Consider the following 72,089-nt stretch of genomic DNA (forward strand, 5'->3'; position numbering starts at 1 on the left):
ACCAATGACAGTGCATACCACTTCTGTAGGAGATTTGTTTTAATATTATTAAACAGTTCTTTCAGTTCATAATTCTCCCTGATGTCCAACTATTTTTTTAATATAATGAGCTCCTTATTCTATGATTTGGTGTCTACAATATTTTTACACATGGCAGATATGATTAAGATTCTTAAGATTCTGCTTAAGATTCTGCCTTAGATTTGCAGCATGCAATTATTCTATACCAGTTTGTAAGACTCTGTAGATCTTTCTGATCCATAATGTCAACACAGTTGGAAAGACATATTTATTCAGGCTAAAATCTGGCATGATAGAAACTAGAACAATATTAGTATTTTGCTTTGCAATGAACAGATGACAATTTTGTGAATGGTTAAGTTTTTTATTGAAGAAAAGTCCAATACTCAATAAACCAGATAATTTATATTCTCAATTGAACACAAAAAAATGAGGAATGTGGAAAAGGATCAAAAACTTGTGTGTTTTTTTTTTAATCTACTGAAGAAGCCAAGGACTGGACAATTAATTGTCTGAGGACTCTAGCTTTTTTCCCTCTCAATATTTAAGACTGACAATATAAGGACACCTATGTTTTAGATTTAATGTGATGGGAAAGGAGGCGGAGGACAATCTTAACATCCTAGTGTCTGATCCCATTATAATTTTAAAATCCCTTTTAAAATATGGGGATGAGATATACTTGAGAGGAAAAATACACTTTGAACAATCAAAACCTAAATGTTGATAAAGAAGTCACAGGGGGATTGTGGAGCTTTTCTGCCAATAAATGTCAGATTTAGGCAGCTCAAAAATATATTGCTCACACTGGTAGTCCCAAAGTAACTGAAGAGTAAATATGACAACATCTATAAATAATCTCAAGAACTAGTGCATATTGTTTAATTTAAATGATAAAAGTTTCATAAGGCCACAAATTTCTCATAATTTGTGCAACTTTTTTTTATTCAATGACCTTTAAAAAGTATAAGACTAGATTATCAGAAGTTGCTCTAATTTGTAAAAGTATGACTCAATGAATCTTATACATTTTTAAATTAATAGAAGTTATTTCATTGTAAAGGACATATTTATTCTTTTTACCATTATGACATTGGAAAATACAACAGTACAAATGGATAAAACAGGCATCTTATTCCTAAATATTAGCATCAGAAGCTTTTGCATAAAACACAGCAGTCTGTAAAAATAAATGATTGTTTAGAATTTTCTACAGAGTTCTGCAAAATTATACAAAATGTTTAACATTGCAAACTTTAAAAATTCAATTTTCCATAATTTAAACTTTAAATACTCCACTTGATTTCCAAATATTCATCTTAAGTCCAAGATGCCCAGTTTTGAAATTAAAATGGTCATTTGGAATCAGGGAATTTCTGACTTTAAATATTTAAAATTTGGAGCGTTTTGTATATCCCGAGTAGTAGTGCAGCTTGATGAACATAGTAGCAGATTGTTTCTGAGATATGGGATTATGGCAGTCACTCCATCCAAAGTAGTATATATATTTTTTTTTGCATACATTTTATCATACATGTTATCATTTTGCATACATTTTATCATTATCATTTTATCATTAAATCATTAAAGAACTTTTCATCTTCCAGATAAAATATTTTATTTTAGTTCTTTGACTTAATCTTTTATTTTATCTATTTTTTTCATTTTTAATCTCTGTAATATTTTTTTACTCTTTCTTCCCATATAGACAGGACTGATGCTGTTTCATGATTGTACAGAGTAAGAAAATGTAGCAATTTATTTGTTTATTGATTGATGGATTTTAAATAAACCATTTTCATTCTATCTCATGTACTTTGGGCAAGAACAAGTATATCTTAATTTCATTTCATTCTCATGACAAGCCAGTGAGGTTATCTATGCTGACAGATAGACACATAAGCACTTCAGACACACATGAATGGTATCCATTCAGTGTAACGATTTTGTGATTCTGACATCCAACAGAAGCAGCAACATCAATCATTGTTCAGTTTTATGATTTGTCCACACTGAAATATTGCCCATGGGATTTGGATAAAACCTAAGTAAAAAACATTTAAGAAAATAAATTCTTTTCTTCATTTATCATTGCTGTCATAATAAATTAAGAAAGTTCAGCATCACCAAGAGTAGAGACTGATTAACTGATATATTTTTGGAAAATCACTAGCACCCATCTTGATAAAGTTCTTCATGAGTGTGTGAATATTTTTAAGGTGCATCAAAACGCACACTATTACAATTATTTTTGTACATTTTTTTTCCAATATGTAAAGTTGATTTTACCCATTTTTCATAAAAATTCTGTAAAGAGCACATTTTGAAAGCTAATTAAATTATTAATTTCAGGGTCCAAAAAAGTTAATACATTTCTTTAAAGTATGAAATTTATTTATTCATCACATTTTGGATGTACAGAAGGACACAGATGAACTCTGTGTGGTATACAATAATTATTTTTCTTCCTCAAAAGAGCAATTCTAAAAGGTCTGAAATACATCTCAACCTTTGCATGAGATTTCCCTAGAAACAAATGACTTTTAGAAGACAGTTCCCATTTCTTTATTTATTCAGTTATCAAATTTTTAAACCACTCATCTAGTTCACAGAGGGACTTTTAAATCCACTTCACATTAATAACAGAAATTTTGGCACTGAGTATCTGGTCTGCAACCCAAGCAGATGTACAGATCACAATCTTCTCCACTGGTCAAACTCTGTAATTCATCTTCAATAGCCAATCTTAGAGTTGATTCTTTATATTCAGGGCACTGCTGGACATTATTAATGCCCATGATGTGCTTAGAACTTCCAATGAATGTGGTTTCTATGATCCTATGTTATCGAGGAATTTTATTAGTCAAAGATATTTCCTGTGGGAAATTATCTGCCATAGATTCACCTGTAGGTTTTTAAAATTTTATTTGTATGTATATTTTATTAAATTACTACATTAAATTTAATATTTATTTATTAAAACTTTTAAATTAGAAGATAAACGCTAACACAAACTAATGAAAGTAAGAAATTAAAGAAAAAGCAAAAAGGGCAAGAAAAAGAAAAAAGTTAAAACTAGGAAAGAAAGGAGAAAAATTATAAAGAAGTGGCTTCTGATATTCTTCACAGCTATTATAAATTTAACTTTTTCTAACATATCTACATACATATCTACAACATAGCTCTCTTTCCATGATATAGAAAGAAAAATTTCCTGACAGTAAGAACAATTAATCCATGGAATGACTTGTCTCCAGAAGTTTTGGATGCTCCAACACGGGAGTTTTTAAAAAGATATTGGACAACATTTGTCTGAAATAGTATAGGGTTTCTTGCCTGAGCAGTGGGGAGTTGGGCTAGAAAACCTTCAAATAACTTTGTTATTCTCTATCCCTTTACCACTAAAAACTTAACACTTCAATAAGCTATATATAGATATAAATATACATGATATAGGTATAATATAGATACAAATGTATTTTATTAGTGTCATTTAAAAATCCAAAGCAAAGTTCTGAAACAAGAAAGAGATCTACAAAATTATATAAGCAAAAAAGTTACCACCATTTACCAGTTATTTGTCATTAGAGGGCACTTTGATGGTACCTTTATATTACCAAGCTATATCTCTTTACTTTTTCCCATAAACATTACATTACTTTTCTTTCTATGGATATGTTTTCTACATTTGCTGAAAAATATACACAAACTGTATTCTAAGAATCCATTTAAGAATCACAAGCAAATATAAATGAGGCAACCAAATTCATCCTACTACATATAAAAGAAATAAAATTTCATTTTTCAATAACTAAAAAAACCATTGGGTAATTGCAGAAAAATGGTCCATGAAATATTAACAAGACATTAAATGAAAGCTAACATTTATATCCTTTTGGAAGTTTTGATAAAGTAAGAACCTAATCTATCTGTGACAATGGAAGTGTTTATAGTCTTTATACAAGAAACAGAGACAAGATCAGGTCTAGTTTGAAAATCAACTCTTTAGTACACAGAATTATTACTCCGAAAAATAAACAGGTCTAGAAACATTAAAATAACACACACACACACCCAAAAAAAGACTAACTATATATGCAGTAGGGTTAACTGTTTTGAATCTGATCTTGAATTATTTCCACAATGATAAATACTGAATAAACTACTCTGGATTTCAAAATGTACCAAGTTTGAAATATTTCAGATCATATTTTTGCATACTCCTGAATATATATATATATATATATATATATATATATATATATATATATATATATTCAGTTCTGTAACAATATATATATATATATATATATATATATATATATATATATATATATATATATATATATATATATATATATTCAGTTCTGTAACAATAATTCTTGTTTTGTAATATGTATACAATTTGCAGATGATCTATTTCTCCTTCTAGAAAGTAAATAGTTTCAATAATTTCATGCCATTTTAGTTTTCAGTCTTGATCATCTACAAAAGAAAAAACTGCATTGCTAAAAGAAGCTAATAGGATTAAATTTAAAAATATGCTTCCCCCCCCCCCCTTAAATATATGAAAGCAAAGCAATGGTGACACAGTTGGAAGAGATCTTGAAGGTCTTTTGGTCCAATCCCCTGCTCAAGCAGGAGATACTATACCTTTCCAGACAAGTGACTATCCAGTCTCTTCTTAAAAACCTCCAGTGATGGAGCACCAACTACTTCTGAAGTTGTTTGTGTATATGTTTATGTTATATATAATTAGTGTGTAACACTATACAATAATGTTATAGTGTGACAAAATCTGTACAATCTCTATATTCAGCTGTGTCAAGCTTTTTCCATTCAAAATGAATACATTTTATTCTTGCAGTCTACAAGGTCTTCCTTGCTAAGCTTGTTCTGTAGTTTGTTTATGGAATTCAGATTTTTACTGTTGCAAAGTTTAATAACCTGCAAGCTCTCTTAATCCAACTTGATAAGAAGTATCTTTGTAATTCATAGATGTATCAAGAATACTGCCTTATGGTTAAGGAGTTATATGAATGCCAGTGCCTTATACTATTTCGTTAATTTCTAGCTAAAATTCTGTTTTCCCTGTGGAGTTGGCCTGTATGGTACTCGGAGATCATTTTAAATCAATTTGGATGAAAAACGCTAATTGTAAACTCCAGACTTTAAGTCTGTTTGGAAACCCTCAGCCCATTAGAGTTTGAAGATCTATGGGTCATCTTAAGCAGCATATTGGAGATATTGATTTTACAAGGCTAGTATTCAATTCAACTTTTTAAAATGTGTAATATGCCATTTACCCATCCTTCCTTCACTTCTGAAATTTCTTGTCCACAATCTGTTTATAAGGAATCTTAGATGGCATTCATTCATTTCATTCTGAATAAATACCCGGACAAAGAGTAAATCTGTTCAATTTAGTACCTTTGTTTGTTCTATTTTCTAACTCATGACTAAAGAATGGTACCAATCTTGGTGATCCGCACTTTTATTTTAGTGATTTGAAGGAAGAGCAGGAGGAGGAGGGAGAGAGAAACAGACAGCCAGAGAAACAGAAAGCGAGAAGATATAGATAGATAGAGGACACATGATACAGAGAGAGAGAGAGAGAGAGAGAGAGAGAATGAGAGATGATAGATAGATAGATGATAGATAGATAGATAGATAGATAGATAGATAGATAGATAGATAGATAGACGAGAGAGAGAAAGAAATTCCTCACTTAGCAATTGTCATTCACTGATAGTTCAAAGTTATGACAATGCTGAAAATTAACTTTACAGCCAATGCCTATATTTACAACTTTTGCAGCATGTTTCTCTTACTTGATTGCCATTATACTGACTATGTATTGTCCTATGTATTTTCTCTTTTTTTCCCCTTGTAAGGTGAATAGATTGGAGAAAAAGGGATTATAAAGGAGTAAGCAGGCACATAATAGGAATACACAGGCCTGTTTGCATAGCACACCTGGACCTGCCAACAACACACATGTTGCTTTTAATGTGTATTCAAGGTGAAAAATTATTTCAAATCCCAGAAATTTATTCAAGAATTTGTTGCTATCAGTTTGTAGCCTCTGTCTATAATGAAACGGTAGTGAGATATGTGGAAATCCAGCACAATCGTTTCCAAAAGTGGTGAAAGGCAAAGGTGCAATGGCATGCATCAATATTTGGGAAATATATATTAACTCTATGACTTAATTTTTACCCATAGAATCAAATAATCAGGGCAACCAACAATAATCTAAAAAGTAATGATTCAATTGTTTCTGCTGGATGGTGAATACCTTGCACACTGGATGATATTAGGGTCAAACATCTTAATTTAGGGAGAGTCCCACTGATAATGACATAAGGTACATTTAAAACCAGCTGAGTTCATTAAAAAAAATTATGACAGTGATGATTGTATATCATGTATTCTTTCAGCTCTGCAATATTCAAGGCTACCTCACCTGGAATATGATGTGCATCTTGAAATAACAATGTTTGCTCACAACGTCTGACAGGGAATTTTCCAGTAGATCAATCTTAAATCATCAGATATATGTTTTTACTGGGGGGGTTACCCCTCTTCTTAAAGTAGATCAGCATCCTAGGCCTAGGCAGCGGGTTGGACTAGAACAGTGTTTTTCAACCTTTTTTGTGCAAAGGCACACTTTTTTCATGAAAAAAATCACGAGGCACACCACCATTAGAAAATGGTGCACCCTGGTCAACACTGAGTAAGGAGCCTCCCTGCCAGGCCACAGTGGAAGGCCAGCTCAGTGGTGTGTGTGTGTGTTTGTATGTGTGTGTGTTATTTCAGTCAACCAAGGTTGGGAAGCAAGACTCTGTCCAGCCATCGTTTGCTAATGCGGCCCCAGCTGACCTCTGCTCTTGCCCAGCAGCAGGGGCTGATTCTTGGTCTGGTGAACTGTCTGCTTGTGTGTGTGTGTAAAAGAAAGCAGCCCTGGGCTTGGGTTCTCAGTGGACCCCCTGAAGAGCCTTTCCTGTGGCTGGCTGTGGAGGTGGGATCCTCACTCCCATGGTCTCAGAGGGCAGGGGCTGGCTGGGAGGGTCTCTTGGCCTCTGTATGCAGGCCCAGCTCAGACCCCTGCCCAGCATCCCCTTCCACCCAAGCTCACATATTAAGTAAAGCAAAACAACCCTCGCACGGAATAAAAGCTTCGAATTTAAGTCCTCCTCACCTTTCTGAACGTCTCCTTTGCTGGATAAAAGTTTTCATTTCTTTTAAAGCAAAGGGTAAAAAAAAATGTCCTCCCCGAGGCCGGCCAGGTGTGGCGCTCGCCCCCTCCCCCTCCTTCCCCCTCCCCGACTGGCGCAGGTGAGGTGGGACGCGCAGACTTGGCCTCCCGCTGAGCCTGGGCGCGCGGCCGTTTGGCGCAGCCTGTTCCGGGATGGCGCTGGCACTTTTCTCCCCCGGTGGTGGTGGAGGAGGAGGACATACAAAAAGGGAGGCGGAGCCCGAGTTGGCTTGGTTGGGCTCCGCGCTTTCCTCCTGCGACGGGAATCCCACGGGAAAACCCCCCACCAGGCGCGGCCGAGGTAGCCGGGGAGAGGCTGGCCGGCCGACTCAGCCTCTGCCCGCCAGCTGGGATGCAATGCCGGCGGGTGTTTTTCCCACGGCACACCTTACACTATGTCACGGCACACTAGTGTGCCGCGGCACAGTGGTTGAAAAACACTGGACTAGAAGACCTCCAAGGTCCCTTCCAACTCTGCTATTGTATATTTGTCTAATCCCCCAAGATGTGTACTCTTCAGTTAACTGCACAGCTGTTTACAGCAGCACTAAGCATAATGAAAGATTTAACTTTTTTGTATCACTTTGATGAATGGCAGGCCATTGTTTATTTTATTTATTTCAATGCAGCAACTAATTTTCTGTGGCAATCTGAAGCGTTAACATGATGGACCCATAGCAAACTGGCTTTGAGAACAAATTATTGCTTGAGTCAGAAGAATTTATGCGGCAAAGATAAAAATTGCTGAATTATGGATGGAATGTAAATGAAAGGCGAAGTGAATCATCAGGGGCATACACGACACAATTAATTCTAAAGTGGTCCAGATTTTTATATCCTACAACTACAAGTTGCTATTTATCACCTGTCATAGAGAGGCCCATCCATATATTGATTTTTATGAAATGATGGAACACCCTTCCTCCTGCCGCTACTATTTTGTACAAGTGCAGCATCATTCCTGAATATGAAGTTTTCATACTATTTTATTACAAGGAACTTTAAAATCTGACCTGGAAAACAGCAGGATAAAGGAGAAACAACTGTATGCACTTTGACTAAATCAGTTTCAACTTGATTTAGTTCTGCTAGAATGACAGTCAGGATCCATTAGGCACCAATGGGCTTATAGACAACTGCTCTGGAAACAATCAGCTTCTATACTTATCTTGACTGATTTTTCAGGTTCTTTTTAATTAAAAAGGAAAATATGAAGCTACTTCCAAGTATTCTAATAGGATAATAATATGTCAGAGAATAATCGAACCAGTTTGCTTCTGGGTAAAGGGGTCTTTTGTAATTGGCTATACACAGGACTTCAGTGACAGCCATTTTGTTAGCATCCACGATAAATGGTCTGTGCTATTCCCAAAGGGTTGCCTATTCTTTAGTAAAAGGATGGCATTAAGAAATTAAAACATCCTGAATAAATAAGTTGTAGGAAGGTACTAAAAGAACTAAAGAAATAGAGGAATGTTTGTCTGTTTGTGCCTTTGAGTCTATTTTTGAGTCCTGGAGAGAAATCCCTGCAACTTTCTTGGCAAAGGTTTTTAGAAGTAATTTACCATTGTCTTTTTAATTTGGCTGCAAGAGAATGACTGACCCAATGTCATCCAGATGGATTTTGGGCTTTAAGGCAGGGCTAGAATTTGTGGTTTTCCACTTTCTAGCCTTGTGTCTTTATCACTTCATCAAATATTCTTATAAAGTCAGAGATGGCTTTAAGGATAAGGATTGGGGCTAAGAGTTAGTGGTAAACACATTGTCTTACAATAGAGGTAGAAAGAGAGAAAAAATAAAGGGAAGAATGTCTGCCCTAAAAAGAATATTGGTCAAAGTAATATCTACCAAAAAGGTAGGGAACAGAGACGTGCAGTCAGGGGAGGCAGAGGAGGCAGGGCCTCACCACTGCCATCATGAAAAGAAAAAAATGTAAAAGGAAAAAGTCTGAGGCAGTTGCTGCCAGAGTCACAGTGGATGACTCTGCTTAGTGCTTAACTGTTTAAAAAAGCCTCTAAAAGAGCGCCCTCTACAGGAGGAGGCGAGAGAACCATGTGCCTCATTTAGTCTATCTTTATTATCACTCGATCAGAGTTAAGCAAGGGTTAAAAGCCGAAAAATTCCTTATGTAGATGGGGACACATCCCACCTCTATGGCAGACACAGCGGCAGGGCGTCCAAAAGCCTCTATGGCGGACCCAGCGCCGGGGCTTTTGGACATCCAAAAGCCCCGACGCTGTGTCTGCCATAGAGGCGGGATGCGTCCCGCTTCTATGGTGGACACAGCAGCAGGGCGTCCAAAAGCCTCTATGGCGGACACAGCAGCAGGGCTTTGGACGTCCACCTCTATGGTGGACACAGCACCGAGGCATCCAAAAGCCTCTATGGCAGACACATATAAAATATATTCTTTAATTACCTACCTATAAAGTGTGGTGTGTTATATACCATACACCCTCGTAGATAAGCCAAGAATTTTAGATTCTAAACTACATCCCAAAAATGGGTTTGGCTTGTCTGAAGACCAGGAACCATATTTTGTAAAGTGCATCATGGCCCAGCCATGGAGATAGCAGCTAAATGCTATTAAGAACAAATCTGCCAGGCTGTCTCACATCCAGAAAAGAAAAGGATGTGGAATTAAATTTGACTGTCAACCATTACTAACCCCCTCCAAAAATCAATGAGATAAGTACTCTGACCAACTCCTACATTTCAGAAGAAACTTTCCTACTTTTCTAAACCAATTCCAACTGATAACAACAGTAGCATGTAGAATGCCAAAATAAACTAGATACAACTATCAGCCTTGCTCACTTTAAATGTATTCAGCTTCTTTTTAAAACCATTGAACATTTCTGCTCTCCCAGTATTTCAAAATCTATAATCAGATCGATAGTAATCCGTTAGAGCTAATGCTGGTAAGCCATTTTATTCAGATGACTTTCTTTCATCCTCATAGAAGGTAACTAAAAGAATCATCATATTCCAATGTTCCTTTGTACCTGCAGCTTCCATAGAAAGTTCTTCCTGCTTTCAAGTGTTCATGCTATGCAATAACCTTTTAGAAGCAGTACCTGTCTAATACCTCATTAACTTAGTCACTGTAAACACCATGGCATACTCAGTATTATCTGCAAATATAAATGTAAAAACAAGTTTCAAATTATGTCATTAATCATTCCAGCTATTTACAACCTTTCTTATCCTATAGAGATGCTAAATTGGCAAAGTGTATTTTTCAAAAAAGAGAAAGAATGTCACAGAGTGTTTACATCTGCTTAAAACCAACTGAAGAGTGTTGCATATAAACATCTCATTTAGTGAGAATACAAGCCCAAAAAGTTGACAGTGGAGCAAAAAGCAATGGAAAAGATTAATTTAGTAGGATGTGGGAGCCGAGATAAGCTCTTGAGAGGTAGCAGCTTGTTTTCAGTGATGTCTCAAACAGAGCTCTGCTCCTAAGCACATTTAATTAGGTTTAGAGCTGTGAAAGAAAAACAGGACAGAGCTGGTGCAGAGACACAAGACCAAAAATCTACCTCAGTTTTTGGGTGAATCTGGTTGGAACTGGAAATCATGGGGAAAAAATGGCTTGCATGTATTTTTTTAATATGAAAAGTTTCTGGGCAAATTAGTTGTTAGCTAAGCTGTTTATAAAAATGGATAGAAGAAATAAAATATCATAAGAATGTCAGCAGGAGAGCTGCTACTCCATCACAATCTAAGCTTTGTCCTCAAACTTTGTTATAATCAAAATTTAAAATGGGATAAATTTGGTTTGAAAGCAATAGACTCAGTAAGACTACTCTGCCACAGAATAAAAGATAAAGATTAAGAAAGCCATAAAGACATATAGGACCTTATAGCATAAAACTGCTCTTTGAACTATACATGGAAGCCTATTAGTAGCCTACACAGCAACCATAGGATAGGTGCAGAAGTGGTAGTCAGCAGGTTCTGACCAGTTCTGGAGAAGCAGTAACAGAAATTTTGAGTAGTTTGGAGAGCCAGTAAATATCACCTCTAACTGGCCCCATCCCATCTATCTCTGCCGCCCGAGTCCCAGCTGATCAGGAGGAAATGGGAATTTCGCGGTATCCTTCCCCTGCCACATCCACCAAGCCACCCCACCAAGCCATGTCCACCAATCCCACTAAGCCATGTCCACCAATCCCACTAAGCCATGTCCACCAATCCCACTAAGCCATGCCCACAGAACCAGTAGTAAAAAAAAATTGACCCCCACCACTGGATAGGTGTTACAACTGCAGGTGATCATAGCATTTTTCAATTTGTCAAATTCTAGACCAATTGCCATTTCCAAGTGTTTTCAAAGGCAGCTGCACACAGGACACAGCACAGTAATTCAGTTAGGTGGCAAACATATGAGTGAAAGAATCTTTCTATAGTTCTTATACTCATCTAATTTGGTGATTTTAAAAAAGGAGATCGAATAAAGAAAATGTTTATCTGCCTAGTGTTCCTAATATGATCAGGAATGGCATAAATAAATGGTGTGGTACTGAACAATAACAGAGAATTTGATAGCTTGGCCACTTGCAAGAATTTGCCTCTGCAACATTAACTGTGTTACACACAATAGAACAGTTTTGAGATAGAAACTTCTGAGAGTCAAAATGAAATATGCTGTTATATTAACATATTAAATTAATAAATACAATTCAGTGACCATTGACTAGGAATGCAGAGGTGATTTCTTGTTTCTCATTATAATGTAATAAAGTCTGCAAAAATAGTATAAATATTATAACAATTGACTGAACAAGATAATAATTGCTCTTTTGGTATCTGGAATCCATTAATGACCAAAAATCAATTTTCATAATGTGGAAAATTTAAACGTGCAACTGCAGCTATCAACTCAAAAAGAGAGTTATTAGAAGACATGAAGTATATTGCACAGGATGAAATGTGGGAAGAAAGGAAAAAAGATTTTGTTCCTAGATGTATTGCTTCAAGATTTTTGAAAATTTCAACAAAATTTGTGATTGAAAGTAGGCATAAGAAGAAAGGTCAAGAATCTACCGTTCAAAAAGATCACCAACATTTTTAATTTGCTAGTTGTTCAACATGGTTGCTTGAGTTCAGCCCTCTCTTGTCCACCATTCAGCCATCTAATGGGTGAGTGAGTCACTGGGTGATAATTGTGATCTTGCTAATGGCTGGTGAAGGAAGATCTTTACAATCTTCAATGTCCAAATGGCAAAAATTTCCTGTAGAGAATGTAGTAGAAAAAATAGTGATCTTATCTATGTGAGCTGCATCTCACATGTTAGATTTTTCAACCAGAATTAGAAATAAGCATTAATTGCAATGCATGAAGGGAAGCAGTAGGTCCAAATAACTTTTCATGAATAAAGACAAGAGTGGTACCTATTGATCTACTTGCATTTGTATGCTTTCAAACTGCTAGGTGGCAAGAGCTAGCACAGGAACAGGAAGTCACCCCATCATGCAGCTCTCAGGGAGAGCATCTTTAACCACTGAGCCATCATGCCACCATGTAAGAACTAAAAAAATCAACACAATTGTCTTGAATGAGAGGTTTTTTTCACTCTTTTCTTTTGTATAATAAAAATAAAGCACTTTACCTGTCTCTTTTTTCAAATATACCAAAGAACTTTTCAAACCAATTTCTGTATTGCAATGTGAGAGGAACAGGTATTAACAACTAAAATGCAGAAGAATAAAACTCTGCCTTAAATGGAGTAAAAAAAAAAAGACAGCTTTAATAGCAGACATATAGAAGTATGTTTGGGGGTTCCAAAATGAGAATCCATTGTATTTCTGCTGGGTATACAACTGCAAAGGGAATGAAGCAATACTTCAACAAAACCACATGCTATTACATTCCCATCACTGTGGATGATGTAGCATGTTCCAAAGCTTGTTATTGTAATTGTGAGTTGGATGAATCATTCTGCTGCCTGAAAATCCATCATGGTCACATTATCTAGAGCCATTAAGAGAAAACTGTTCCTGGACTGCTAGCTATTTGATTACACATGAATTTGAACACATTTCATCTTTTAAAAAAAACAACAATGTTCAATTCAGCATCAATTATGTAAACATGGTATACTTGTTGAAAATAAAACATTTATTGGTGTGAATTCTCTACCTGGAAGGCACCAGCTGGGGGAACTTCCTGTTCTGGCATGGGTGGTTCTAATGAATTTTTAAAGAAAATGTAGATAGATCAACTGAAGTTGCTGCTTGCTTAGAAATCACCTAAGTTCAAGGATAACAGTGCTGCAGGAAGTAATTGTAAGGCTTATTCACATTTTTTATTTTCTTTCAGCTATCGTCAGAGCCTTGAAATAAAGCCATAACATTATGTAATGAATGCATTGGCTCTGAAGCACTAATAGAAATAGGACCATGGGTCAGCCACAGTAAATATTATTTTTTTCTTTCTCTATTACTTACTTCTTTTCTGTTTACTTTATTTGATCTCAAACCCAATTTGGCATCATGCAACATTTCTTTCCAGGTTCCTAGAAGGAGATATAAAGCAGATTAAACCACAGCATGTAAGTTTCTACCTTATTCTGTGTTCAAATGTAAACTTATAAATTTAGCAAGAACAGTATTGCAGTTTCATAATTTTTTTTTAAAGGATTAAAAACTCCAGCTATAATAATCTGATCTACGCTAAACTGAAAGGATGCGGAAACACGGATGTAAAACATTAGGATAGCTCTTAAGCAGAGTAATTAATAGAATCACTATCTGCTATGTTTTTATTTGGCAATTATATAGTTGTCCACATGATGTATATGACTGTTACACTACAAATATAATCAGTAGAGAATCAATTGTATTGCTTTTTCAGGGGAGCTGTATTTTCCACCCCTCCTTTCTTCCAGTTTTTGCCCTTTTTTAAATAGAATATTAGCTGTAGAACCTGCTTTTCCACATTTTTGTGGAGCCCGCTTTGAAATGTATTCTTGTGCTTAAATATTATTGTTGGATCTTCTTGAAATGATTAAAAATGTAAATGCCTACTGAAGGACAATTGAATCAGCTTGCCAGCATTACTCAAGCTTTATAGTACATTCTTGTAATACTTTATATAGTATGTGCTGATATCTAAGCCCAATGCAATACCTACATTGTATTAAGGAATTGATATATAAATGTTTTTTCTAAGCAAATAAGTAAAGATTTCCAACCATTTTCAAACTAAATCATTGTTGCTTTTTAAATTCTACCAAACACCTGTGTTTTGAATAGAAAACATTTAAAATGTTTACATACTTACATGAATATGGATGAATCCCTGAAAATTCTTTGTCCTTATTTTTTATTCCTTAAGTAACCTTTACAGTCTCTTTATTTTAAACAAGGTATGGAAATGCAAAACAGTTATGTAATGAAATAAGCAGTAAGCCGAAAGCTTTATCTGGAATCCTCATGCAAGACACCTTGAGTTGCTGTTAATTCATATTATTGATTTTCTAGGAAGAATATACAGTTCTGGAATATGAAAATGTTCACATCTACCACTGAAGCTGATATTCCATTGATGGGATATGATGGGAGCAATGGTGAGATTCACTTACCTTCCCTACCCTTTGCAAATGTGAGCGTGTGCATGCCACATCTACACATGCATACCAGTTCACCCAAACTGGAGAGAACCAGCTGAATACCACCTCTAGATGGGTCTCATGATAACAAAGAAACAGATGTATCAAGAGGATTAATCAAGAGGATTAAACAATAGCTGAAAAGTTCGTAAATATATTTTCTTAATCTCATTTCAATCATTGGATACTTTTTTCCAAGTTGAACAAGCATGGTTAGATAATGTATGGTTCCATACAGTTCCAATCCACTCATTGGGATTGCTCCAGTGATTTTGTTGTTTTAAAGCTACAAAACAAATTGATTAAGATCCTAAACTACTGTTACTATTTGTATTGATTCCAGTCAGGAATGGGTTCCAGCTGCTGCTACTAGCGGTTTACTCAGGGATGTGCTACGTGTATGCACAGTACTTTAAAAAATGCTTCTACACAATCAGGCCAAACTGGTAGGAACCCACCTCTGTTTCCAGTTAAATTAATGCAGTGGTCATCTCTAGCAAAAAAGTGCTTCTAGCTAATATTAAAGTAAAAGGTTAAAAAAAATGTGCTCTGATTTGGTTTATTTCACTCCCAGTGCATTCACTCATTCACACATGGAGAAAGGGAGGGGGAGAAGGAGGGAGGGAGGGAGGGAGAGAGAGAGAGAGAGAGAGAATAAACAAGATGTTGCAGCAAAGCTGAAATATATTTGTTTGAAGGTCAGTAGATTTCTCTATTTTGACATGGGGAATAAACTACAATATATTCTAGTTAACAACATATTCCCATGCATGTCTGATCTGAATGAATCCTTTTTGCATTCAGTTTGACTTGATCCCAAGTAAAGAATAAAGAAAATAAATGAAAGAATACTAAGGAAAGGGAGGAGATTTCTCATGAAACCATTACTTCTTACATTATAAGGTTAATGCCATAATTTTCAGTCAAATCAGTGTTTGTGTTTTTTCTCAGCTAAAATAAGAGCTCTGTTGGATAAGGTTAAAGTTTAATCTAGTTTAGTGTTCTTTTTTTCACATAGCCAACCAGAAGCCTTTGGGAATTATAAAAGTAGCTCACACACAGTTCCAGTCCTACTTTCTACAGTACCATAGGCATCAGCACAAGCAAGCATGCATCATGTCATGTATATGCTGGTGTACTGTTACACATGGCAATACTAAAATTTAACAAGAGACTTCATTAAGGAGAACCGAAACTAAAAGGTTTTCATCTCTTAGAGATATGGTGAAAGAAATAAACTAATTGTGAAGGCATCATAAAATATCTCACTACCCACATTGTTGTAGCCTGCATGGCAATGTTAATTTTCAGATTATCTGCAATATTTGTGTAGAAAGCTTAATGTATCAGAACTGCCTGAGGCTGAATATAAACAATGAACAAATGATGTACTATAGAGGAAGGCAAGTTAATCTACTCATCAATTAAGCAAGGAAAACTGGGAAAGGAGAACTATTATGTTTTAAGTAGTATATTAATATAAAGCACTGAAATATTTTCTATTCAATATCAAAAGCTATGTTGATTTTCTGCCCAGTCCTGCTGAGCTTTAGTAATGTTTAAAACACAGTAGAGGCTCTTAGTCTGTTTTGAAGACACAGCATGCTAGCCTAACATGCAACGAAGAAATGTTTGTTGTGTTGACTTGATATACTTTCAACAGCAGTCTCCTAGAGCATTATAGCTTTTCCCTCAAGATTCCAAATTCTCAGCAATGATGATTATTGCAATCATCTCTAGCTCAATAAGCTAAATGAGCCACTCAACTGTCACCCCATGAGAAAGTCTTGTAGTATGTATCAAGCGGAAAGAATGGCAGTGTGTGTTTGTGTGTGCGCGCACACTAATAATACAATTCTTTACATTCAGCCTATTTTGCTGCTAGCATTTGGAAGTTATTTTCTTCCCTTATTGATGCTGTTCTAAACTCATATTCAGTGTTGTGAAGTGTTCAAAAACATTACAGCTTTTAAAAAAAGCTTAGTTCTGTTCCAATTCTCTCGCTATTAGATTCCTATATGTTGTATTTTTCAGACTATAAGATGCACCTTTTACCCCCCAAAAAGAGGGTGAAAATCTGGGTAGGTCTTATACACTGAATACAGCATTTTTGGCCTCCCAAAACCCTGTCTCCTTCACAAAAATGGATGGGCAAAGGGTTTGGAGGGCCCTTTTTTGCTTGTCCCCCCCCCCCAGCCCACAGGAGCATTCTACAAGCTTCCTAAAGCCTATGCCTGTTTTTTTTTTTGCAAAAAAAAATGGGCCCTTTTCACAGAAAATGGGCCATTTTTGCTCGTTTTTCCCCCACTGGCTCCAGGAGCACTTTGCAGAACTTTCAAACTTGCTGCATGCCCCACTTTTCATAAAAAATGAGGCGTGCTGAAGGGTTGGGAGGCCTGCAAAGTGCAAAAACGTTTTTTTTTTAAATTTACCTCTTCAAAATCTTGGTGCATTTTATACTCCGGTGTGTCTTATAGTCCAAAAAATACGGTACATTCATTTCCAAGGAATGTGCATTTATTTGCTTCACATAGTCAATGTAAGAATGAACAAATGAAAATCAAATTATGTTGATCACATGTTTGGACCTCAAATCCAAGAACAAAGAAAAATCACTTTTATACAAAGCGATCCAGATATCTGAAAGGACTTAAAGCACAGGAAAGAAGCTTGCTTTACCACCTTATTCCAGGAAAAACATTCAAATCCCACCTACCAATTAACAAAGGATTCTGTCTCATTCTTTGACTACAAGACCATGGGCCAAGTCTTGACTTCCAGGAAGAACAGGAGAAATATCAGCTCCATTCCTCAAAAGCATCAATTCTTCAAATACATTTTGTCTCTTAGCATGTCATTCCTTTTTCCTTTCTTTCTTTTTGTTATGTCTTATCGGTTAATCTGTTTTGTTGACAAAGATGAATAACATATAAACATGCAGCTATGGTATTCGATAACTGTAATAAATCATTCCCTCTATCAATTATAGAGAAAATGAAAAAAATATAAAAGTAAGTATAATCAACTAAACAAATTGAATTTCTCAGAACCCACAAATATGCTGTGTACAGTATGTGGTTGATTGAGCAAAACATTGTGACCTCCCTTGATATTTATCAGGAGGGGAAGATCACTAAATAAAAATCTCACATACTCCTTTTCTGACCTACTGGGTTATAGCACCAAATGATTGTGTTACTTTATTTTTAAGACCTGCATAGAATAGATAATGAAATACAAGTTCAGGGTCTATTGTTTCTGTTCCCTTTAATCTACATGGGCACATTCACTGTCTTGGAAAGATAATGATATTTTCTCTGTAAATCACAAAGGGAAATGCATTTAGTAGAACTAGGAGAAAGATCTCCAGTGCCTATCATATTTGTCAAATTGTTTGTGGGAATGGGGTTAAAGGTCTCTTGTTAATTTCCTATTTAAGTGACGGATAAACAAAAACCATTTTTTATAGTTGATATCCAACCTGACTTCATTCTTAGCTCTCTTTATATAAGGTATAAAGGTAGTGGAAATAAGGGATTGGGATTTTAAAACAGAAAAGTCATATAAATTCTTCAATTTATTTTTCACAAGAAAAGATAAGTCAGCTTGGCACTTCTAGTACCAGAAATACCAATGGCAGGACTTAATCTTTTCTAGAAACAAAGGCTTTCCAGATTCCAACTATAACAACTTGTTTGTTACACAGTAAAGGGTACAGAAAGTTTATGTAAAATTATTATTAATTTGAAATCTTCTGTTCTCCCCATACGTATAGATCAGTGTACTATACAGCAATTGAGTCATGTTTTTGTTTAAACATAAAGGTGGATAGAGTATAGTTTTTACCTCTGGCTGCAAAGAAACATAACATAACTCTAGAGCTATTTTAAGGCTTATCTGGTTAACAATCCTTATCTGGTTATCTTGATAGCCATCTGATGCCTGGAATATTGCTTAAATTATTCCAAACTTGTTTTTTGTTTGTTCCATTTAGGTTTTTCCCCCTTGCATTAAAATGTTTTTCCTTATATCAATCTAAACCCGTGGTGGGATTCACTTACCTTCGCTACCCATTCACAAATGTGAGCATGCTCGCATGCGCAAATGGTCACGGATTACATTGGGGCAGGTAGGCGGAGCCTCCCGCAGCCACTACTACTGGTTTGCTCAAACCAGTAAGAACCGGCAGAATACCACCACTGATCTAAACAGAAGATAAAAATTGCATTCAATTAAACAACAACAAAAAATCTCCTTTTTACGAACCCATAATCCCTTTAATCTGGCTGAGTTGGAGCAACTGAAGATAACTGAGCTTTTACTGGCTGGATGCCCTTCCTAATGCGATGCAGAGTTATTTGCTGATATTTACTGGCTGGATGCCCTTCCTGATGTGATGCAGAGTTATTTGCTAATATTTTTATTTGCGCCCTAAGAGAGAAAAACCTGCCACCACCTAGGATTAAACTTTCAACTTTCCGAGTGGGAGATGAGCTGCTTCACCACTAGCAACCAAGCCACTCACATACAACTCAACAAAGTATTTTTTAAAATAATTATAGTAACATTTAACCAGTTCAAGCAACAATATAAGTGAGACAGTTTAATCTAGTAGTTAAAGCAAGAGGCTAGCCAACAGAAGACCATGAATCCAAGTTCCGCCTTAGGCATGGTATGTTGGATATGTTTACCACCTTGATTTATTGTAAAAATAACAAAGGTGAGATACAAATAAATAAATACCATGCATCCTGTAATACGGCGGGAATAACACAAAGAACACGAAGACAAATACATAAACAAACAAAGAAAAATAAATAAAATAATATTATAAAACTATTATTGAATAAGCTATATATATCTAAAAAATAGCAACATACAAATGATAGAAACAGAAGAAAAGAAAAACAGAAAAATAAAAAGCTCTAAGAATCAAGAAAATTAATAATGCAAATTAATAAGTTAAATTAATGAGTTCATTTATTAATTAATAAAATTTGTATAGCAGCCCATCTCACCAAAAGCAGTTATTGTCAGCCTCTGCTTTGCTGCTGCTTCGCCTGCCATTGAAACAGGGAGGGGTGCATGGTATTTGGGAAGGGAATCATTATGTGCTGGAGGAAGATCCTAGACGGTGATCTGACCATCTTACTGCGCATGTGGAGGAAGGGAGTTTCCTGCCAAGGTTAACTGTCCAGCATTCCATCCTGGTGATGTTTTTTGAAGATATTTGCCACCTGACTGTTGGGTGAATTATAATTGGACTATGGACTGGGGTGCCAAGGGGAGGGGATTGAATTATACATGATATTCTTTGCTTTTGCGCCTAATTAACCAGATTCAGCTTAGCTTCACAACTATTCATTTGTAATTAGTAAAAGTACACTTAATTTCAAACAAATGGAGTTGAGTGGTTTCCTTCCTGGTTATTAAATGAAGTTACACCTGACAGTTATGGGAAATTTCAACATTCAAGTAAAACAACAGATTTGGAATATAAAAATTCACATTAAAAAAATAACTACTGTAGTATAAAAGCAAACATACAGACCCTGGGCAATGAGATGAGAATGGATACCTCAACAAGGGGGCCATCCAGAGGTGGGTTCCTACTAGTTCACACCTATTCAGTAGAACCAGTTCGTCAAATCTATCGAACCGGTTAGAAGAGGTTCCACCAGTGGACCCAGAAAGCAGGCCACACCTACAGAAGAGGTTCCAAAAATTTTTGAAACCCACCACTGGTCCTTGGATATGATTATTCTACACTGTCATGCTCATATTTATAAAACTCAGTCCCTCTGTAAAAGGTAAGGATGACTACTGCATTTGTAGTGCAATCAGAATATTGCGTGTGTTGAAGTTGTTTTAACGCAAACCAAAGATGCCTTTTAAAAAACAAGTTTACATCATATTCTTATGCATGCCAGTGCTGTGTGTGAGGTAATTTAAGGTGATTCTGACAAGTGTCATTGGCATCTTCATATCTGGTCACATGGGCAGCAAGCCACTCCCATCCAGTCACATGGGTGGCAAGCCACTCCCACAAAGGAGGCCACACCTACAGAGTAGGTTCGGACAATACCTGCAATAGTCTGGGGTCAATACATCCAAAGTCCTTCAAAAGATAAATTCCAAACTTTTGAAATGTAATTTATGTTACCCCCTCAATGTGGCACGGCAAGCAGATGCTTTGCTGGCTTCTGTTAGCTAGCACCGCAGCTTGAATTGCAGAATTAAAGCTGGAGACTGGATCCAAATTGCATAATCTCTCCAGAACAAAGATCAATGAGATCATCCATGTGACTCCAGATAGTCATTCCTCATGAATAGATGGTAACAATCATCATTTTTACAGACCTTCACTGAAACTCTGGGTTTACATCAAGCTCCAACATGTAAAGCATACTTTTTATATATTTACATAAGCCAAGCCTTATATCATAATACCTCTTTTTATTATTATATTCTTTATTCTTTGCATGTTGGACAGATTAAGACCTTTTTGAACTGGCAAAGTTCTACGGTGAATTTTCCTCTCCTTAAAATATGGCAGTGTATATTTGAATTTGAAGGTTTCAAAACATGATTTTCTGAACTATGCAGTAAAAGGGTATTTGGTACATGAATTGTCAAAAATTAATAATGTATTAAGGGACCAAAGGAATTTTATTTTTGAATTATTTAGAAAATACTTTCTCATGGGAAAGTGGAATTACCAGCCTATCAGGCACTTGGAAGCCAAGGGCACAGCAACACAAGGAAATAACAAATAATAATAGCCAGTTTAGGAACCATATAAATGCAAAGCTTAGAACAGCCCAGTGCACATATTCTGGAGAGAGAGAGAATTTCCCTGATAATGGCCTCCAACATGAACCTGAACCAAGGGTGAAATTCTGACAGGTTCTGGAGAACCAGTAGCGGAAAATTTGAGTAGTTCGGAGAACTGGCAAATACCATGTCTGGCTGGCCCCAGAGTGGCGTGGGAATGGAGATTTTGCAGTATCCTTCCCCTGGATTGGGCTGGGAATGGAGATTTTTGCAGTATCCTTCCCCTGGAGTGGGCTGGGAATGGAGATTTTGCAGTATCCTTCCCCTGGAGTGGGCTGGGAATGGAGATTTTGCAGTATCCTTCCCTTGGAGTGGGCTGGGAATGGAGATTTTTGCAGTATCCTTCCCCTGACATGCCCACAAAGCCATGCCCACAGAACCAGTAGTAAAACAATTTGAATTCCACCACTGCCCAAACACTTAGAAGAATAAACCTTTTGTCCTGATGACTGACTGATATTGGCTCTTACAACCTTATCCTAGGAGATTTTTATTTACAAAATAGAACCTGCTTTTTTTTCTTTTTTTAATGATGAGAGTACTACATTCTTACTACAAATTTCTGAATGCCTTTCAACTAAATTTTTAGCTATAGTTCAATACTTGATAAAATTAATAGCACATGTTCTTATGAGTTTATAAAAAAGAACAAGCTGCAATGAATATTTATGAAATAAATATGAAGGAGGTCTCAAATGAAATTCAAATGGATCTGATGGATAATGAACAGGAGATGAACGGACAATGAATCAAGAATCTGACTTGGATTTTTTTTTGTCTGTATATGTAAAAGAACTCTGCTAAGATTTAGAAATACTTTTTAGAAGTAACAAACAAAAGGATAAATTTTACTTATGGATACAAGAGAAATATGGTAAAGTTCTGAAGGAATTACCTATGGAACTTTTTTGGAAGGGGTCAAAGAATATATTTAAAAAGTCAGGAAATATTAATAAGATTGGCTTGTTGTATAGTTATATCTGGTTGCCCTTACTGAACTTTTACTGACAAACATTGATGGAGTATTTGGATTTTGGTTTTTTTTTCCTTATCTAGGAAAACTATTGGAAGATGAGACATTATAAAGAAAATAGTTATATCTGGTTGCCTTTACTGGACTTTTGCTGATAAAAATTGATTGACATAGTATTTTGTTTTCCTTATCTAAAAGATGAGCTACGGAGACAAGAAATATTATATTTTATTTAGAGACAATGATAAACTATTAAATTGTTTTTATCTTCTGGGATAAAGGAGAAAGTTATTTATTTTGATCATCTTGTTTTGCTTTCTTTTTCTTTCTTTCCTTTTCACATCCCTTTTTTCTATTTTTGAATCTCTTTGTATTTTTTGCAATTTGTACTGACTTCTAGCCTTTACATGTATAATTCTTAACAAAATTATTTGAGGGAAAAATGTAAGTTAACACCTTTAATTTTGTTGGCTCATCATGCGTGGGGGATTGTGTGTGCATGCACAGGCTGTCGCATGCATGTACAGGTGGGTATTCCATTGTGGGTCTGGGCATACACAGACGTATGATAGCATGCACACACACACACCTTTTGGCACACTTTTACAAAAAGGGTAACCATCAATGTTATATAACATCATCTATTTGCACATTAGAATGTTTCCACCCCTTCTGACCTTTTATAAGGCCCTAAAGACCTAGCTCTAAGTCTTAGTCTAGGGGCCAGAATGTGGGAAAGGTCCCATCTTCTAGATGCACAAAAAACATGGATTATAACATTCTCCTTGGTTGTTGCATACATTTTAGTTTTCGTATTATGATGGAAATTTGTGTTATTTTATGATTGTTGACTACCCAGCCACTTGTTGATATGGGCGGCTATAAAAGTTGAATAAACAAACAAATGAAGTATCAGTAAATTTGTACAAGACATACATACTAATGTTCTTTTACATTTATTAATTTATAGCATAAAAACCAACCTTTTAAAAATACCATGAAAAGTCTAAAATACCCTCAAAATAAATGAATATTGAAGTGAGTTTTAAATTGTATAAAATTTACCTCACATTTCTTGAGAGATAATTTTGCAATATAGTAATTATAATTTTCTGTTTTATATTTCTTCCATAATATCTAACTTTATTTTTTTTAAATCATAATGAATTGTTGGCTTAGTCACTACTTCTTTAATACCTCAAAAATTCTGAAGTTTCAGAAGCTATTAAGCCATCTAGACAAAACAAACATTATGTCTAATGTTTAAATTTAGACTTATCACTAAATTTAGGTTTCAACGTATTTGAGATGCAAGTCTTGCGTCTCAAATGGAAGATGTAGCTCAATATCATTTCAACTGGAAAACAAAAAAACTAGACGAAGGTAATATTGTCTGTGTTCCTATAGAATTTGGTACATAGATGAACAAAGGTATAAACATTTGGATGCAGAAGAATTAATCATGGTTTATATACATTTCCAAGGATATAGCCGTTGTCTTCTGCTTTGATAAAATTATACACCAATTTCAACAATGCATTCAAACTGCCATGAAAAGATAGAATGTCAGATCATAAAACTGCTTATGTGATCAAATTTATGTGATGTCTGTTGATCAGATCTTATGTTGCCTGTGATGATGGTAACAAGAAACCTACAAAAAAGCTTATTACAAATGTAAATCATTACATGACAACAACAAAACAATTTAATTTGATGGAAGCAACTATTGTCAAAGTGATTTGGAATACACAAAAAATAAGTTAAATAGATTTCAGTTGGATTTATTCCCAAGTATGCCATTGTTCTGCTTCTTTGTTTTAAAATAAAGCTCAGGATGAAGAAAGTACAGAACAGCTATTGTTCTTTAATTTAAGAGGAAGAAAGACTAGAGAAGCAAAGATATAAAAATTATACACTGTCTGGACAAAAAAAAAAAGCCAGACAGAAGGTTTTTCAAAAAGCTTTGACTCCAATAGGAACTGCCATATAAATTGGATAAATAAATATATCAAGCATTACAAAATTTGAAGCTGCCAAAGAAGATAAAGAGGGGGGGAGAAAGAAAGGAAGGAAGGAAGGAAGGAAGGAAGGAAGGACGAAAGAAAGAAAGAAAGAAAGAAAGAAAGAAAGAAAGAAAGAAAGCTTTGCTTTGTTTGCTTTGCTTTGCTTTTTTGCTTTGCTTTGGTGGGATTTAACTCAATTTAGCTGTAACAATATAATGCTTGATGCTTGAAATGTTCCTCATAAAAAGTTTAAAAAATGAATTCATCTTCAAGTTTTCTGCTTCCTCTGGGAAATAAAAGAAGTGTTACAATTATGCTTCTCCCTCTACAGTTTAGTACTTCTGTGTTTAGACATTATTCATTCTGAGTCCATTTCAAATAAAAACTATCTGGCTGGGTTACAGATTTTTCTTCCCATAAAACGTAAAAATAAATAAGTTATGAAAATCCAAAGAAGCACAGAAATGCAACTAATTATGATTTAGTACAGAAAAAAATATCATTATCAAGAAACCAACTCTAACGGGAGGTGTTGGCTACCATAGATAAGAATATTTCAGACACATGTCAGAGACTTTTCTAACTGACTAAAAGGCAAAATGACATGACACTTTTATTCCACTTTTAGAAATTACTGGAAATCAAAGTTCAGTCTCAGTAAGGGGATAGTAAGCTTCTTGCATCTGAAGAGAGCAGAGAAACTTAAAATATGCAAGACAACTTGTGTGGCAAACACAACTCTATAAACCAAAAAGTGGTTATCTTGGCTTTCTCAGTCTCAGCAACCTCAAGATGGATGAACTTCAACCAGCTAGGGAATTCTGGAAGTTGAAGTTCACCCAGCTTAAAGTTACCAAAGTTCCTAATGTTTGTAATTGAAGCTTCTACCCAATTCTACCTAATATATAGACCCAATCATGTCTGTTGAACTTGGCCATGTGGTTTCATTTTTTATTGGTATCATTGTTGTCAAATTTGATGTTATTTATATTTGTCATTTATATGTCAAGTGAAAATTATCCTATTTTTCAATGAATGAATTTTTAAAAATGGCAAATGAGATAGGGAATTTTCTATCCTCTGGCAGTCCTGTCCTGCTCTCAAATCTATGCTAACAATAAGGGTTTTCTGTTAAATGAAGTGATTGTAGCAGGTATCAGAGTTATAGAAACTGAACATAGAAGATTCAAGCTAATTTTATAATATTTTAAAATGGACCTAACTCAAATATTTTTATAGATGGTCTTCAACTGAAAATCAAAACATTTGGTGCTGTGTCATTATTTACAACTTATTATTACTAAATGCTTTTATTTTAATATATTAATATTAAATGTAAAATATGTATCGGTATGTTACTAATTTTTTGTTATTAAATACTTGTTCTTTTAATTATTCCCTGATATTGATAGTAGCTATTGTGTCTTGGTTATAAGATTATAAACTTTTATCTTATGCTGCATGTATTATGAATGAGTGGGTTTGAAGTCTCACATTCACAGACACATATCCTAATACTAATAGACAGTCAGACTACCTCTATGAGTAGAGTATGGCTCTTTAATAGAAGTATAGAAAACAAGCCTCTCTTTCAGCTAAAGATAACAACTATTTATTTTGTTTTAAAAAAATTAAACTAAAATAAAAAAATAGTTGAACCTCAAAAAGTGGTTAGGTGGTATAGTGACCAAAGTTACAATGGCATTGAAAAAAGTGACTGATGACCATTTTTCACACTTAGCGACCATTTTCACACTTAGTGACCGTTGCAGCATCTTCATGGTCACGCGATCAAAATTTTGGTGTTTGGCAACAGTTATAATTTATATTTGTAAATTGTAGTTATGTTGAAATAAAAAAATATTACAATACTATTTTTGCATTGTATGAAAATTTTTGTTGCTCCGTATAAAAATTTTAATCAAGCCCCCACCCCCAGTCAAAGGTGTCCCTCTTTACTGAAAATCTGGTCACCTTGCTTTTTAGGATGCTGTCTAGATTTGCCATAGCTTTCCTCCCCTGGAGCAAGCGTCTTTTAATTCCTTGGAATTGGGTATGTCTAGTTTAATGAAAATAAGGACCGAGGTATTGTATTGTGGTTGCTGCAATTAATATACTTAATAACTCCATTTTTATTCTTTATTTTTTAATAATAATTTTCATAACAGTTGCTCCTGTTTTTGTAATTACTGTTTTATATTATTATTTAGTGGATTGTTGTCACCCCTGAGAGTCATTTCTATTGAGATGTACACATTTGAACAATAAATGTATTTATTTTCATATTTAAGGAAAGGCATCATCTATAAACTAAGCAAAGGTGTAGCTTCCAAGATGTGCCCTTGGAATCTTGAAGTTGGTGGGAATCTACTCAGAGATTAATTGAGGAAAGCTTAATAACAGGGAGTTCTTAACTTAAATCCATACAGAATAAAACTATTTTAATAAATCCTATGCACAATAAATAAAATATTATTTTAAAATACATTAAAAAAGAAAAGAAAAAAAACTACTTACCAGCAGGTTTGCACTCCAAGTAAACCCAGAATGATGTAGATGTTAATACAAAGAACTGAGCAAATTGAAATGGTGAAATTAGTCAGGGAAAAATGCCACCATTTTTGGAGCAGCCCTCCAACCTCCGTGCCCCTCCCCTCCGGAAAATCCAAGAAGTAACATCTCTAGCCATTTCCTGCAGCTCTATGGTACTAGATCATTTTTTTCTTATAAAATGAGGTAAAAACGGCACGGGAGAAGGGGAGGTCCGTTTTGTTGCTTTAACGTTTTAATATCTTCAATGAAAGTACTGAGACAGAGAGAGGGATTAGACAGGGTGTCTTTTGTCTTGCCCGGTTAGGATTTCGTAAGCAAATCCACTGGGCTTTCAACATGAAGCCTAAAAATCGGGACTTTTTAAAAACGTGGTGGGAAACGGGAAAAAATGTTATAAAGCATGATTGTCACGCTGAAATCGGGACGTCTGGTCACCTTAAGTACAGTTAATCCACAATTATAAATGGGTATATGTATATATGTGTGCATGTTGTCTTATCTATGTCTCTATTCCTTGAAAAGAGTACATAACCCTGAAATGCACAGAATTGCAAATCATAACTCATACACAGAGTACCTGGAATTAATGTTCTGCTTGCATGCCTTAAACCAGTTTTGCCTCCAAGAGATTCCCCTTTTAAATGCAAAGAGCCATACTTATGCAAAGGGACTTGGAGAAACTTACCTTGAAGAATAGCCTCTATCTTCCAAACTCAGCTTGCCTTCTTTAAATGTTACAAAGAATGCTTCTTCAAAGGATCGCAGAATAAGTACAGTAGCATATTTTTCTAATAGCTCTGCATCCACATATGACTCCATGTTGTGAATTTCAATCAAAGCAACCAGCATGGATAAATAACAGCTTTACTTAGGTATGCAATTGGATACATGCCTAATGTATGCCCTTGGTTCCTTTTATATCAGGTAAACCAAGTAAGTTTGCCAATGACTTTTGGCAGGAGAACTTAAGGAAGAATTCTTAATCAATGTTCCTTCTAGGTCAAGAATACATATACCATCAATCTAAGCCTAAGACGATACATAAATCTTTCATTCATAATACTTTAAGGCACTAAAAAGATTGATATTGTCTGCATTTGTGAACTGAAATGCTTGTGGATTGCTTACATTTCTGCATGAGAACATCTTGGTACATACTGATAGCAAATGTAATTTGGTGGGGGAGGGGTGAATCAAATGTAGCAGTAAAAGAACTCATTTCCACTGAAAAGAGAAGACAAAAAAGTATTAGACCGAAGAAAGCAGCTGCTACAATAGTATTTGCAATAGAAAGCAGGTCTTTATAAAGAAGAAAATAAGATACAGGAGAGAGCCCAGCATATGCATATAATATAGGTGATATTCTGTATCACTGGAATTAAGAAATAGATTTCAGGTTCTTACAGAAGACTTAGCCTTTCAGCCATCATGGGAACAAGAAAGTATGCAGCAGATATGAAAGTCGATGATTGAAAGCTACAGCAGATACAACTGAATCCTAGAAGGTACCAAGAAGAAAAGTCAGCCAATGAAATGTGTTGCCTATCAAAAGAAAAGGTCAAGATGTGGCAGAACTGCTAAATTTCATCAACTCCATTGATAATTATTTTTCAACTTACCATGTGATAATGAATGATATTAGAAAAAATAGCTACAACCATATCAACTTCTTTAAAGCTTTAGAAAGGAATCTGAAGACTGAGATTCAAATGGTATTTTCATCTATTTTCCAGTCCAATGAAAAAAAATAGTGCAGGTTCAAAGGGTGACAACTGAAAAGATTTGTTTTCTTAGACTGTTAGAACTATGTCCATAAGTCATAATTCTGAGTTATGTTGCTGATGGACTGCTATCACAAGATTATATATACTACTGTATAAAGCCTGTAAAAATTTCTTAGCAAAAGTATGGAGTGTTTGATAAAGATGATTTTAAACTGAACTCATGTAGGATGGCCCCAATGAAACTATTTAATGCTAAGAAATAAACACGAAATAAACATGGTGCTATAGAAAGATAACTTTAATAGTGATATGCAAGACTCATCTCCAGGGCAACAGGACAGTATACATTTTAAAGTCCAAAACAGACAGCTAATACTCAGAAATGACTTAAAAGAAAACTCCCTAATTAACGCAACATAAGAAGGGGGAGAAAATACAACACAATCAGACTTGCAAAATTATATTATTATAACCAATTTCAGGAAAAGTAGTTTTAGCCTTTAGAATCGATTTCTTAGTCCAGTCTCCCTAGTGGCTGACAAGTATTCATAATGCACAAAGATAGTAGAATGCTATACCTCTGGAAATGGAATGTAAGAAACATAGCAGTCAGGCAGGAGAAAAGAGAAGCAATCACAACAGATAACATCAGAAGCTGCAGGGAGAAAAAGAAGGAAAACCAGCCCTTTAAGATAGGTTGAGTCAAGAAACAGACACTGCAGGGATTCAAGAATGCTATATTGTTGTTTTAAGGCACAGGGTGTCAAACTCGCATCATCAAATTGTCATCACATGATGTATCATGATTCCCCCCCCCCCATTCACTAAAACGGAGGTGGGTATGGCCAGTGGGAGATGCACCCAGCCTGCAGGTCGCGAGTTTGATACTCCTGTTGTAGGGCATATTAACCAGATTTTGAAAATCAGTCAATCAATCTATATTACGATCACAGATATTGAAAATCTATCCCAAACATTCAGAGTTATCCTTTTGAGGGCATCTAGGACTGTTCTAAGTTTCTTTCTTGTGCACTCTACTTCCAGTCTGAGCAGCCGTTACCTTTGTCACGTCTTTCTCAAGTCTACAGCTACAAGAACCCTTTTAAATATATGTACTTGTACATAAAATATTATGTACCTCATTTTCAGAAAGCTGGACTTGTTGACAAGAAGAGAGAGAGAGCTTTCACTTTTATGCTGCTTCCCTAAATCCACTTCAGGAGAATAGATAGTCAACTGTTTACTAAGAGGAAGAAATTCGACTAAGAGACCGGTGCTTAAGAGACCAATCTTTCAGATTATTTAAGCTCTGCTGCAATCTCCTTATTTGTCCCCTTCAACTGAGTGTTGAGAGCCTTTGTAGCAGTTATGAGAACAGTAATTATGACTGAAAGAAATAAGCAGTCCCTATGTGGTAGCATTCAGAAAGAGCAAGTGAGCAAATCTCTTCTATCAAAGCTGACTCACCTTCCATACATAGATGCAAATATTGATGATGAGCTAAGCCAGCTCCAGTGAGGATGTGAGAGCTGTGGAGATGTTTGATCTTCCAGTGATCAGAGTGCACACCACTTGGAAGCTACTACAACAGCCATATGTTGATTTCAGTTATGGTGCAAGAAACAGTAGTTGCTAAATTTAATTCCTCAAATCTAAATTATCTATAATTTGAGCAACAATCCAAGGTACATTCTTGTATCACATGGGTTATTTCAAATACAAACCTTCACATTCCTCCAAAACTTTCAATACTTAAAACATGAATTCCATGATGACAAAGTAGAAAAGACATGAGTTATGTACTCAAAACAAAAAACCCAGAATAATTTATATCACTTTTTTTGGAAACTTTTCCAGTCTAATGTTCTAACCATAATGAGTACTTCGGGTTAAAGAATTACATGTAAACACAAATCTGACATGTGATGGAAGACAACAAATCACCAGAAAGCATTCCATAGTTAGCAGGACTTCAACTAGGATTAAAATTAATGGTCACCATAGATGATAAAGATCAAGAGAACATCATATGTTCCTGGCAAAATGTTCAATGACACTGTTATAACATCTGCTACTTAAAATCTAGCAATATGTCCATTTCAAGTCAGTTATATGTGCCAAAAAATGAAAAGTTTTTAAAATTCTGGAGTTTATGTTTGAATTTGAATTTCTGCAACAGCTAAGAAAGGTTCTCAGCAAAGAAATAAATAAGTACAGCTACTTTGAAAAAAATAACATAAAATGAGATAGTTTACTTACAAATAATGACAGTCAAAAGGAAGATTGTAATAGTTCTGAGATCACTAGGATCATTATTATTTGGAACTGCACATCTGATGTCAGCCATATAAAACAAATTAAGTTAATGGTGCATTTTGTAACAACAGCAGAACCTAGTTAAAATATTCCTGCAGTAGTAACTGTCAGAGTACATTTTTTAGAATTTATCAGATTGATGATACTATATGAGGTGGTGCTTCTAAAAATATTTAAAGATACATGAATTGCAATAGCAGAGAATGAAAGACCAGGCTCCAAGTGTTAAATCCTGAAGCTTTTTCTGATTTTTCTCTCTTTTTTATCCCACTAAAACAAACAAGAAGATAATTCAATTTCACTGACCTTCTTGCTATGTCTGTGTACAATTATACCCTTTTATAGTCTTCACCCATGCTGCTTCCAAAGGCTAGAGATTTCAGTTAACCCCGGGATAGCTATAGCAGTTAGATTTATAAACTGCTTTATAGTGCTTTATAGCCTCTCTAAGCAGTTTACAGAGTCAGTCTATTGCCCCCAACAATCTGGGTCTTCATTTTACCAACCTTGGAAGATGGAAGACTGAGTCAATATTGAGCCTGTGAGACTTCCAATTGCTGAACTGCTCGCAGCCAGCTCGTGAGAAAATGATGATCATGGCAAAGAACTGATGGAAATATTACTCCTATCAGGTCACTGTAAAGGGAAGTTCTAATATGTGGCCAACTATATGGATCAGCCTAATGACAAATCCATGGTTTCCAATATTTGGCAGTAAGAAAGGTTTATATTCCTCAAAATAATTGTGAAGAGTCGGATGAGGTGGCCAAAGGGAGATTCAAACATGGGAAGCATATCTATTTATTCTGAATTAACCCAATGGCAAGATAATTGCAACCAGTGTACTGAACAAATTAGCTAATGGTCTAAATAAATAATGTACCTTTCCTCTTTAAAGTGAAGTACCAGAGGACTATGGAAGAATATGTATTGTCCTCATTTTCTAAAAGGAGAGTTAATCATAAAAAGATAATGTATAAGTATCTTGAAAGCGATAACATAAATACTAAAGTTATCATGGACTTACCAAACTACTAAGACAAGTTCAACATATTAACTTTATCTATTTTTTTAAATTAGGTAATTTCCTTAATGGATTATGGGAAAGCAGTGGACATAATAAATATTAATAAAATATTAATAAAATATCTATCTAAATATCTAAATAGAAAAGTAATTGAAAAAGTACCTAATTCCATTCTCTATCAGTATGCAACACTAAGTGACACAACAATTGGATGGCTACATAGTTGGCTCGAAATTCATAACCAAAGAGTTCTGCTCAATTAACCTTCATAAAGAAGAAAAAATGTATTAAAGAGAGGATACCACAAGTCTCTATACCCTTCAATTATTGAGCATATTAAGTCTGTTTATGGTATTTCTAATAATCGTATTTCCCAAGAAAGTATGTGAATTTATTTCTTCAAGTAAATTTTTCAATGGTTTAAATGAAGAGGTAAAGATTATTATATTAATTTGTAGATAATATAAAATTTGGTAGACTAACATGTATCTTCAATATAGTTTAATAGGATGAAGAAATGGGCTGAAAATAACTGAATAAAACCTACAGATTTCATTCTTTTATAATTCAAAGTTTACTTAGGAAAAATAAATCCAAGGAATGGATTGGTTTACAGGAGAAGTAAAATACCTGATTGTTAGTAATACTTCTTAAAAAGAATTGGAATAATAGTTGAATACAGGCAATGTGAGTCAAGAGAGTGTGATGTTGCTATGAAAAGAAGTAAAGTTCAACAAAAGGACAAACTATGGAAGTACTCATTTTGTTTTGTTCAATCCTGTGATCGATCCTAAACACTACACTTTAAGATGGATTCAGAAAAATTGTCAATTGCACAAAGATAAGTTATCTAATGAAAAACTGAAATTAGACATGTTTAGCCTTAAGAAAAGGAGGAGGAGGTGATAATACCTTTGAAAAACACAAAAAAGTGTCACGCGGGGGAAGATAAAGACCTGAGTACATGCTACCTCTTCCTGTGTGTGTGTGTGTGTGTGTGTATGTGTATGTGTGTGTATGTGTGTTTATGCATGTACAGGTATATGTATGGGTATATGTATGTATGTATGTATGTATGTACCATAGGTAAAGGTAAAGGTTCCCCTTGCACATATGTGCTAGTTGTCCTTGACTCTAGGAGTGGTGATCATCTCCGTTTCATAGCCGAAGATCGAGCGTTGTCCGATGGTCATGATCATGTGGCTAAATGACTAAATGATAAAGGCACACGGAACATTGTTACCTTCCCACCAAAGGTGGTTCCTATTTTTCTTCTTGCATTTTTACATGCTTTTGAACTGCTAGGTTGGCAGAAGTTGGGTCAAGTAATTGGAGCTCACATCATTATGCGGCGCTAGGGATTCAAACTGCCAAACTGCTGACCTTTCTGATCGACAAGCTCAGCATCTTAGCCACTGAGCCACCGTGTCCCTAGAATTGGGAACAATTAGCACATATGTGAGAGGGGAACCTTTACACATAATACATTCTATAATTGGAGTTCCTGCAGAGGACTTCATTCTGAAATATTATATATGGAAATGGTTATCGCTAATTACATTTATTAATCTCCTTAGTTAAATGAAAAACAATAAAAATGATAGGGAAGATGAAAGTGTAGCTATATATTCCTCTGATCCTCTTCTTTTCTTTAGTAATACATCGATCACAAGCTAATTTGTTGAAACATAATTCTCCAGGAAGAATCCCGAGTTCTTTTATTTGCCTTAGATTACCTGGAGCTTGTTTAGGGCCTTAAAAGCATTAAAGATAATCATTATAAAGAATATTTTCTCAAGCTTCTTTAAAAATAAATTCATCAAACATGGTTTACTTTAATTTAACATTTTTGTCAATTCACGCTTACACAATTTTCTGGCTGTGTTTAGCTAATAAGTAGAATATATGCCTTGCAAAAGTACTTGATTCCTGCTCTTCTGGCTGAAGCAGTTGTTTTTATTCCAATTATCTGGCCCCCTAGCCACTTAACAGTTGATGCTTCTAAGCCATGAACAAGAGGAATTAGGTACAGAAGAAAATTGCTTTATTCTACAATTTTCTTCAAGTGTAATAATTTTAGAAGGACAATCATGCTTTTTAAAAAGATATATCAGTTTAATGTAAAGAAAAAGATTCACTAATTTTTATAGGATTTCAGGTAAACTCATTTATTTTATTTAATCAAACTTACAGACTATGCAACATGTGAAAAAGTCTGTGTCATGCATTCAACATACATTGAGTAAAAACATAAATGGTATAAAATACAATAAAAATTAAATCCTAATACATCAAATATAAAAACAGGTAATATACATACTGTAGAGATAGATAGATAGATAGATAGATAGATAGATAGATAGATGGATGGATGGATGGATGGATGGATGGATGGATGGATGGATGGATGGACGGACGGACATATGTACCAGCGTGGGTTCCAGCTTCTTCTACTGCCGGTTCACTCAGGGATGCGCTTTGCACGCACGTGTGCTTGATGTGTGCTACGTGTGCAGGCACAGTAGTAAAAAAATGCTTCTGCACATGTGCAGAAGCAAAAAACAAGATGGCGGCACCTACAGCACTGCCGATAGAACCGGTTCAGCGGCATGGCAGGCCGAGTTACTACCTACTTCGCTGAACCAGGCCGAACCGGTAGGAACCCACCTCTGATATGTACATACTGTGTACATTCAACTTAAACAATTGAGGTTTATTATTTTGCCAGGTGGTTGGAGTGGAGGGTACTTTCCAAAGATACTTTAATTCTCTGATCAGACATATTTTGTGCTAGGCATTTATATTAGGTCTGACACTTTCAGAATAAATTTCCATTCTTTCTCTGATATTGATGGCAATGCCACTGCAGGTTATTTTTCAGCTTTGTCATATATGCTGACATATCAGGGGTTTTATCATCTCATTAGATCTCTGTTGTCTTCTTTTGAGAAAGGATGGTTGTCAAAGGTTTGCTTGTTTGCTTATTTGTTTACTTGTTTATTAAACTCATATCCTACTACAATTCTCAGGATGTACAATTTTTGGAAAATACATTCTAAAACTCAGTATCTGATCATCTATAGCATTACACTTTCATAAAAACAAGATTAAAAACTGCCTAAAGTTTATAGATTGAATCAGTTTATATATCATATAAACAAATAACAAATGAAATATGTATTGCCAGATTTAAGCAGCAAATGTAGTGGGGTGGTGGATATGCTTGCAAATCAGGCTTATTTTGATGAACCTTGGCCAGACCTTACAATATATTAAACGCTTGACATGCTAAGAAAGACTAACACATCTTACGTTATGCATGGCTTGTAAACATAATCCAAGTCTACGTCATAAGCACAACATACTGCAGTTAATAAATATGGTTCAGATAATGGCAACATATAAAACTATCCTGATCACAGAAATATTATTTTAACTGGAAAATAAATACACATATTTTAAAAATCAGTTGATGGTAGCTATAAATACTCTAGCAATTGTTTAATGCTGGCTGTGCTAATAATAGAATGAATGGAATCTTAGGATAATTATTAGGACCTTACCATTCACAGGCACCATTACAAAGCCTTTTTGTCTTCTCATAATTCAAACTAATGTTGGATGGCTCTATCTAGATACCATTTCAATTTGCCTCCATGCCTCAAATGATGTGGAAATGGAAGTGATGGCTAAATGAAGTAGCCCAACTCTTCTTATAATTTTTGCTACTACCACAAATTATATTTTTTTACATGAGAGACTCACAAGAGGACAGTTTGTCTGGTGATTTTTCAGATCTGGTTTCTCTGAATTTCTATATCCAGCTATGCTCTACAACAATACATGTTTAAAGAATATGGAGAATTAAACAATTTGAATCAGGCCAGAAGATAGATTTCTCTCCTACATCCTTATTTGTGAATAGTGATTTGTCCAGGTATTAAATTTCTCACTACCATGGAATTCTAAAGAAGACAGAAGCTCTTTCTTATTTCAGATCTAGGAAGCAAGATGAATGTGATAAACTACATATCCTGCATGAGTACAAGTCTGCATTGTGGTATAGGAAATGCAAAGTTATCCCAAACATGACATCAGATTTCAAGGTTCATTCATTAAAACAAGTGCGGAAAATAATACAATAAGAAGCCTTTTGCTTATTGGAAAGTATGTGATAATCCATGTTATTGGTAGACATAGTAACTGATTACAGAGATCTTCATCTTAAAATCAAACAACTTCTAATAGCTGAAGATCTAGGGATCTGATTACTTCATATTTATGTATACATAATTGCAATCTGATTTCTAAAGCTCTGAAAATGTTCTCTAATGATTGCAAGAAATGTTTAGAACAAGAAATAGATTATTGATGTTCTTATATGTGCATAAAGATTCAATCAAAATATATTGAACATTAACATATATAAATTTCTTGGTTGTTGTCTTGCAGACATTTCATGACCAGGGCAGGTAACAACATTTTTATAAGGAAGAGTGGGATTTGCTTGATCTTTATGTATAGTATACTAGCTTGCGACAAGCAATATTTGAGAAACCTCTCTTTAAATGTCACATTACAATCCAGTGTTTTTTGTTTAAAAGATTTCTATACTGTGTCATTCCAATAGATAATAAGAAGGTATATAATTTAGAAATAAAAACAACACCCACATGGCAATAGAATCCACTTAATAAAATGAAAAACAATAAATGCATATTTTCACTTGAGCTCTGAACTCACTCAGAACAGATCACTCTCCAAAGTCTGTCTAGAAAAGACACATTTTCACCAGTCTTTAAAAGCCCATGAGAGTAGGATCCACTTATACCTTTGCTGTACCAAACAAAGAATACTTGCCTCTGAGCCTCTTCCAATTGTAGTTCCAGACAATTGGTAGCCACGCAGAGCAGTGGTGACACATACCACTATTGAATGGATGAGTAAAGATGTCACCAGGCACTTTTTCCATCAGCTGAAATTTCTAGGTGATCTTCAAGGGTAATTCTATGTAGAGCAAATAACAGCATTCCAATTGATACAGGACAAGGACATAAGGGACAACTCTCTTCTAACTGCTGCTAACTGGATTAATTTTATTTCTGAAATTGAAAAAGAATATTGCATAATAAAAGTGGGTAGCAAAATTCATCACAAATTAGTGTCAAACTACAATGTATTTTGTAGGAGATGTCAAACTACAATGTATTTTCACTTTTGCAAGTCCATTTTAAAAAGAAGGCTCGGTGGGGAGGACTACTTATTAACTTGAATTGACAATGCAAGTTTCAAATTTTATAAAGTAATTGTCAAATTAATTATTTAAAGCATTATATTATTCCTTTTATTTTATATAAATTATTTTCATAGAGAAATTAAATTCAGAGTTAAAACATAAAATAGTGCAAATGTCAGTATTTTTTATTTTTATATCATGCAGAGATATAATGTTATGCTATTTTTTCATAGCATCTTTGAAAATGGATAGAGAAAGACCATTGACTTACCTGAAGGGTCGTTTTCAGGGCGCTGCAAAGGAGAGTCCAAGCAAGTGTTAAATACAGCCAAACTGCCTAGAGTTGAATTGAAACTTTAAGCCACGTCTCTGGTGCTGATTATCCTCAGATTTTTCAATGAAGATATGAAACTGTTGCGCGCTGAGAAGTCCAACATTGGATCAACAAGAAACACAACCGGAACAAATCCAACTGGAACATCCAAGGAAACAAACGCAATAACAGTGGAGCCAGACCCCAGGGCGGGGTGGACTCTACTTTGCAGCACCCTGAAAACGACCCTTCAGGTAAGTCAATGGTCTTTTTCCAGGGCGCTGCTCAGGAGAGTCCAAGAAAGGGACATACCCAAGCTAAATGTCACTAGGGCGGGAAGCAGAAACAGACAGGGTCTCTCCGCTGGAATGAATACCCTGTAGAACACGCCTCCCAAAGACCCCTTCCGCTGAAGCAAACTTGTCCAACTTGTAATTCCACACAAACGGAGATAAGGAAGTCCATGTGGCCACCCTGCAAATCTCCTCAATGGGAGCCCGCATCACCCAGGCCGCAGTGGTGGCAGCACTTCTGGTCGAATGCACCATGATGCGACTGGGTACCAGTCGAGACTGGAGAACATGGGCGAGAGTTATGCAGGCCCTAAGCCAACCCCCAATCATAGATGAGGAGACCTTCTTGCCTTGAGATGATGGCTGGAAGGATACAAACAAGGACTCAGAGTGTCGAAAACTGGCCGTATGCTTGATGTATCTACATAGCGTCCTGCGAACATCCAGCTTGTGCCAGCGCTCCTCGTGAGGATGCCTTGGATGCAGACAGAAGTCAGGGAGGATGACTTCCTGGGCCTGGTGGAACCAGGAGTTAATTTTAGGCACGAAAGAAGGGTCCAGCTGAAGGATCACCCTGTCCTGGTGAAACAAGCACAAATCCTCACAGACAGACAAGGCAGCCAGCTCAGAGATATGTCTAGCTGAGGTGATGGCAATGTTAAAGGTCATATGTTTCAAACTGGCCGAACGGAGGGGCTCGAAGGGCGGTTCGACCAGAGCCCACAAAACCACATTAAGGTCCCAAGTCGGGTATTTGTGAACCATCGGGGGACTCAGGCTAGTCGCCCCCTGAGAAAACTGCGAATGGTGGGTGACGGCCGAGAGAAAGATGACTCTCAGGGGCCAGGATGGTGGAGAGCATGGCAACCTGATGACGAAGAGTGTTATGCACCAAACCCTTATCAAGGCCATCTTGCAGAAAGTCCAGAATGACAGGAATCGAAGCTGAAGGAGCTGAAACACCTCTGGAAGAACACCAGGTAACAAAGGCCCTCCAGGTGGCATCATAAATCCGAGTTGTGGAAGGACACCATGACACCTGAATGTGCTGATCACCTTGGTGGAAAAGTTGTCCATGCTTAAGAGATCCCTCTCAAGTGCCAAACGACTAGTTGTAGCCACTGGGGCTCTGGATGAAGAAGGGCCCCCTGGCAGAGAGAGACCTCATGTGGAGGAATCCGCCACAGGTCTCGGACGGACAGACACCAGATCAGCAAACCAGGCCCTCCTGGGCCAAAAGGGGGCTACCAGAAGGATCTCTGCTGCCTCTGCCAGGATCTTCCTGATGACTCTGGGAAGAAGAGGCAACGGGGGAAAGGTGTAGAGCAGTTCCTTTGGCCAAGGGCAATGAAGAGCGTTTACCCCCTCGGCTCTCGGGTTGTGGAACCTGGTGAAGAACCTGGGAAGATGAGAGTTGGCTGTTGCGAACAGGTCCACCTGGGGGCAACCGAACCTCTGAACTATGCTGTGGAACAGCTGTGGGTGCAGACACCACTCCGAGTGATCGACAGTCACCCTGCTTAGCCAGTCCACCTGGGACATGGAAGACATGGAAGCTGTGGGGGAAAAGTCCTGGCCCTCATCCTCGCTGTCTGAAACAGGCCTTGGCTGGGCTTGGGGAACCTCCATGGCGGGCTCCTCAGGGGACACCGATTGGGAGGACTGTGTTTGGTGCTGGGCCTTGGAGAATTGCTTTTCAAGGGCCTTTTGCCGGTGTAATGCATCCTTGTCTGGCCCTGACCCCTGCTTAGGGGCTGGCCTGGAGTATGGTTTGGAGCCCCTGATGGCCTCCCTGGCAGCCACACCAGCCTGCCTGGAGAAAACCCTGGAGGAACCCCCTGCCTGGGTGGAATCCTCAGGAGCCTGCTCAGCCATTAATAACTGTGGGCCAAGATAACCAGGGACTACCTCCACTCACCACCTTGCAAAAGCCCTGCAAACCAACAGACACTCTGAAGAGACATGAAGGAATTGCAGCAGCAATATCCAGCAGGTGGAATAAAGCGCGAGTGTTAACAGCTCCCAGCACTGCAGGAATGAGGCTTGTGACCAGCGGCCCCAATCCTTGCCGCTCAGGTAAAAAGGATACACCTAATTGCCAGCCAGGCTGGACAAAGAGTGCTTCCTCGCAGCACCTGCTGTGAATCAGGCTGCAGGCAGCTGCAACACAAGGCTGAAATCAGAAACTGAAACTGAAAATAGCTCCCAAAATGGCGACCGGAAGATCTAATTACTTTAAAAGTTGCCCCCAAACCATCTGGAGCTCTGAAGCACCGCACTTGCACGCTGGCCACCGAAGGCACGGACACCAACCACAGGAGCCTCAGCGGGGCTTTCCCCCTCCCCAGCGAGGGTTGCAGCAGCGCTGGCGTCGGCACTCCGACCCGCGCACTTGCCCCAGCAGCTGCCTCCGTTCCATGCGGTGCCTGGGAGTGAAGCAGGACACCGGAGAACCAAAGGGCAAGTTAGAAACAAATTAAAGAAATCTAATTACACTCACTCAGCCTGATCACCCCCTAAACTGAAAATACTCACAGTAAATGCTCAAGAGAGTCCAAGCTAACAAAATAAATGAAGAGAAACTTAAAGCGCATCTACTGGGCTAGCTGAATTGAGAAATCTGAGGATAATCAGCACCAGAGGCGTGGCTTAAAGTTTCAATTCAGTTCTGGGCAGTTTGGCTGTATTTAACCCTTGCTTGGACTCTCCTGAGCAGCGCTCTGGAAAAGCTTATTGTTATTTTGAAATCAATTGTACAGCTAAAATGTATTCTCATTCTAGGTACCCCTATATTCAAATAATTGATTTTGGTAGTTAAAAGGAAGGGATATTGAAGACTTGACTTAAACTAAGAGCCTCATTCAATTTGTCCATAAAATCCAGTTCTTCTGGGAATTAATAGGCATTTCCAAAATAAATAAATAAATGATGTGTGATTAACTTTATACTAAGATTAACGATTAATTTTGATTTATTTCCTGCCTTCATGCCTTTTTGTTCTAACTTTCCTAAAGAATGAACAAATCAAGTAATATAATCAAGCACTTGTTCAATTTAGAATAGAATTCTTTATTGGCCAAGTATGATTGGACACCCAAGGAATTTGTCTCCAATGCATAATCTCACAGTGTGCCTATAAACTAAGGTGACCAGATTTTCAGATTGGTAAAGAGGGACACCTTTGACGGGGGGGGGGGGGGGGCTTGATTAAAAATTTTATACGGAGCAACAAAAATTTTCATACAATGCAAAAATAGTATTGTAATATATTTTTTTATTTCAACATAACTAAAATTTACAAATATAAATTGTAACTATTGGCAAACATCAAAATTTTGATCACGTGACCATGAGAATGCTGCAACGGTTGCTAAGTGTGAAAATGGTCGCTAAGTGTGAAAAATGGTCATCAGTCACTTTTTTCAATGCCATTGTAACTTTGGTCACTAAGCCCATTATACCACCTTTCTTGCCACAGTTCTTAAGTGAATAACTGCAGCTGATAAGTTAGTAACATAAGTGAATCTGGTTTCCCCATTTGACTTTGTCAAAAGGTCACAAAAAGCAAATACATGACCCCAGGACACTGAAATCATCATAAATACGAATCTGTTGCCAAACATCAAAATTTTGATCGTGTGACCATGAGGATGCTGCAACAGTCGCTAAGTGTGAAAATGGTCGCTAAGTGTGAAAAATGGTCATCAGTCACTTTTTTCAATGCCATTGTAACTTTGCTCACTAACCAGCCATGTTCCTGACTTAACAACCACCATGATTCACTTAACGTGGCAATAAAAGGTCGCAAAATGAGGCAAAATTCATTTAACAAACGTCTCCCTTAGCAACAGAAATTGGGGGATCAATCCTGGTCGTAAGTCGAGGATTACCGGTAGCTAATTGCAAAAGGCAACTTTACTTGGAACAGCTGAGATTGTGCCCGGATCCCTTTCATGCCAACATCCCATCCTGTCCATGGGGAGAACTCCACAGGCGGACAAAAGCCCCCAATCCCCTCTCAACCTCCAGCTGACTCTGCCATCCGCCATAACCACACATGCCCCTCAAAGGCAAAACTCAGGGGGCTGAATTCTACAGGGGGAGGAGTAAGGGGGGGATTTGAGGGGCAGCCCAAAGCACCATCTGTCTAAATTTGCATCAGGCAGGCAGTAACATTTTCATAGACCATGATCAGAGGAGCAGCTGATCCTATGGAGAGACTCCTCCTGCATTCAGTCCCAGGCCTACAAGTGGAAGTACCCCTTCCTTCCTTCCTTCCCTCCCTCCCTCTTTCTTCCTTCTAGCCTTCCTTCCTTTCCATTCTTTCTCCTTCCTTCCTTCCTCTTGCCTATCTGCCTTCTGTCTTTCTGCTCTTTAGATCTCTCTTCCTCCTTCCTTCCTCTTTCCATCCTTTCACCAAAAATCAGGATGTTTTATTAGCATCAGCATCATTCTGCTGAAAATGCCAAATTCTGTGGTACTTCTAGATGAGATTTAGAAAATTACAGAGACATGAGGAACCATTATATAATTTCACTTGGCAAAACTCTGATTAAAATAATAGCAACAAAATGTAAGGTTTTTTAATTTTAAAACTCTAGCAAAACATAGATTTATTTCCAGTTTAGTTAATTAATGTCATTATAAAAAGGAATGCAATTGATTAAATAAAAATGACTTTTTCTTTTATTAAGAATACTTATTCTACATTAAACTAGAAAATATTTCATAGGCCCTTCAACAAGTTTGTTACAAATTTTCAGGAATGCATGCATTCTTGAAACTGATACTATGTAATGTTAAAAAGCAGACTAACTAAGTACACTAAAAACCATGTTTAATTATTTGCTACTTGAGGCCAATAGCAATGATGAAGAAATTTCTGTCATCCTCAGTGACAATATTTTTAGGGCCAAAAAGTAAAACTCTGTATATTGGATCTGTTGAATGGAGAAAGGCCTGCCCCCTTCCCCCAAATGAGACACCTTCCACGATAATAGGAGAGGAGAGCCTGGAGACAGCAATCACAAGGCAGAAAGTAGCTAAGAGAACGGGGCGGGGGTTGGGAGAAGGCATGGGACGGGCTCCCAGCAGCGGCTGCTCGGATTTGCCATTTGAGAGAGAGAGAGGGAGGGAGAGAGAGAGGGAGGGAGGGAGGGAGGGAGGGGGAGAACATGAGTGTGTGTATCCCTCCTTCCTTCAGCCCAACACTCTTGCTGGCATTCTGGCCAGACGAGAGGGACTGCAGAGGGTCTAGGGCAGCGAGTCATTCAATGGGAAACTTGCCTCTTGGAAGGAATGACCCGTTTGGCTCCCACTTTCAACAATCGGACAGAGAAGCGAAGAGGCAGGAGAGACGAAGCGGGAGCCAAGCCTGGCTAGAGTGTTGGGCTGAAGGAAGGAGGGATACACACACTCGCGTTCTCCCCCTTCCTCTCTCTCTCTCTCTCTCTCTCTCTCTCTCTCAAATGGCAAATCCGAGCAGCCGCTGCTGGGAGCCCGGTCCCATGCCTTCACCCAACCCCCGCCCTGTTCTCTTAGCTACTTTCTGCCTTGTGATTGCTGTCTCCAGGCTCTCCTCTCCTATTATCGTGGAAGGCGTCTCATTGGGGAGGGGGAAGCAAGCCTTTTTCCATTTCAAGGAGCTGCCGCTCCTCCCCCCCACCTCTTAGAAGTCCAGCCAGCTGCCCGCCAAGCTCTCCACGGAGACTCACCCAGAGTTTTCACCGCGATTTGCCTGGTGAGGGGAGGCGGCAGGTTGATGCAGACCAAATCCACAGTATAATAAATACAAGTATAATAAATACCTTCCTCCTCCTTCTCCTCGCTGCGATCTGGATGCCCGACGCGTCTTCCTTTCCTCCGTGTTTGGCCCTTTCGTGTGGTGCCTCAAGATTACGAGCAATGCAGGGTTGCTACGTTAAGGGTGCCCAGTCCCAACTGGGAACTACTGCTGCTGCGGCACCCAATCCCTGCAGCAGTGGCTGGCTCTGCTCCCGGCCGCGGGCCCCTGCCCTGCCGCATCCAGCGTGTCTTCAACAGCATGACCCGGCATCCCAAGCGGAGTCCCCACCCCCGCCTAGCTGCGTTGCCCACATGCATGGGGATTCAAGGTATCTGGCCGGATTCCTTGAAACCCCGCGGGTGTGGGCAACGCAGCTAGGCGGGCTCTGCTTGGGATGGCCAGGCTATGGAGGGCATAGCCTGGTCATCTCAAGCGAAGCTCCCTCACTCCGCCTAGCTGCGTTGCTTCCCTTCACATCTTTGGAACGGCTTGGCTCCTTTCTTTTTTTTTTAGGGCACCCCTCCATTGGGAGGAGGTGGAGGATAGGCTCCAACTCTGCCCAGAGAAGGAGCCCGAGCGCTCCGGGGAAACGCGGCAAGCAAGCCAGCATTCAAAGTCATGTTTCGCTGAATGGCGGGCGAGTTCTAAACTGCCGGCATGACTTTGAAAGGGCTGGATTGCCTTCCGCGCGGGCCGACGTGGAAGGCAAGCGGCAAGCCAGCCCTTCAAACTCATGCCGGCACTTTAGCGTGCCCCTCGGCCGCCATTCAGCGAAAGATGTTTCGCTGAATGGCGGGTGAGTTCTAAACTGCCGGCATGACTTTGAAAGGGCTGGATTGCCTTCCGCGCAGGCCGACGTGGAAGGCAAGTGGCAAGCCAACACTTCAAAGTCGTGCCGGCAGGTAGGGCTGGAGCGAGCGAGCGAGCGTGCTCCGTCCGGGTGGGTGCATGAGCGGAGCACTTTTCCAGCGCTCCTGTGCCTGGAGAGCTCCCTCTGCATATGAGCCCGGGATCCGCCGTTTGCGCTCCCTTGCTCTGCCTCGCCACCCGCCTTCCCTATCTAGGGACTCCTCCAGCAGAAATAGCAGAGTCGCGTCGAGCGCCGCTCTGCCTTTCTCTGCGCTCTTCCCGCCGGACGCCCAGAGCCTCCCAGCCCGCCCGGCCTGGGGTGAGTCAGCTGCAGTGCAGCGGGCAGCAATCCCTCCACCCCCCCCCCGCTCACTCGCCCGCCCGTCACTTACTCTGAGTTCGGAGAAGAAGCGGCGGCTCCAGGTGGCACTTTTCGCAGAGGTTTTCCCACAGCTTGTCCGGAAGTGGAGCTGGAAAGGCGAGCTCGCTCCCCGCTCACTCGCTACGCTACCCCGCCCATGCAAGCGGCAACGTATGGGCGGGGGACTCATGCGGCATGCTAAGCGGACTCCAGCCAATCAGTGAGCTGGCTGGGATGGAAAACTTTAAGCACGCCGCGTTTTCCATCCCAGCCAGCTCATTGATTGGCTGGAGTCCAGGCCAATCCAATCAGTGAGTGGCAGGCTGGGCTGGCTTAAATTTGTAGGTAGGTAGGATAGAGAACAGAATGATGAGCCAGCCCAGCAAGCTAGCAGCTGATGGGCGGGAGCTGCGAGCGCCAAAAAAAGCGTGCTTTTTAAAAAAGCGTGCGGGATGCGGGAAAATGCATTAAAAAGCGGGGGTGTCCCGCCAAAAGCGGGACGTCTGGTCACCTTACTATAAACAGCAAGCCATAGATCATAAATCAGAATTACAATTTATTCAGTAAACATATAAGCAAGTAACTTTTTTTTGTCGTTTTACAAAAGAATTTCACAATTATCTTCAAGTACATTTTCAAAGAACTTTCTATTCTACAAATTCATGAAAATAAGTCCATCTCTGCCAGAAGTTAAATAAACATGATATCTAGAGAGTAATAGGTCAATTTTCCAATGTAACCTGAGTTATAAAAGTATAACGCACTCATAACCCAAAAAGACAACTAATTAAGATGATATTTAAAATAATTTTAATGAAAGTTTTGATAGTAATAAGAAGTAATACCAACTAAAGGGAAAGAGAGAAATAAAAAAACTAAAAGTACAATCAGAAAAACAAAGAACATAGAAAAAAGTAGAAAAAAGAGAAAGATATAAAAAAGATATAAAGAAGTGGTTTCTGATGTTCTTCACAGCTATTATCAGTGTGATTGTATTTTAATATCCGTTTCTAAAGTTATATAATGATTTTCTTTTTTCCACAACTTATATTTTTAATTATTAAAATCATATATCACAAGCTCATTTTAAAAATTTAATGCAAAAATCCATACAGTGTTTCTAGTCACCAATAAATGTAGATATAGTCATTTCTCTAATCAAAGAAGTTAATTTGCCTATTTAGCAAGTTCTGTCAATTTTACCAACCTTCCTCCAAGGAGGGTAATGGCGAATCTTTCCATCTTTGCCAATACAGTATGCTCTCCGCAGTAACAATATATTGAAATAATTTTCTATGGCTTAACTAATATAGTTGAATTCTCTCCTGACAGAACTGTCTGAATTTTTGCTTAAGTCATTTTAAATTTAAATAATGAAATAAGAATAGGCATGCTGTGAAAAACATACTTCATTAGGCATTTCCAACAGTGATTACTAACACCCTCCTATCTATATTATTGTAAAGTATAATAATCTGCTAGTGCCATGTAGGATGGGTAAGTTGAAGCAATTACTGTTGTCTATGGCACTGCCAATTTGATTCTGATTTACAGCAGAAATTAATTCATATTTCCTTAATGGTAAATCGAGTTGGGACAGATTTTTTTATAGCTCTTCTCTCCACTGATAAGTGCAACATATAATATCACCAATTTTTGTTATGTACCTTTTAGAACACGGTAGATGATTATTTTTGTAGCATATAAACTAAAATCATGACTAGTGTTGTCATCGTAATTATTTTATGTCCAAATGTTTAAAAATGTTTGTGTTTCTAAATGTACTGCCCACAGGCTATAATAAAATGTATTTGAATCAGCCTGTTTAATTTGAAGAGAACATATCTTGTTCTCACATCAGTTCAGATGGAATCTCAGAAAGCAAGTGCTTTACTGGGAAAGAAAAAGGAAATGGACAAATATGACAGTGTGGTGCAGAACATGCTGCACGTATCTATAGAAGATGGTAATTGCTATGACCTTATTCAGGGGTATCTGCATGAGGAAGAGGAGATATGACAATGCAATTGAAATATGTGACTAGCCAAGTTATGCATGTGACTGGCCAACTTTTTTTAATTAAAACCTGGAAGGGAGACTGCATTCGGGGATGTCAAACTGGCAACTCACGAGCCGGATGTATCATGCACAGGCCATGCCACCCCAGTTCCACAAATGGGAAAAATATCATGAAACGTCATGTGACAGCAATGTGATACAGTGAGTTTGACACCCAGTGAGTTTGACACAGATGAACTAGCTGTTGTAGTTACTCTCAAAAATTGTGAAAAAAACAAATCTTCCATTGTAACTTTAATTATATCATTAGACTTTCCCCTTTGCTAGGCACTCAATACCTGTCAGACATTTAGCAATGTAGATAATCCTCATTCATATGTAACTTATTGCCAATGCTTAAATTAAGCAACTGGGATGCAGGGATGGGAGGTGAGAGAGGGAAAAGTTGAAGGGCTCTAAAACTTCTTCAATGAAGGCAACATCTTTGTAAATCAATTCTATGCAATTTGTTCCTTACCATTTTGACTAACTGGAAGGAATCTCTCCAGTGCTTTAAGAACTGGGTTTTCATTAACAAACTTTATTATTGATTGTAATGATCTGGTTCTTCTCCTTCTTCAATATACAACTTGCAAATTATACATTAGCTGCAACAAATTTCAAAATCTATACTGTGGTTAGCAGATTGGATATCATGTTAAAAATAATACACCAATACAAATCCATTTGTGCATTAGCATATAGTAGATGCAGGAAAATTTGCACACTCTTGTTTCACCCTGATTGATCTAATAAGAACGTTATACAACATTGCCAAATCAAGAGGGCCCTTCTATAACTTCTGAAGTCTATTCTCTTGAAACTTCAAACTAGGAAGTATTATTTTGCTTCGGGAAAGCAAAAAGACATACACACACCCCAAAAAAACTTTGCACTTATTTAAGGTGACCAGACATCCCGATTTCAGCGGGACAGTCACACTTTCCCATAATTTGTCCCATGTCCCGCATCATTTTAAAAAAGTCCCGATTTTTGGCAAGTAAATTTTGGCAAGTAAATACATCGTTTGCTGGACACGGACTGCAGCCTCTGTACTCTGCAGAATGGCCGTGGAATCGTGAACAAAAGCCCCTTCAGCTAATTGCAAACGGAGACGAACGCTGCCCTATCAGTCAACGCTTGCCAGCTTTCCATTGGACTTGGAGGCATCACCGCATAGCCTGGTGTCCATCGCGCATTGATGATGTAGGCAGCCGTGCACATGGAAAGTAAACACCATGCAGCATTTCCAACTGCCTTTGTTTGCCGGACAGACTGCAGTCTGCAGAGCAGCCACACAATCGCGATTGAAACCCCCTCCATCTAAACAGGTGCAGCAGGGCAGCAAAGTGACTACGTTGAGGGCTTGTGGTGGCTCGGGCTTCCTGGAGCAACTATTTAGAGGGAACATTGCCCACAGCCCAAGTTTAAGAGGGCTAAATTTGTCTCGTTGGGTGTGGGGGGAGGGAAGAATTGGCCGAAACTCACTGAAAGAAAGTTCCGTGATTAATTCAGCCTCTGAGATAAACGTATGGTGTGTGAAAGCAGCTGGCTTCCCTTCCTCTCCATCATCCGTGCCTCGATTAACACATAAAAGCCCACAATGGGTGGGGGTGGGGGCTGGTGGTCGCGAACCAAGAATGAGCTAACTAAGCCGAGCGACCTCTCCTCAACGATGTAGAAAAAGAAGGCAGGAGACTCACTGCTGCTGTTTCTCTTGAGGCTACCCATCTGAGGCTCGCATTGGAAAATCCAGGGCAGTGCAACAGCAATCTTAACTCCCACATTGCCCACAGCTGCTTTCCTTCGCCCAGGTTTAAGAGGGCTAAATCTGTCTCGTTGGGTGGGGGGAGAGGGAAGGATTGGCTGAAACTCACTGAAAGAAAGTTCCGTGATTAATTCAGACTCTGAGATAAACGTATGGTGTGTGAAAGCAGCTGGCTTCCCTTCCTCTCAATCATCCATGCCTCGATTAACACATAAAAGCCCACAAGGGGTGGGGGTGGGGACTGGTGGTCGTGAACCAAGAATGAGCTAAGTAAGCCGAGCGTGGGTTGCTCCGCAGAGAGCAACCCACACTCGAGAGAAACGGCGGCAGTGAGCCTCCTGAAATGGAATGAAACTCTGAATTGTCGAAATAAAATCCTCTGATGAACTCTAGCAAATTATGAAGACGGAGACTTGCAGGGCGTGAAAATTCCAGGTCAGCAAGGCGGCAGCATACAGCAAACTCTTTTAAAGATTACTGGTGCTTACTGGTCATTTTTAACTCAAATATAGTAAGGTGGTCTTAACATATCGCATGAACAGCAAGTTCGCGGCAGTATTATATGCCTAAGAATTGGAATACATGACATTAAGTTTAGAATTGCTTTATTTAGTTATGCAACTAAGTATATTTCCCACTGGTAATTTATAATGTCTTCTAGAGTCATCCCATAATAAATTTGAAAGATCAGTAATGAGTATGGGTTTATATTTCTTCAAAATTGGGTGGATGGCCCTGAAGGCTTATAATTCATTAGTGAGGAAATGAACTTAATCTTTGAGCTTTAATCCTCCCTTCATTCAAAAGCTCAAAACAATGAACTTTGAACTCCCTTCTATTTTCCCTGCAGCAACCACCCTGCAGGGTAGGTTGGAATGAAAGGAAGTTAAGGGGGGTGCTAACAGGGGCTAGAGATTCTCAAATATTTGAAGGGATACAAGTAGTGTTACCTGAGACTCTAAATGTAAACTTTTACTAAACCAGAGAATTATGAACAATAATTCTCAATGATTCTGAATTATGAACAATAATTCTCAATAATACTGAAAAATGATATCAGAGAATGTTTTCAGATTCCTGTTTGGTTTTCATTAGGGACATAGTCTTTCAACAATGCTATGATTTTATTCTTTATTTTAGGTTATTCTTAGCTCAGGTTTTAAGTGTTTTTAGCTTATTAATAACGGTATGCTAAAATGCTATGCACACATTCATAGAAAATCATTAAAAATGATGTTTTCTTTATAGTGCTATTGTTTAATCACTACTTTTAAGCTTTCTTTGACGGAAATAATTATATTGATTGATTGAAGGCTAAGAAATGGATAACATATGGTTTAGGTTTAGGTTTATTAACATTTATAGGCCGCCCTTTTCCCTGAGGGGACTCAGGGCGGCTTACATAAAATCAGGGAGGGAAATACAAACAATAACGTAGACAAACATAGAGTAAAATAATGAGCAACATTCATTCATCATTCGGGAGGGGCAATTATCTTTGTCCCCAGGCCTGACGGGCTAGCCAGGTCTTAAGGGCTATGCGGAAGGCCTGGACGGTGGTGAGAGTACGAATCTCCACGGGGAGATCGTTCCAAAGGGTCGGAGCTACTACTGAAAAGGCTCCCCTCCTTGTAGTTGCCAGCCGGCACTGGCTGGCAGATGGAACTCGGAGGAGGCCCAATCTGTGAGATCGAATTGGTCGCAGGGAGGTAATTGGCAGAAGGCGGTCTCTCAAGTACGCAGATCCACTACCATGGAGGGCTTTATGGGTGACTAGTAGCACCTTGAAGCGCACCCGGAGATCGACAGGTAGCCAGCGCAGCTCGCGGAGGATGGGTGTTATGTGGGTGAACCGAGGTGCACCCACGATCACTCGCGCGGCCGCGTTCTGGACTAGCTGAAGTCGCCGGATGCTCTTCAAGGGCAGCCCCATGTAGAGCACATTGCAGTATTCCAGCCTAGAGGTCACAAGGGCCCGAGTGACTGTTGTGAGGGCCTCCCGGTTCAGGTAGGGTCGCAACTGGCGCACCAGGCGAACCTGGGCAAATGCCCCCCTGGTCACAGCCGTCAGATGGTGGTCAAAGGACAGCTGTGGATCCAGGAGGACTCCCAAGTTGCGAACCCTCTCTGAGGGGTATAGAATTTGACCCCCCAGCCTGAGCGATGGAGTACTGGTCGAATTGTTGGGAGGGAAGCACAACAGCCACTCGGTCTTTTCCGGGTTGAGTACAAGCTTGTTAGCCCTCATCCAGTCCATAACGGCCTCAAGGCCTCGGTTCATCACGTCCGCCGCTTCATTGAGTTGGCACGGGGCGGACAGATACAACTGGGTATCGTCCGCATATTGATGGTATTTTATCCCGTGCCTGCGAATGATCTCTCCCAGCGGTTTCATGTAGATGTTGAATAGTAGGGGGGATAAGACCGAACCCTGAGGCACCCCATATGTTAGGGGCCTTGGGGTCGATCTCTGCCCCCCCACTAACACCGACTGCAATCTGTCCGAGAGGTAGGAGGAGAACCACCGTAGCACGGTGCCTCCCACTCCCACCTCCCGCAGTCGTCGCAGAAGGATACCATGGTCGATGGTATCGAAAGCCGCTGAGAGGTCAAGGAGAACCAGGATGGAGGGATGTCCTCCATCTCTGGCTCTCCAAAGATCATCGGTCAATGCGACCAAAGCGGTTTCTGTGCTGTAACCGGGTCTGAAGCCTGACTGGAAGGGGTCAAGATAACTTGCTTCCTCCAAGGACCGCTGGAGCTGGAAGGCCACCACCTTCTCAACAACCTTCCCAAGAAAGGGAAGGTTGGAGACTGGACGGTAGTTATTAAGAACAGCTGGATCCAAGGATGGCTTCTTCAGGAGGGGTCTCACCACCGCCGCTTTTAGCGCAGCGGAGAAGTTCCCCTCCCGAAGAGAGGCGGTAACAACCGCCTGGATCCAGCCTCGTGTCACCTCACTGCTGTTAGCAACCAGCCATGAGGGACACGGGTCCAGTACACAGGTGGAGGCACTTACAGCCCTCATGGCCTTGTCCACATCCCCAGGGGCAACATCCTGAAACTCAACCCAGGAGTGGTCTACTTCATCCTCTTGTGCCTCGGCTGGAACTGCAGAGATGGAGTCCAAGTCCGACCGAAACCGAGCAATTTTGTCCGCTAAGAATTGGGCATAATCCTCAGCTCTGCCCTGTAAGGGTTCCCCCGCTTCCCTCCTATTTAGTAGGGAGCGGGTTATCCTAAACAGGGCGGCTGGGCGGGACTCAGCGGACGCAACCAAGGTGGCTATATAAGATCTTTTCGCTGCCCTGAGTGCCCTGGTGTATTCCTTGGTGCTGATGGTTACCATTGCTCGGTTCGATTCGGACTTATCGGACCTCCATAGGTGCTCTAGGCGTCTCCTCCAGCGCTTCATCTCCCGGAGTTCCTCGGTGAACCAAGGAGGTCTCCGGGATCCGCCGCCTCGGAGGGGCCGTAGTGGCGCAATCCGGTCAAGGGTCTCCGATGCTGCCGAGTGCCAGGCAGCAACCAGAGTCTCTACCGGACTGTGGGCGAAAGTATCAGGAATGACCCCAAGCTCCGTCTGGAACCTTAACGGCTCCATAAGTCGCCTGGGGCGGAACCACCTGGTCGGTTCCTCCTCCCTACAGTGGGGGTTTGGTCTCCGGAAGTCAAGCCTCAGTAGGCAGTGGTCTGACCACGACAGGGGTATGATGTCGTTATCCAATATATAGAGTTTTATTTTTGGGCCCTAAAAATATTGTCACTGAGGATGACAGTCTAGTAGAAATTTCTTCATCATTGCTATTGGCCTCAAGTAGCAAATAATTAAACATGGTTTTTAGTGTACTTAGTTAGCCATCTGCTTTTTAACATTACATGGTATCAGTTTCAACAATGCATGCATTCCTTGTTGAAGGGCCTATGAAATATTTTCTAGTTTAATGTAGAATAAGTATTCTTAATAAAAGAAAAAGTCATTTTTATTTAATCAATTGCATTCCTTTTTATAATGACATTAATTAACTAAACTGGAAATAAATCTATGTTTTGCTAGAGTTTTAAAATTAAAAAAACCTTACATTTTGTTGCTATTATTTTAATCAGAGTTTTGCCAAGTGAAATTATATAATGGTTCCTCATGTGTCTGTAATTTTCTAAGTTTCATCCAGAAGTACCACAGAATCTGGCATTTTCAGCAGAATGATGCTGATGCTAATAAAACATCCTGATTTTTGGTGAAAGGATGCAAGGAGGAAGGAAGGGAAGAGGAAGAGAGATCTAAAGAGCAGAAAGACAGAAGGTAGATAGGCAAGAGGAAGGAAGGAAGGAGAAACAATGGAAAGGGAGGAAGGCTAGAAGGAAGAAAGAGGGAGGGAGGGAGGGAAGGAAGGAAGGTGAAAGGAAGGAAGGAAGGGGTACTTCCACTTGTAGGCCTGGGACTGAATGCAGGAGGAGTCTCTCCATAGGATCAGCTGCTCCTCTGATCATGGTCTATGAAAATGTTACTGCCTGCCTGATGCAAATTTAGACAGATGGTGCTTTGGGGTGCCCCTCAAATCCCCCCTTTACTCCTCCCCTTGTAGAATTCAGGCCCCTGAGTTTTGCCTTTGAGGGGCATGTGTGGTTATGGCGGATGGCAGAGTCAGCTGGAGGTTGAGAGGGGATTGGGGGCTTTTGTCCGCCTGTGGAGTTCTCCCCATGGACAGGCATGAAAGGGATCCGGGCACAATCTCACCTGTTCCAAGTTAAAGTTGCCTTTTGCAATTGGCTACCGGTAATCCTCGACTTACAACCAGGATTTATCCCCCAATTTCTGTTGCTAAGGGAGATATTTGTTAAATGAATTTTGCCTCATTTTGCGACCTTTTATTGCCATGTTAAGTGAATCATGGAGGTTGTTAAGTCAGGAACATGGCTGTTTAATGACCAAAGTTACAATGGCATTGAAAAAAGTGACTGATGACCATTTTTCACACTTAGCAACCATTTTCACACTTAGCGACAGTTGCAGCATCCTCATGGTCACACGATCAAAATTTTGATGTTTGGCAACAGATTCGTATTTATGATGGTTTCAGTGTCCTGGGGTCATGTAATAGCCTTTTGTGACCTTTTGACAAAGTCAAATGGGGAAACCAGATTCACTTATCACAGTTACTAACTTATCAGCTGCAGTTATTCACTTAAGAACTGTGGCAAGAAAGGTGGTATAATGGGTTTAGTGACCAAAGTTACAATGGCATTGAAAAAAGTGACTGATGACCATTTTTCACACTTAGCGACCATTTTCACACTTAGTGACCGTTGCAGCATCCTTATGGTCACGTGATCAAAATTTTGATGTTTGGCAACAGTTACAATTTATATTTGTAAATTGTAGTTATGTTGAAATAAAAAAATATTAAAATACTATTTTTGTGTTGTATGAAAATTTTTGTTGCTCCGTATAAATTTTTTAATCAACCCCCACCCCAGTCAAAGGTGTCCCACTTTACCAATCTGAAAATCTGGTCACCTTACACTTATTTCATATAATATTCACAGATTTCAATTCTATCATCTCCTGCTTCTGTCTTTACTATTTTAAAAACTTTCAACCATTCTCCATAGAATCATTTATCAGACATTTCATACAAAATAAAGTATATTTGTGACTGTAAATTATGACACTGTACTTGCTTAAAAAGACCAATCTTTCCAAATGCAGCTTAAATTAAATTCATAATTCGTTGACAACATATGCGGGTAGTCCTCAACTTACAACCATTTGGTTTGTCAACCATTCAAAATTACAATGATGCTCAAAAAGTGATTTGCAACTGATCCTCACACAACCATTGCAGCATCTTCACAGTAATGTGATCAAAATCTGGGCCTTGGCAACCAACATGTATTTACAATGGCTCAGCATCCCAGAGTCATGAGATTATGTGCTCTTGGCTGTGTGCTCCTGGCTAATATCCTTCGTGACCAGAGCCAAGCTCTCCTGAACCACAACCAGCCAGAAACAGGCCACACCTACAGAAGAGGTTCCAAAAATTTTTGAAACCCACCACTGGTCCTTGGATATGATTATTCTACACTATCATGTTCATATTTATAAAAGTCAGTGCCTCTGTAAAAGGTAAGGATGACTACTGCATTTGTGGTACAATCAGAACATTGCGTGTGTTGAAGTTGTTTTAACGCAAACCAAAGATGCCTTTTAAAAAACAAGTTTACATCATATTCTTATGCATGCCAGTGCTGTGTGAGAGATAATTTAAGGTGGTTCTGACAAGTGTCATCGGCATCTTCATATCCGGTCACATTGGCGGCAAGCCATTCCCACCGGTCACATGGACGGCAAGCCACTCCCACAAAGGAGGCCACACCTACAGAGTAGGTTCGGACAATTTTTGAAACCCACCACTGACAAACGGGGAGAGAAGTATTCAATGCTTGGTTTTCTCCAAGGTTCCAACCCAAAATACGCCCTTCTTGTTCCCCATTGGCTGAAGTACTGTGAGGTTACACTCTTCTGCCTCCTACATATTTCCTGCTATTCAATTCATTTTTTAGCTTTCCTCTTGCAGCTACTTCCTTTAATTTTTTAATTTTTGAAGACCTTTTATTTACTCCTATCACGACCTTCCAAGCTGGCTTCCAATAAGTCAATGGAGGAAATTGGTTATGGTTAACTACCATGTGATTCACATAACAGTTGCAATGATTTGCTTAACAACAAATTTGCTTAACAACAATGATAAAAAAATTGGTAAAATAAAATCTATACATCCAACAGCTAAAATGCTGATTTTATTTCTGACAATCAACTGTTGTTGCTCTTAGCTCCTCTGGGTGTTTTAATCTGTAATTTCACCTGTATTTTATTTTTTTAAAAATCTGTCTTTTCTTGATATATTTTATTGACTTTATTTTCAAAGCCATCTTTGCCATGAAAAAAAAGAATAAATTAGCTTTAAAAACTTTTGAAAACTGTTAATTTTCATTTGGAATAAAATTCTATATTGCTGCCAATGTTAGTGAGCTAAATCTCCCAACATCACTAGATAGTCTGTCCATGTTGCAGAATACCTGGATCAACATCTCAGTTTCTCAGTTTATATTACTAGTTAATCAGAAGCTATTCTTAATAAGCCATAATAAGTCAACTGATGTCTAACACTATTTATAACACAAACCTTTATGACAAAGGTGATACACTTACAATATGTAACTACATGTCCATAAAAATTCTCTCAGTATCTCTACAATTCTTCCTAATCATAGGCATATTTCTTCCTATAACAATATATACAATTCAGCAAGATATTATTTCCACATGGAACTACTTTTCACTTCTAGAAAAGCAAAAGCCTCCAAAAGGAAACATTCTCCTAAAAGATTTATAATCCGTAGATGCTTTTCAATATATTATCTATGAGAGGTGCCAAAAATTAATGAACTATAGACTTATTTGTATTGTTTTAGATGGATGAAAGTCAATTTGTGTTTAGTGCATATCTAATTGGGCTGGTTTTGTATTAAAAAAGATTTAGGACTCAATAAATTCAGTGTCCTCAAGATTCTTTGGAGATATATTAGAGTGACATATTTGCCAAATTCCTTTTATCATAATACAAAATGGTTCGTGATTAAAATTCTATACATTGGGAGGGGGAAACTCTTTTTCTAATGTTTTCTTTTTCCCCATGTGATATGATTTTTTTTAACGGAGTTTTTAACTTATCACTATGCATCCATTTTAAATTTTTTTTTTATATGCAACATACTATAAGTGACCAGTCACTATAATTGGAAAGTTATTAAAGAGTAATTACATGACTTTAATGTCAAAGTTAGCTTTACTATATAATTATTTTATTAAATTTATTTAATTTTATTTATTACATTTAAATGCCACCCACCCAACTTGCTGTCCGACTCGTAACCCTTTTACTACTATTTCTATTTTGTTTCTTGCATTAAATCTGCAAGATACATTTGAAATAAGTTGAGATAGAAATTTGAAAGTTTTATTCATCTGACACTCTTCAATTCTCTAATTTGAAATTGCAGATAAACTTCTTTTTGTAAAAACATTGTCAGATAGGGGTACATTTCATAGTTTGCACATTCTCCCTACTCCATTTCTCTCTCTTCATTTCCATAGTAAAAGCATCTATAAAGATGTTATCCTTCTGTTAATATGGAATATAACTTCTTGCTTCTTTTGACACAGAACAAACAGGTCAGAATCTACAAATAACATTAAATTGCCCAAATTCATATTAGAAATTGGAAATCCAAACACAGCGAAGGAACCCTCTAATGTATCCTTTAATGAAAAAAAATGCCAACAAAATATAGAAAGCAAAATCACTCTGGTATAATTCAGCAAAGGTTAAATTCTATGCCTATGGCTTGAATAAACATAACACTTTACATCACACTATATATGTCTTAATTAGCTTGCCATTACAATTATGTTTGTTCTGTTTTGTCTACAATTGCTAAAGTGGTAATTATCACTGTACTTTCTGCACTTTATTTCCCTCTTATCTCAATATTTACCACATTTCTAATATTCTACAATATATGCATAGATGCTGCTGTTTCAGAATAAATGTTTTTATATCTGTATAAACTAAATGTAGCCCACAGAAAGACATGACATTATATTTGTTTGTCAAAGTATAAGCAATCCTTTGTCAATTATTCTTTCAAACTCAATGGAATGTTGAAAAGAAGTTGTATAAAGCAGGTTATATATATAACCTGAAGAAGTTGTATAAAGCAGGTTTTATATGTGTGTGTGTGTGTTTGTGTTGTATTTGTGCTGATAAATAAATAAAGGGAGACTTATTTATTTATCAGCACAAATACAACACAAATGTAACAAAGGCAACAGTAAAAATATTGGGTTTCTGTCGTGATGGTCTCTTGTGATGAGCCGATAGACAGATAATTGAAGCAGTTAGCTTCCTCCCATAATTGGGGCATACCAGGGGTTGTGACACTATATATATATATATATATGTCTATCACCATAGAACTCCGTGAAAATTATGCAGAAACACAAGGAAGGAAGGAAGGAAGGAAGGAAGGAAGGAAGGAAGGAAGGAAGGAAGGAAGGAAGGATGGATGGAAGGAAGGATGGAAGGAAGGAGGGGCCTAGATAAGGCCAGGATCTGCAGAAAACAAGAATTCACCCCTCTCTAAGCAGCTTGGAATGATGCTGATTGCTTGGTTCTAAGCCCTACAGGTCATGTAGGAGCCAGCCCTATGCATCATAGTCCACCATACTTAAAAACATAGGGCCAAAGCAAAGAAGGTTGCGATGCATAAATTCATAGTTGGTTAGAATTGCTTTAGGACAGTCTCTTTCCCTTAGAAATGTGATACAAAGTATGGTTTAATGGGTTCAGTGGAAATTTAAGCAATCAAATCAACGTTGCTATGTTAGAAAGCTAGTTTATAATTGTTTCCCACTTGAATTTTTAAAATTAGTTTTAGAGTTCTTTGGTGCAGAATGCAAAACACCTGGGAACTTATAGAATATTTGTGGCAATACTAGTGTCTATTATTCAGTCCCTTGTTGTAATAGTAATTATAGTGTTTTCAATATGCTTGTTTCCTAAAGCTATTCAACATCACACAGCATGCAGCATGGCGAACACAGAAAGAATATTACAAAAAGGTTATTTCCATTATTGTAGAAATAACACCATCAGTACTTTTACAGATAATTAGGATTTTTTTTTAAAAAAAAAGATATTATTATGTGTTTCTTTACACTCAATCACACAATTTGGAATTTGGCTATATATTTTTTCCCGTCACATACATTTTTTACTAGAGAGGGTACTTACTAAATAGATGTTAAGAAAACTTTTGGAACATCACCAAGAATGTACCTGCACCTCCACCTGTAGTTTCTGCTGTACCATACAGTCCATGAATAGATGCCTCATCTACCTTACCTTCTACAACAGTTTGCAAATGGTTCCACACTTATAAGATACTTTTGCCTATATTGCAAACAAGTGCTCTTCCAGATTTGATTCCCTCATTCTTTTGTCATCAATCCAAATTGTATTGTTAGGGGATTGCTGAAGACTCAAAGACCTTTATGCATAATCTAAAGCATGTTCTACAACATATCATAATGTGATATATCTGTAAGAACTTTGAAAACAAGATGATAGTTATTAAAAGTCAACATGGGTTTTGCCAAGAATGGTCTGTCCAAGCTAATTTATCTCTTCTTTTTATTAGATATTTTCTTTAGTAGATTATGAGAATGCTTAGACTTAATAAATCTTAGTTTCAACAAATAATTTGATTACAGAGCCCATGAAAATCTGATCTGGAAGTTAGTGATATAAGAGTTGGATGATATAACAAATGGGTGCATAACTAGAACAAAAATCCACTCAAACAATGTTCATCAATGATTTCTTGTGACAGTAGAAGAAAGTATCAGATGAGCTTGTGTAAGGCTTCAGGCTTGTAGGTTTAAATAAAGAGTTGAGATAAATAATATAATTGAAGCAGAAATACAATTTAAAACAATCTTAGCTGACAAAAAATGCATATAAAAACCTCAGAAACAGAAACAAAATACAATACATTTCACTTGGAACAGGCATTTGTGAAAGACATTTTGAAACAATCATTGATGACATGAGATAGTATGAGGAGTCCTATCTTGGGTAGGGGATTTGCTTAGAAGACCTCCAATGTCTCTTCCAGTCCTTCGAATATATGGCAAACTGAATCTAGGTCAATAAAGTATTGTGGCTACAAAAAGGGCAATTGCAATGTTGGCAGCGTCAAGAACAGTTTAGTCTCCAACTTCTATAAAATAATACCTCCATTTTATTCTACATTGGCCAGATTCCACTTTAATACACTTTAAAGAGGATTAAGGCAAACTGCAACAAATTCAGAGAAGGGCAATGAGGATGATCAAGAGAATGGAAACTAAATCCTGTTAAAAGAGATTGAAGGAAAAATAATCTCCTTGAGAAAATCTCCTTGAGGAGATCTTAAAGAAATATCCACACAATGGTAAATGTGATCATCACACAATGGTAAATGCGATATTTACACAATGGTAAATGTGTCTCTGAGAAAGGGGATTTATACCTCTTCCTCAAAAGACCATTTTTGGATTCAGAGCATATGGGCAATTTTTGTACAGCCTTCTGTAAAAAAAAATAAGGTTTTTTGAGAGCTTCAGAAAGCTTTGGAGAAAATGGATTCTCTGGGTGCTTTTCAGGAACGATCCAAACTGGTATATAGTATTGAAACAGCTTTCCACATGTTTGTTCATTGTCTGTGGCAAGTGTGATATGAGTTGGCGCATCCTGGGTGTCTTTATTCTCTTGACAAATTTAATACTGTCAACCATGGCATCTTTCTGAGATGATTGAGAGTAGAAGGCACTATTTTGCAATAATTTTTCCTCCTCTGAGGCCATTGCTAATCAGTATTGGTGGGAGAAAACCAGTCTACTTCCACCCAATTCCTATATGACAAAGCTGTCAATTTGGGTGCAGTATTGTCAGTGTTCAGATGATATCCAATTTTACACTCTGACCTCAGCTGAGTACGCCAAGCTCTCAAATTTCTGTCCCAGTGTCTGGACACTTTGAGCATCTGGGTGGAGATGAAGAAATTGCAGCTCAACCTTACCAAAGTAGATAGTTTCCATCTTTGGTTCTGGGTGGGTTGACACTGCACTGTTCAGATTTGATACACAAGTCTTCTCCCAAGAATATCCACCTACCCCACAGACACCCATACGGAAGGTGTATTCCAGTTTCCTCTAGCCACCTTACAGGGCCTAAGAAGTAGAGGGGGTTGCCTCTGTGCTCTGGAGAAATCCCAGATAAACCACAGGCCTGAGTTCTGCTTGCTTTCAGAAAAGCCATTAAAACCTGGCTTTTCTGCCACACATGTAGGTACCCTTGAGCAGAGTTTTGACTATTTTTATTGTTATGTTTCATCATTGTATTATATTTTTATTTTACACTTAATCTTATATTTCATATACATGCTGTTGAAGGAACCAATTGGAGGTAGCTAAAGCAGTGGTTCTCAACCTGTGGTCTGTGGACACCTGAGGGGCTGCAATATTGTCACATGGGGTCTCTGAAAAATTGAAGAAATGTTGTGATTTAAATGTTCAGTTAATTCTTGGGGGTCTGGGGCCATGGTCTGTGGCCACAAATGGTATTTCAAGGGGATCCATGGTGAAGAAAAGGTTGAGAACTACTGAGCTACAGCACGTGCCCAGAAGTGGCATTGGCTGCATTTTGAACCTGATGTTGGGCCCTCTGTTGTGCATATGGAATTGATTATCTTTATTATGCTGTGGGCCTGACTAAAGGAATGGTCCAGAGGTCCCTAGTGAGGGTTGTATCTGCTGCTTTTCTTTTTGCTGCATTCCCAACTGCTTGCTTCTGACATCCTTTATCTTGCAGAGAGATTAGCTGGCATCCTTTTTGAGCCAGAAAGGCTAGCAAGATTTTGTTTGTTTGGAGTGCTGGTAGTAACTGTGGGGGAGGGGGAGAGAATAGAGCAAAGTAGCCTTGTGTTTGGAAGCTGTGAGGACCTGGAGATGGAACAACAGGCTTTAAATGAACCTTAGCAAAACTGGGTGGCTTTGAATTTTGAAGCTTTCCAGTTCTAAGGTTATATCATCTGGATGGGGGTGTACTTCTCCCAAACATAACCTGTACACAAACTTCTGCTTGATGAGTAGGTGACTGTTGTGGCTAAGTCAGTGGCGGATTTCAAAAATTTTAAGAACCTCTTCTGTAGGTATGGCCTGTTTTGTGAGAGTGGCTTGCTGGCCATTTGACTGGGTGGGAGTGGCTTGCCAGCCATGTGACCGAGTAGGAGTGGCCAACTTGTAAAATATGGTGAAACACACTTAACAACGCTCTTGCTTAGCAACAAAAATGTTGGCTCAGAAATTGTGGATTTCAACTCCCAGAATTCCTCCTTCAGTCATGTTGGCTCAGGAACTCTGGCATTGAAGTGTGCAAATCTTAAAACTGTCAAGTTACAAGACCCTTTAGAAAAAAAACCCAGGGATGTTCAAACTTGACAGCTTTAAGACTTTAAGGTTTACATAGGACTCTTAGAGGCGGGTGGGGAGATTGGTGAGCCAGCCAATCAGTGAGCAGTAGGCAGGGCAAGTGTGGTGTGGAAGGGCATGGGGAGGGAGCTGGAACCGGTTCTAAATGGCATGGTAGATTTGTGGAACCTCTTCTATAGAAGAGGTGTCTCTGCTTCACAAGCTGCATTGGTTACTTGTTTATTTCCAGATCCAATTCAATATGCTGGTGTTGATTTTTAGAATCCTTCATGATATAGGTTACCTAAGAGACAACCTATTATAAATTTTATCTGCCTCTCCTACCAGATCTAGCAAAGTGGTTCTATCGGTAAGGGAGCCACATTTGGGGGCACTAGGTGTTGAGTAGTGTTGTAGTGTCTGCATTGTGGAACACTCTTTCTCCTGAAATAAGGTTAACCTCTTATATTCTGAGCTTCCGAAGATTCCTTAAGTCCTGGTTAGGCCAGCAGACCTGGGGACCTTAAGGCAGTGGTCCCCAACCCCCGGTCCGCGGACCGGTGCCGGGCCGTGGAGTACCTGGCACCGGGCCGCGCAGCGGCCGGGGGCCATGATCGCTGCAGCGGCCGGGGGACATGATCGCTGCAGCGCAAAGGCTCCTGGGCCGTGCGCAAAAGCTCCTGGGCCATGCGCAAAGGCTCCAGGGAAGAGAGCCCCGCGCAGGTACGCAATCAATGTGTCGTCGCGAACAATGCCCCCCCACCCCTGCGCGCGCTCAGCGGGCCACGGTAAAATTATCAAAGGCTGACTGGTCCGCGGCGATAAAAAGGTTGGGGACCACTGCCTTAAGGAATGGGTGAAGTGGTAAGGTGGATTGATTATTAACATACCTTTGTCTACTGTTTCTTGATATTGGTCTGTTTTTATTGTCTTTTTAATTAATTTGTTTTAATAATTAATAATGATAATGGTCTTTAGGTATTTATTGACTGTTTAGCTCACTTATTTGCTGAGATGGGCCACTAAATAAATTGGACAGATAAATAAGCAAATGTTATTCAGTCCTTTTGTTTTATTGCTTGTTTTCTGTTGTACACTGGAAAGAGTTTGAGTTGAGTGACTTTATACATCCAATAAATAAATAAATAAATAAATAAATAAATAAATAAATAAATAAACAAACAAACAAATGTAAACATCTGGAACTACTTCCAAACTGGTTCAGAATCTTCACATGGAAGAACCGAAATCTAAAGAATTCGCTTTCTCGTTTAGTACTCTGCCTTGCATGCCAATTGAGGACAAAATTATTTTTAACTGCAGGACTAAATTTAATTCCAAATACTTTAAATTTATGAAAATAATTTACTTTTTCTAAATTCCATTAGTCAAAACTTGGTTCATGGTTAATGAGAACCCAAGAAAATATTCCTTTTTTCTTTCTTTATTTCTAGCAGTTGAATTTGTCTAAACAATAAGAATGTCAGTAATCATTAGTGAATACTTTGTAAGCATTGTATCAAAAAATATATGGTATTAAGATTTATAAAAAACAAAATAATAAAAAGGACAAAGAAAAAAAGCAGGGTGAAATATAGCAAAAACATTTTTTTCAAAAATCAATATGCATTTATCAAGAAGAAATTAATTGCTTTCTGAGTAATAATCATGTTCTTTTGGGGCCAGTAAATTTTGTTTGTCAAAGTTAATCTTATTTAGTTGTAGCATCACAATCTTGTGCAAGAACAAATCACCATAAGTATGGGAGTTCAAATAAAAACAACTAAACATCTATTTATGAGAGTGCGGCCTGGAGCCCCCTACACTGAGTGCAATAGCAGAAGTGGATGGGGGCCAGACTTGCCTCTCATCCCAGAATGCCTGGATTGAATGGCCTGCCGAGTAGAACGGGGGGATCTATGGACATGGGAGCGGGCCGGAGCATTAGGGTTCTGACTGGGAGGGGCAGGTATGACGGGAGCTTCAGGGTTAGCCATTACCGGGGAAGGAGGGTTCGCTACGTCACAGCGATCCCTCATTCCGGCCCTGATAGCTCAACTCGGGAACCAGGTAACATGGGAAATCAGGGCCCTGGTCTCAGGCTGCTGCTGCTGAATGCCAGGTCTGTGGTCCATAAAGCTCCCCTTGTCCTGGACTTACTATTAGACCAGGGGGCAGACCTGGCATGTATTACTGAAACCTGGCTGGGACATGAGGGAGGAGTCCCCCTCTCAGAAATGTGCCCAGAAGGGTTTCAGGTGCTGCACCAGCCACGACACCAGGGAAGGGGTGGAGGAGTTGCTGTTATAATCCGGAAGTCACTGATGCCTCACAGGCTTCCTGCTCCAGAGATTGTCAGATATGAGTCCCTCCTTGTGAGGCTGGACCTTGGGGGTCAAGTGGGCTTGTTGTTGATGTACCTACCTCCCAGCTGCGTCACAACGGCCCTGCCTGCACTCCTAGAGTCAGTAGCCGGACTGGCGGTTGAATTCCCCAGACTCATAGTACTTGGGGATTTCAACCTGCCATCTCTTGGTGAACGCTCTGATGGGGCCCAGAAGTTCATGGCTTCCATGGCAACCATGGACTTGACCCAAGTAATTCAGGGTCCAACTCATATGGCGGGACACACACTCGACTTTGTGTTTCTCTCGGAACAGTGGAGACATGATCTGGAATTAAAGGGGATTGAGATCTCGCCCTTGTCATGGACAGATCACTTCCTGCTGAGGCTTGATTTTCGGAAGCTACTCCCCCACTGCAGGGAGGTGGAGCTGATTAAATGGTTCTGCCCCAGGCACCTGATGGACCCTTCGGGATTTCAGACGGAGCTTAGGGAGATACCTGATTCCCTTGCCCACAATTCGACTGACTCCTTGGTCGCTGCCTGGAATACCGCGGCGACTAGGGCTTTAGATCGGATTGCACCTTTGCGGCCTCTCCGCGGCAGTGGATCCAGGAGGGCGCCTTGGTTTACCGAGGAACTCCGGGAGATGAAGCATCAAAAGAGACACCTAGAGCGACGGTGGAGGGCTAGTAACTCCGAATCGACCGAACGTGTTAAGAACCTTTATTAGGTCTTATCTAGTGGCGATACGGGCGACAAAATGTGCGCATTTTTCCGCCCTTATCGTGTCCGCAGAATCTCGCCTGGCCGCCCTGTTTAGGATAACCCGCTCCCTCCTGAAAGGGAGAGATATGGGTGAACCCTTACAGGGAAGAGCGGAGGAATTTGTTCAGTTTCTGTTGGATAAAATCACTCAGATTCGGACGGACCTTGACTCCACTTGGACAGTGCCAGCAGAGATGCCTAGGGAGAGTCTTGAGCAAACTTCGTGGAGTGAGTTCCAGCTTGCCACTCCTGAGGAAGTGGACAAGGCCATTGGATTGATGAGTACCGCCACCTGTTTACTGGACCCTTGTCCCTCCTGGTTGGTCTCGACCAGCAGAGAGGTTACTAGGGGGTGGATCCAGAGGATTATAAACACCTCGCTTCCCGCAACCTCTGAAGGAGGCGGTGGTGAGACCCCTCCTCAAGAAACCTGCTCTGGATCCAGCTGTCCTTAAAAACTACTGTCCAGTCTCCAACCTCCCTTTTTTAGGGAAGGTTGTTGAGAAGGTGATGGCTTCTCAATTCCAGCGGACCTTGGATGAAGCGGATTATCTAGATCCCTTTCAGTCTGGTTTCAGGCCTGGTTACTGCACCGAAACCGCTTTGGTTGCACTGACCAATGATCTCTGGCGAGCCTAGAGGGCATTCCTCTATCCTGGTGCTTCTTGACCTCTCAGCGGCCTTCGATACCATCGACCATAGTATCCTTCTGTGACGGCTAGAAGAGGTGGGAGTGGGAGGCACCATCTTGCGGTGGTTCTCCTCCTACCTCTCTGGCAGGTCGCAGTTGGTGTTGGTCGGAGGACAGAGGGCGACCCTTAGGCCCCTTGAATATGGGGTGCCACAGGGTTTGGTCCTGTCCCCCCTCCTATTTAACATCTACATGAAGCCGCTGGGTGAGATCATTCGCAGGTACGGGATCAAATACCACCAGTATGCGGATGATACCCAGCTGTATCTGTCTGCCCCGTGCCAACTCAGTGAAGCGGTGGAAGTAATGTGCCAGTGCCTGGAAGCTGTTAGGGTCTGGATGGGAATGAACAAGCTTGCGCTCAACCCTGAAAAGACTGAGTGGCTTTGGATGTTGTCCCCCCAAAATAGTCTAGATATTCCACCCTTAATCCTGGGGGGTGAAATCTTACTCCCCTCAGAGAGGGCCCGCAACCTGGATGTTCTCCTGGATCCACAGCTGACATTAGAACATCATCTGTCAGCTGTGACCAGGGGAGCTTTCACACAGGTTCACCCGGTGCACCAGTTGCGGCCCTACCTGGACCGGGAGGCACTCCAAATGATCACTCATGCCCTCGTCACCACAAGGCTCGACTACTGTAGCGTGCTCTACATGGGGCTGCCCCTGAAGAGTGTTCGGAGACTACAATTGGTCCAGAATGCAGCCGCACGAGCGATACTGGGTGTACCTAGGTACACCCATGTTACACCTATCCTCCGCAAGCTGCACTGGCTTCCCATCGGTCTCCGGACACGCTTCAAGGTGCTGGTTATTACCTATAAAGCCCTACATGGCCTAGGATCTGGATATCTCTGTGACCGCCTCCTGCAACATACCTCCCAGCGCCCAATAAGATCGCACCGGGCGGGCCTTCTCCGAGTACCGTCAGCTGCACAATGCCGTCTGGCGGCTCCCCGGGGGAGAGCCTTTTCTGTTGCTGCCCCGGCCCTTTGGAATGAGCTACCCCCTGAGATCCTCTCCACTCTCCTGGCCTTCTGTAAGTCTGTTAAGACCTGGCTCTTTTGGCAGGCCTGGGGCTGTTGAGCTTGACTGAACTTCAGCCCCATTATAATTGAGTGCATGTTGTGTTTTCCTGTTTTAAATTGTATTGTTTTTGTGTTTTTAATCTTCTTAATATTTTGATTGTTTTTTTGTAAGCCGCCCAGAGTCCTTCGGGATTGGGCGGCATACAAATCTATTAAAATTCTAAAAAATTCTAAATTTCCCTTCTGAATTATCTGATTAAGACTATGGAATCTACTAGATATTTACAGAAGCTGGCACTACAGATATGCCTACATGCATGCATGCATGCGTAGTTTCATTTTAATGTTGTAAGTCACCCAGAATTGCTTCCTTGCATATAAGGATCATATAAGAAACTCCGCAATGGGGTTATATTGAATGGATTCAATCCTGCTCGTTCAGTTGAGCTGCTAATTCTATGTCTTTTTTCTATGTTTAACATCTTTGTGGGCATTTTTTTCTATGTCTAGCCTGTAATCTTCTGAGATAAAGTATAATTTATTTTAAATAAATCTTTTCAAACTATTAATTTGACTAATTGAAATTGAGCAGGGTAAATTGATGTGAAAGTGCCAATATATCAGGGATGGGTTCTGGTTAGCTTTACTGCCGGTTCAACTCAAACACAAGATGGCGGTGTCAGCGACTGGGGAACCAGTTCATGGGTGTGGCAGGCCTGGGTCACTGCTGGTTCCAGCAACCCATGCCGCCATAATACTACTGGTTCAGCCGAACCAGTCCGAACCAGTAGGAACCTGACAGGTTGCTTGATTATTACACTCCTCCTCTGTCAGCCACCTGTTGGAATGACCTTGATTCCCACAAGAACACCTTTTGTTTTGATGGCAGAGCTAAGCTATCTATTCTTCCGCCTTTCTCTTGTGGCAACCATAAAGCTGCAAAGATGGCCTCAGCCAGGTTCGCTTTAGGGTTGACACTGGGTTCAAGAGCTGAGGGCCACACAATGGGATGAGTTCCCATTCCTGCCCCAGTTCCTGTCCACCTAGAAGTTTGAAAGCATGCAAATGTAAGTAGATTAATAGATACCACTTTGGGTACAGTGTTCTATGCACCTTTTGCATGCGGCCATATGACTCCAGAAAATGTCTTTAGACAATATTGGCTCTTTTTGCCAAGAAAGAGAGATGAGCACCATGTCATAGAGTTGGACATGACTGGAGAGAGAAATATTTACCTTTTAAACTTAATTGATAAACATTATAAGAGAGGGGGAGGGGGGAGATAGAGAATATCTGCAGCCCTAATTATAGAATGAATATATACAACATCATATGGCAAATGAATCTTCAATTAAATAAATATTAAATATATCACTCAGTTTCTCTTTAATTGCAATGGATTTCAAGCTGAAGTTATGTTGGAAAATATTAAATATGTATTAGTTGACCTAGAATAAAAGTATGACTCAATAATCATAATTCATCCAAAGAGAAAAAAACAAATAAATCTGTAATTCAGATTTCTCTCGTAATTGAAAAAGCCAAACAAAATTGTAAGGAAAGTGATTGAGAGAAAATGGCAGTAGTTTGAGTGGAATCTAAAATTAAAAACATGTTTGATAGAAGTTTTGTAAAAGAAGAGAGAAGAGTTCACTGAAATAAAACATGTAAGCTCCATATTTGAATTTCTGCTTATAAACATTTGTGAAAAATTACACAAACGATAAATATAAAAGAATCATAAGCCAGTTCCTATAGAACATTCTACATAAAGCATTTGTTCTTATTTCGCAGAAGAAGCCCCAGGTCAATGTTATTGTCTTATCTCAACCGCCCATCTTTTGAGCTATTTATAAAATGAACCATACTTGTATAAACATTTAAATATTGTGGTCTTAATGTGATTTCAATTCATCAGTTGTTGCATCAGCCCTTCTCAGCCCAAACGCTTTATTTAATGAAGTAATTCAGTTAGACTTAATGTTAGTCTAAGAATATGGCTACTCTGGGCTTCGACGTCAAGCATGGTCAGGGCTTATAGCATTTAGAAAGGAGCCATTAAAGTGTAAAGTTTAAAAAGAAGACAAAACATTTATGTACAACCAGGCATTTATGTAAATGTATAGATATGTACATTTATGTACATGCACATGAAAATTGCATGTGTGCCTTTATCTTTACCATTTTGATACCTTGAAAAAGTAGATGTATTGTGGTATCCAAGCACAGCAAACTATGGTTTTGAAAATTGCATACACTGCCACCCATATCACTATGATATACATACATACATCATACATACATACATACACACTCACACACACACACATACGGTGACCAGATTTTCAGATTGGTAAAGAGGGACACCTTTGACCGGGGGGGCAGGGGGGGCTTGATTAAAAATTTTATACAGAGCAACAAAAAATTTCATACAATGCAAAAATAGTATTGTAATATATTTTTTTATTTCAACATAACTACAATTTACAAATATAAATTGTAAGTGTTGCCAAACATCAAAATTTTGATCACATGACCATGAGGATGCTGCAACGGTCGCTAAGTGTGAAAATGGTCGCTAAGTGCGAAAAATGGTCATCAGTCATTTTTTTCAATGCCATTGTAACTTTGGTCACTAAGCCCATTTTATCACCTTTCTTGCCACAGTTCTTAAGTGAATAACTGCAGCTGATAAGTTAATAGCATAAGTGAATCTGCTTTCCCCATTTGACTTTGTCAAAAGGTGATATATGACCCCAGGACACTGAAACCATCATAAATATGAATCTGTTGCCAAACATCAAAATTTTGATCGCGTGACCATGAGGATGCTGCAACGGTTGCTAAGTGTGAAAATGGTCACTAAGTGTGAAAAGTGGTCATCAGACACTTTTTTCAATGCCATTGTAACTTTGGTCACTATACCACCTTTCTTGCCACAGTTCCTAAGTGAATAACTGCAGCTGGTATTTTGTATTTTGGATAGAATCATTTTTTAAATCGTCTAAAACAATTTAAAAAAAGAATCCACACAGAATAAAACTATTTTAAAAAATCCTATGCACAATAAATAAAATAATATTTTAAAATACATTAAAAAAATAAAAGAAAAAAACCCAGCTCACTTACCAGCAGGCTTTCTTAAGCAAATCCACTGGGCTTTCAACATGAAGCCAGAAAATCGGGACTTTTTAAAAATGCCCCGGGACATGGAACAAATTGTTATAAATCGTGACTGTCCCACTGAAATCGGGACGTCTGGTCACCTTATACATACATGATTGCTCCAGTGGTGAAATTCAAAAATCTTTACTACCGGTTCTGTGGGTGTGGCTTGGTGGGCCTGGCAGGGGGAAAATACTGCAAATCTCCATTCCCACCCCATTCTGGGGCCAGCCAGAAGTGGTATTTGCCTGTTCTCCGAACTACTAAAAATTCCCACTACCGGTTCTCCAGAACCTGTCAGAACCTACTGAATTTCACCCCTGGATTGCTCTCACACCTACTGATCTTGAAATAGTACAGACCCGACAAGAACATAATAAGCCAATCAGGGCTTTCGCCATAGAACCTATGCAATATAAAATTGTCATTTAGACACTATTGTACCACTTTAGTTATTTTCACTCCTAACAAAAATTCCCTTATCACAAATCCAAACAAAAAGTAAACTAACTAATCACTAATCCTCCCTCATTTCTCAAATATATGAACATTTTGCAAAATATCTTAGCTCTTTTGTTGTTGATTGCTAAAAATGGATCACAACATTGAAGAAAAAATCACAAGACAATATGTAAACAACAATTGTTGGGGTTCCAACTTACATAAAAGGGGAAAGAGCACAACAGGAAATTTTAGTTTTTTTTATAGAAATTTTGAACTTTGGAGAGGAAACACATCTGTCACTAGATGAGAGAATAAATTGACAATTTCTAACAAAATTGATAGTAAAGTTCTTAACAGTGCTAAAAGTTGTAAGTAAGCAACTGAGTGAGAAGCAAATTCAACAGCTCCAAGGGGTGAACTTTTTAAAACCTGAATATTATGAATGACTAATGCTTGAAGTTTTGCTGACTCAGATTTTGGCTGAAATTTTGTACAGCCTATAGCAGAATTTTAGTCTATAATTACAGCAACTGACAGGTTTTGAGTATAATGAGAATCAAACATTTCAGTAATGTGTCAAAAAGAGGCCTGAATTTTCTTAGAGGTCAAGCGTAGCTGTGAAATATATTCTTTTAGGTTCCATCCCCTTAGAATTTATGCTCAATCTCTTTCCCCTTGAATGTATGAACAAATAAAATTACATTTGTACCACATAGAAAGCAATACAGAAACCTGCTATGCTGACTTTATTTCCATGCTGGTGTTGTGGTAGATCTTAAATGCCCAATTGGATTAGTTGACCAGATGCTCTACACTGGTTTACTATCCTCCTACCAGATGGAGGAATTAGAAGATGTCTGTCTCCTAAGAAAAATAAAGGGCAAAACTTCTAACAGCTGGATTGTATTTGAAGCAATCATCCACTTGCTCAGAACTGAGCATCTGTAACTGTTCTTGAATGGTGATAAACCATTTCTAAGTAGGATAATTGGACACAAGTCTGCAGATACTTATTTCATAAGAGCAGAATATCGCTTTGAAAAGAAAGACCTTTGTATTTTAAAAGACAAAAGCATATCTTAGTTCTATTAAGAGTTTAGAAAATGATGCATTGTAACCCAGAAACGTAACTTTAAAATAAATAGAAAGATTGATATATAAATAAAAGGTCCCTGTTCCTGTACAAGAATAAAAGCACTGTTCCAACTTGCTTTGTTTCCAAAAGTTTTCAAAAACTCTTGCTGCAGATTAAATTTCATTTTTTGAAGAGTTCAGGACCCTCCTTGCTTCATATTCTCTAATAACTTTTGTCTGTTGATAAATGGATTCGGTCTTTTTAAAAAATTCTGGTCAATCATGTTCAATTCTCAGAGATTGCCTCAATGGAAAAGTTTCTGCAGTTTCTTGGCAAGGTTTTTTTTTTCAGAAGTGATGTGCCATTACCTTCATTTTAAGGCTGACTCACAATCAGCTGACTCATGGTCTCCTGGTCTCTAGCCTGATGCCTTTACTGCTACATCAAACTGACTCTTAGAGTTGATCCTAAAATGTGTTTTAAAAATAAAATTGCAGATAATATCTGA

The sequence above is a fragment of the Thamnophis elegans genome, chromosome 10 (assembly GCF_009769535.1).
Source record: "Thamnophis elegans isolate rThaEle1 chromosome 10, rThaEle1.pri, whole genome shotgun sequence".
Taxonomy (NCBI): Eukaryota; Metazoa; Chordata; class Lepidosauria; order Squamata; family Colubridae; genus Thamnophis; species Thamnophis elegans.